This window comes from Akebia trifoliata, chromosome 10, assembly GCF_017979445.1.
Source record: "Akebia trifoliata isolate Shusen 1 chromosome 10, ASM1797944v1, whole genome shotgun sequence".
NCBI classification, from domain to species: Eukaryota; Viridiplantae; Streptophyta; class Magnoliopsida; order Ranunculales; family Lardizabalaceae; genus Akebia; species Akebia trifoliata.
The window spans coordinates 8,189,660-8,261,748 of record NC_141384.1 but is presented as its reverse complement, the minus strand read 5'-3'; the positions used below and the strand labels follow the sequence as shown (position 1 = coordinate 8,261,748).

Genomic DNA, 72,089 nt, shown 5'->3' with positions numbered 1-72,089 from the left:
TACGGGTACGAGTTAAGAGTTGTAGCTTTCATAAATGGTTTGGCATCCCACGAGGGGACCGACCACGTACTAGTACTACGTTGGCAATCGGGACATGTGACTGTGTGGCTTACAATAGGTCAAAGGCTCAGGTCGCTCCAGCCTGGGTGCATCAACATGCTTCTCAGAATCACCTGATCAGATGGTATTGATGTCCCCAGTTTGATATACCCTAAGGTACGTGACTGGAGTTGTGGGTTTCATGAATGACGTCGCATCTCCGAAGAGACCGGGCCACGCACTAGTGCCACGTTGGCTAAATGGGACGTGTAAGTGAGTAAAGCGGTAAACGTGCATGTGGTGTGTGCAAAACAGGGTAGGGTGTGCCCGGGCTCTTTCAAACACATGGGCCCATGGGCCTGATCTTATCATCATACATTGAATTACATGAACATGAATCAAAACAAACATTATTTCAATCACATTATTAAAGATACGCACATCAAACTTATCAATATCATGGCACCATTAGATAGGCAATTAATCAAGGCATTATAAAAATAACAACAGTGATCAATTAATCAGGATAGCACTTAAAAAAGCAATTATCGATCAGTCATGGGCACAAGAATAACCAATAATTTTTTTTCTTTTTTGGTCCAATCAAAGGTTATTTTGGGTGATCTTAAACAAGTCAAGATTTCAATGAATATTGAATCAATGATAGAACGGTCATTATTGAGATAAGAAGTGATGAACATTTTATTTTTATTTTTATTTTTATTTTTATTTTTTTTGGAAAAACATGCATGGCAAATCTTTTGAGAACATAGGCTAGCATGACTAACTCATAAGGTTTCAAATTTTACTAAGGGTCATTAGGCCACGTGATTCACCATGGTTGTAACCCAATGTCACAACGTTAAAAGATTTTGATAAAAAAGTCTTGATCCGAAAATAAAATTCACATCATTTAACTTTGATCCAATGTTTTGAGAATGAGGACTATTAAATCAAATTTGAAATCAAAATTCAAAATGAAAAAAAAAAAAAAATTTTGAAAAAAAGATTCTCACAATTTCATCCGCCACATGCGTGTAGTATTGGATCAACTTTTTGGGAGCCACGTGGTGAGGTCAATGACCCTTGGTAAGAAAAGAATTTTACTAAGTTAGTAAGACTAACCTATTTTATGGACATCAAAAATTGGCGCAGCCAAGAGTATGAAATGGAAATCCATGTTATAGTTCAAAACATGATTTGACGGGCCGGGATCATAAAGCAAGAAATTGAGACTTTTTCCAATGATCAAGACTCAAAAGGGTTTTTTTTTTTTTTTTTTTTTTTTAATACTGCCAACACACATAACATACAACTTTTTTTTATTATGTTGCAGCCCAGCACACAACACAACTCAAAACTCACATTTATTTATTTATTTATTTTTTGTTCTTATTGTGCTGCCACCATTAAACCATCAATTTTTTTAATAGTGCTAGCAGCAAGCACAACTCACATTCTTAGCCAAGGATGTAATTCTTCAATTGGGTTGTCATCAACACAACTCTCAAACTTTGTAATTCTTCAACTACCGAAGCTTCAAACTCAGCAACTCTGGTAATTGGACTAACAAGATTGAGCATGTAAATTGGTCCACCATGCAGTATGGAATTACAAACAACTTGATCTTGGAGTGAGGAAGACTCAGTGATCTACATTTCAAAAATTTACTGAAATACCTTGAGTTATGTTACGTTTTGAGTTTGCCTTTCGCGAGTCCTCTCAGATTTAGAAAAATAGCAACGATTGAACTCTCTTCCTTTCAATTCGATCGAATACATGTGAATCATTCAGCATAAACTTCGGTTGTATGGATTCCTTTAGAGAAGAAGAAGAAGAGGGGAGAGAGAGAGAGAGAGAGGGGGGGAGACAGAGAGAGAGATGAGAGAGAGACGTCTCTCTCTCTCTGCTGATTTTCGTTTTTTCTGTTGGAGAAGGTGATAAAAACAGCAGAAACAGAATTCTGCTAATGGCACACCACACGGAAAAAAAATAATTTTTTGCAATTTTTTTTTTTTGATTTTTTTTTCTTGGAATTCTCTCCTCATCATGAACAACATTAAAAAAGACACTTTTTCTATTTCTTAGTGCATCATTCACAAATAATTTGTTTTTCATCAATAGCCACTTATGCTTAGTAACATGCCAAAAATCATCCAAAATTTTTTTTCTTTTTTTTTTTATATTATAAAAGAATATCATAACTCTCATCCCAACCACCATCATTCCATCATCAATTTATGTCAATTTGAATCTTTCATTACTTAGGGTCATCCCAAAATGACCTTAGATTGAATCAAAAAGAAAAATTATGCCAAATCCGAAATATCCAAAATTGAACCAAAGGGTATTAATAAAGGATAATACCAAAATAATAATAATAATAATCCAAATAAAAAATGAGTCAACACCCATTATTTTAGACCATTACCTTCTTGAAATCCTGCATGATTCTAAGGTCATTCCGAATAACCCTTGATGATCCATAAAAATGTCAAAACAAAATATTCAACATCCAAACCAATGCTCAATAATTGAACAAAAAAGAATGATAAAAAAAATAAAAAATAAACAACTAAACAAATAACTAAAAATAAAATAAAATAATTATAAAAAAAACTAGGTCCTACTGGCAATGTTTCCCATACTTGGGGCTTTTCAAGTCTGATCCTCAAATGTCCCCAGCAGAGTCGCCACTGAAAGCGCCCTCGATCCGCGGGGTGCGCGGATCCGCTTTTGACCCTTGAGGTTTGGGAGTCGCCACCTAGTTTAGGTCTAGGAACCATAAATGACTCTACAATAGATAAAAAAGAACTAATCTACATAGAAATCTGAATCCGGGGATCATGTTACGGGGTTGGAAGGTGTTAGGCACCAACCCCGCCCGGCCAATGCCGGTCTCTACTTATCCCAAATAGATCTACATCGCTAATGATAAACTAGATTAAAAAAAAGAATAAAAATTTACCTTTGATCTGCAAAGGTGCTATTCCCTCAGATCTGAAAAAAAAACAGTTCGTTTTGTCTCCGGATCTGATTTCTGATCTCCGAGGCAAGGTGTCTCTTTCTTGGATCTAGATGCTTCGAATTTGTGGTGGATTTTTGGGGTGTTTTTGAAAGATTTTTGGGTGTTTTTTAGGTTAAAATCGGAGTAGGGGTGTTAGGGAAGGAGTTGGGACTCCAAAATTAGGGTTTTGGGGAGGTTGTGGAGGCTTCTTCACCTACTTTTCCTAGGGTTTTTTCTTTGATACCAAAATAGGGTGTGGAGGCTCCTATTTATAAAATTTTTACAAGCATTTAGGGTTTGATTAGGGTTTCTTTTAGGGTTTCAATTAGGGTTTTGACTTAGTCTTTAGGATTTTAGGGTTTTGACTTTAGTCTTATGAGATTGACTTGATTAGTTTTAGATTAGGGTTTGGATTTAGGGTTTTGACCTTAGTCTTATGAGATTGACTTGATTAATTTAGATTAGGATTTTGATTTAGGGTTTTGACCTTGGTCTTATGAGATTGACTCGATTAGTACCTTGACTTCAGTCTTGCTTGATTGACTTTAATTTTGACTTCAGTCTCACTTGATTGACTTTAATACCTTGATTTCAGTCTTGCTTGATTTACTTTTAATTTTTGGAGAACCCCCTTCTATTATATCTTTAATTCTTTGGACCCCCAAATGGAAGGGTCCTTAAAGAAATATCCCACGAACCTTCAACAATTTTGCCTGAGAGTCCAATTAATCGATTTTTTAGGTTCAACTTTTTAAATTAATTTCATTAATGTTTCACTTTAATTATTTAATGTTTTATTTATTAATTTCGAATTTTTTAATTATGAAAATTGTGAAATTACCGTTTTGCCCTCGGAGAGGATTTTTTACGTTTTAAGTCATTTTTTAATGTTCCAGGATGTTTTGGAATCAGTTTTTCGTAAGGAATTCAATGGGAATGTTGGTTTTTATCATTTATGAAGTTTTTTGTATGAAATGATCGTGAACTTTATGAGGGGTATTTTCGTAATTTTGTCAAATTTTGTGAAAATTGGCGAAGTGGTTTACTTGGTTTCGATTTGTTGTTTTATGTGTTTGAACGGATTTTCCTCAGTATAATGTAGGCTCTAAGGTTGTTTTGAGGTTAGGGGTATTTTGGCAATTTAATCATTTTTAGTGATTTTTATCGTGAAGCTTCTTTTTGGTTTGCAAGATGATGATTTCTATGTTTCTGGGGTCGTATTTTCCTAACGTAGCGTGGTTTCTACGTTTTGTTAATTCGAGATACCTCATCCGGATTTCTGAAACATATCTGGTAACAAAATAAAGCATTGGAATAGACATCCATCATTGGGAACTTTTGCGATCGGGTTGACGAGTTGATTAATCAGGCGGATGCAAAAATGGGGTGTCTACACGGCCAAAGATGGCCTCCTTAGATATAGTACCGCTCGATTTTGCCAAGGTTGATTGATTCTATCATTTTGGTGTCGTGATGATCTTTGAAGTCTGACAGCTTTTCCAAAAAGTGACGTAATGACTTTCCTTGTTGGATTTGCAATTTTCTTTATTTGGTTGAAGATAATTGTTTGATTTTCTTTAAAGGCTCATTCTTCAACTTATATGTCTCGCACCTTCACTTTCCTATCAAAAGCACGAGTAACTCTTCTTTCGCAAACTTGTTCTAAGCCACCTTTCTTCGGTTGAATTGAGTTTTTGTAACGTTGACCAATCAAATCCGTTTCTCACCATTGGTTCTCTCTTAATACCTCTTTTCTTACCATATGATAATGATTTAAAGATTTTTGTTAACTACCTCAATAGTACTCCATTCTGGCTGCCCAAATATTTTGGGAAATCCAACATTGATATGTGATTCCGTTCTAGTTCGTAGGACAAGTACCTATCTCTTGTTGAACAATACCCAAGCTTACCCAACATATCTTCATAGGATTACGCGAACAAGTCTTTTGAACTTTCTAAATAAATTCACCATCTCTTTGTGTTCTTTTAGGGATAAGTTAATTCCAATCTGAATTTTTTTAGGAATTTTTTTGTTCCAAGGTCGACGACCTTAACTTCCTCGATTAGAGATTGAGCCTGACCTTTGTCTTCTTGTTTAAATAATTCGATTTATTCGGGAGGAGATTCCTTGTTAGAGGATCATCTCTTAAAGCAAGATTATTAGTTAACTCCTTAATGCGCTCGAGGTATTCAGAAATTTCTTTTATTCAATTAAATTCAGATGGGGTGACAGATACCATTGCAGACTCGACAAACTGACTCGACTCAGTAGAAGTAAAAATGCTAGACTCGATCTAACAAGAATAAGGCATTGCGAAATAAATAAACTAGACTTAAACTAAATCACATGACTTATGAAAAACTAAAGACAAGTACCCACAATGGGTTTGATTACAGACTAAGGACTCAGGACATCATTTCCAACCGGTAGGACTGAAGCATGATAATCTTCAAGGAGCAACTGAGCAATGTTGAGAGATTCTGTGGTAGTTTGCCAGTCTTGAACTTTTTCTTCAGATTCTTTGTTCTTTTCTGATATTTTCTTATTCAGACTTGATTCTTCTTCCTTGACCAAGGTCGTATCGAATTTAGATATTTTGAAAGTTATTTCTTCCCGAGTCACATGTTCACGTTCATTGCAATAGAGGGAGAAGTGTTCGTATTCTTGGTCCAATAAGTAAGGATTTTTATCTTTTAAGAAATTGGATTCTTCTAAGTCCATCTGTGTTGAAGCATAAGTGATCAGAGTAGAGCTATCACGATGAGGTGGGGAGAAGCAATAGATTTCATCTAAAATCAGGTTGAATGGTTCATAGCCAGTGGTGAAAACTTCCTTGGGGACTATCATTCCAATAAATAGATGGACTTGGAATAAACAGATGGACTATCATTCCAATAAACAGAAGGTTAGGTGATTTAGGATTGACTGGGTGGATGAGGAGGACTAGGTCAAATGGAAGATGGGTATTGGACACCATGTTCAAGGTTTGAGGAGGTTGGTACGTGGGTAAGGGATTGGTGGTAACATTTGGCTGCGCAGGGGTAGGGACGGTAACTTTTTTGGCATTGATGAGATCTTGAACGGTGTGACGAAGAGCAACACAATGATCTGTAAGGTGACCAAGATTTTGGTGAAACTCACAAAATGAGTTGGGATTGTGAGAAGCGGAGAGTGGTCTTGGTAGAGGTCGAGATTGGAGAGGTGTAATGAGTCATTTACTTAATAGTTTCTGAAAAATAACGCTCAAAGACATCCCAAGATTAGTGAATTTTCTGCGCGGCCGAGGTTGACTAGAATTAGCCTGATTAATAGGTGAGGTAGTAGAATGGATGGGTGTAGCAGATGTATTGGCTACATAGGCATGATTAGTACTAGGCTTGGAATTGGGGAAGGGCTTTTTGAGCTTATTGTCTAAAAGGTTGGAAAGGACCCTGGAAGCGAAGGCATCCTCTATTTGGCTACCAGCTTGTAACAGGGACTCGAATGTAGGGAGATATTGGGCGACTAAATGCTGAGTATACCATTGCGAAAGATTTTTCAATATGATCGCCACTTGTTCTTTTTCTGATGGTCTATCCCACATTTGTGCAGCTTTGGCCCTCCAACAACCAATGAAGTTAGTAAATGTTTCCCCATTCTTTTGCTTAGTTGACTCTAAATCCCTTCGAGAGGTTTCAATCTCAGTACTATACTTGTATTGATGCCAAAACAACTTTGACATATTCTCTCATGTCCCGATTGTAGACGGATCTTGAGACATCAGCCATCGTAGCGCTGATCCCGATAGAATTCGTTGGGATAATAATGTCATATGTTAATCACTTAAGCCTAGGGTGCGCATGTTAGTGACATATACTTTGAGGTGTGTTTTTGCACAACCTACCAATTGAATTTTTCCATTTCTGGCATTATGAACTTCTCAAGCAGATGGATTTTAGGGATTTGATTTAGGGCCTTGATGCCCGATGTAATTTCATCAATCCCTTTGATGTTTTTCAAAGTCGTTTTCAACTGAGTTATTCTATTAGCTAGCATTAGATTTTCGTTAAAGTATTCTTCATTTCCATCGAGCTCATAGACATCTTCCAGATTTCTAGCCGTGCTTCCTTTCGGTCATTTGCTCCTTTGATCATCAGGGGGATTTCTTGTTGACTCGGAGATCTGTTCTAATACTTCTACCTTGCTCTTGATGCTGTTTATGTCTATTGCAAAAACTGTTAAGATTTTACGAATCTCCGCGAGTTCAGATTCAGAGGCCATTTTTGATAGTTCACTTGGTGCTGAAGTTCGTCCCAAACGATCTGACTCTCGACTCCAACTAGGTGGTGGGTGTTTAAACTTAGGAGCAATGATATCCTGAAATCCCATCAATAGCAGATTATTTGTTACAGACCCGAGGACAAATTTTAACAATTAGAACTAAAGGTCCCTCTTGATAGCATTTATTAAGTTAACCCCCTAGATTCAAAGTATCTAACTGATGAAACATTCCAAGAAAGAAATTGCATGAAGATGATTTTTTGATTGATCAAGAGTGTTAAAAAACTTGAATCATGATTAAGGGTTGTACGACCTTAAAAAAGTAAGATCCAGATTGTACTAATCGATACATCCCTTAATATGACTTTTTACTAATCTCGATCTTATTGATTATAAAATATTCAATCCATTGAATTAAATTGGCCAATAAAAATGATTGGGACTATGTACCCATTTGAATTTGGGGCGGTTCGACCCAATGGATCCGAATATTCTACTTGAATCATATCATCCGCTATTTTTAAATCACTTAGTCCAACCGGACCATGTCTTGATCTATAGGATCCATTTGCCAATTGGGCTAACTAGTTAACTTGATATTGATCGGTATGTCTCATCAATTACATTTATTGGGTTGGACCGGTATTACGGGTTTAGTTTGAGCGGTGTGGACCGGTCCACCCTCTTACCTTTTGGTTAAATTAAGTAAAGCAACTCGAGAGCACTCTTAGTCAATTCGAGTCGTGGCCTAGTGGGACCGCACTTAAATTCAAGGTTCTAAGCTCACTAAATGATTGAGGCTAGGTTAAGACAAAGCTTAGGTCACTTTAGCCCGGAACACCGATATATTATCCTAGTTTTACTTAGTCAAGCAGTACGTGGTGCTTCAATTTCATATACCTGAAGGTACTGTACTGAAGTTGTAGCGTTCACTGTCATCCCCTGTGTCCCGAAGGACCAGGTTAGCTTAGATTCGGCTACGGGGGTTTATAAGGACATGTTATGATGCAAATATGAGTGTGCATGCTCGTGAGTGTGTGCAAAGGGACAAAGTGCACCTGGGGCGTTTTCGCGAATATTCAATCATACAAGCCACATACATCCCATCTTCAAACCAATCACAATGAATACAATAATTGATTACATCCAATCACAAACCAATGAAAAAAGGACAAAATCTAACATAATCTAAGAATCTCATTAAGTCAACTGGGTTGACTCGAACAAAAAGTCAACCTAAGGATGGTCTGGGATCGGGTCAAGTTTGACCCTAAAATCCCCAGTGGAGTCGCCACTAAAAACGCCTCGACCCTTTTTCACTAAATAGTGGATAAGGGTCCGATTTGTAAATGAGGGGAAATAGGGATATTACTCACAAGCCTTTGAGTTCTTTACGCTCATCATTAGGAATTCACGGTAACCAAGTGACGAATTGTCGAATTAGGCAGATGCAAAAATGGGGTGTCTATACTTCCCAACATACATGTCTCATCAAGCAAATCAATAACATACTTTCTTTGAGCTAGGTTAATACCTTTCTTGGATCTCACAACTTCAATCCCTAAGAAATAACACAACTTGCTAAAATCTTTTGTTTGTTTGAAACTATGTCTAAATGAAGGCTTTCATCTCCTCTATTCCATTAGTGTCATCACATGTGATGACTATATCACGAATGTAAACTGTCAGAATGATAGCCCTTGAAGAACTGAAGCAAACAAATATAGAATGATCTGTCTAACACTGTTTCAACCCAAATTGAACTACTACCTCATTAAATCTTCCAAACCAAGTTTATGGAGACTGTTTTAGACCATAAATGACATTTTTCAACTTACACACCATGTCAGACTCCCCCCTAATCAACAAAACCAGGAGGTTGTTCTATGTACATATCCTCCTCCATATCATCATTTAAAACTGCATTCTTAATATCTAGCTAACATAAGGGTCACTGAAAATAGACAGAAAGAGAAATGACAATACGAACATAAGTCATTTTTGTCATAGGAGAAAAAGTGTCTAAGTAGTCCACATCATAAGTTCGAGTATAGCCTTTGGCCACATGGCAAGCTTTCAACCACTCAACACACCCATCAGGCAAATACTTCATCACATACACCCAACAACAACCAACAGTACATATACCACCAGGTAAGGACACTAACTCCCAAGTACTATTGTGATGAAGAGAATCCATCTTAACCTCCATAGCCTGCCTCTAACCTAAATTAGACAAAACATCATTTACACTAATAGGAATAGACACAAAAGAAAGAACAGAAACAAAATCACGATATGAAATAGATAGATGAGTTAAAGAAACAAACTTAAAAATGGGATGCTTAGTACAATGACGAGTACATTTCCTTTGTGTAATAGAAAAATCAAAATCAGAAGAAGTTGTAGATACCTGATCTACAGACTGTGAAAACAATGGTAAGATGCTTGCATCTAAAGAGGATGGGGATCTGAAATTGTTAATTGCTTTTTAAGAATATAAGTAAGAGGAAATAGAACAATGGGAGATTAATCAACAATAAGACTAGGAAGAAAAAACAAAAGATCATCATAAAATAAGTTATCATTATAAAATAAAGGGAACCAAAATTATACACTAAGAAGAATTAAATAATGGTTTAGGAACACTGACACTAAGTAATTTTAGAACATATGAGGCATAATATTTTTAGGAAAGTTTTAGGCATTTAACATTCTCCTCTGTAACCAGCCCTGAATTTCTAGTATTAATGCAAATCTAGGATCTAGGGATGAAAAAATTATTCATAAGAAAAGAAAAATGGAAGGACTAGTTGGGGAACTTGGAAGGATAAGAGCAAAAGAATTTTTGATTTATAAAGAAAATGAGCAATCACTTCAAGAAGATCAAGTTAGTATCTTTGGTAAGAGACATATGAAGAATTTAAAAGGTGTTTTTTTGTGTACTTAAATGGGACTTGATGCATTTAGGTTATGGTAAGGCTTAGTTTTTTTCGGATATATGTAGGCCTTCTTGACTTCCTATTTCTAATGAGTCACAATATTACCACACCATAAAAATATAAAAAAATACCATAGTGATTTTGTTATAAAATCACAACCCAAGTGATGAGATTTTGTGACTTTTGAAACCATTCACTTATGGTGTGATTTGATAACAAAGCTCAATCTCATTTATTAAAAATAATGAAAGGAGTTAGTGTAAATATGTATTAAATGTCAATAAATCCTCAATAGGTATTTAGAATTCACCTTTCTAGCCAAAATCTGAATGACTTGTATTAATACAAATCTAAGGGTATAGGGATGGAAAAATTGTTCACATGATCAAACAAAATGAAAGGAGTCGCTAGTAATATTCATTGTCAAATAAAATTTCAATTGCTACGGTGAAATTTTGAAGAAGAATAAATACTTCTTTATTTGATCAACTAAATGGAAAAGGCTGAAAAGGGCGTCATTTATTTATCCATGCAAAAAAGGAAATAAAGTAAACAAAAGCAATACTTTCTATTGAATTAAATAATGGTTTATATATAAATAAAAAAATAATAATGAAATTTCAAAACATTAGATAAAACCTTTTAGTTCAGGAAAGTTTTAATATTTAGCATTTTTCACTTTAACCGAACCCTGAATGACTTGTATTAATGTAAATTTAGGATCTAGAGATAGAAAAATAATTCACAAGATAGAACATGATGATTTGAGTTGCTGAAAATATACATTAATTGTCAACCAAACTCTCAATAGGTGTAATACCCCAAGTTTTTAACTCATATCTAGATAAAATCAAAATGTGGAATTTTGAGAAAATTCTGAAAGAGGGACTTAGGGTAAAACACTCGAATTTGATTTTGCTCATTTTAAACAAAAACTAACTCTGTCATTGGATTCAAAATGATCGAAAAATATACTTTAACCTATAAGAACACTCGAATTCAAGTTCAGATGGAAAAGTTATAAAATTCTCGAATTTCATGTCATACGAGACCTAAAAAGGTGAATTTTCATTTGAACGAGAATTAATAAAATTCTATCGCACCATTAGGTCCACAACGATAAATTATTAAGATTGGTGTATTTATTCGTCAATTTTCGAGTTCGAAAAGTCGAAAAATCGTTAATGATAGAAACAAATTAGAAATACCAAGTATGCCCCTCCAGCCTTCATATAAAAGAAATTTCATTTTCTTTTATTTCACTTTCTTTTCCTCAAATGAAACCCAACTCCCAGCCGACTCTAATCTAAGGGTTTCCATCGTCCTCTCATCAAGATCCATCGCAAACGAATCTGAGTTGATCATATACGAAGAAGAAAAAGTCGTCGACATCGACAAGCTCTACAATCTCACCACTTTCAATCTTTGCTTTTCTTTCTTTCCCTCCATCTCTCATAAAAAATCAGAGAGTGGATTTTGATACATCTCACATGGAGTTTCATCTAGTTAGGGGAAGGATTATTCCTTATTTTGGAAAGTAGGAAAACACTGTCATCGAAAGCTTCGCAAACTTCCATTTGTTTTGCACCTAAGTCAGTCCAATCTTAAGTTTTGTGCTGCCAATTCTTGACTTCCATAGTAGCTTATCACCTCCGATAATCACAATCTTTGGAAGGGGACTCTCAAATGTTATTAGTATTCATAGATTTCGAAAACTTACATTGAGGATTTTTAACAAAACTTGTTGTGTGTTTTAAAATCGTGGAATGTCATTTCATTTATCTAAAATTCACATCAAGACCTTCATGTTTGATGTGTTTTTATTGTATTTTAACAATTGATAATGGATTCAAAGAACTGATGAGAAACCCAAAAAAATTTGGTTGAAAAATCAAATTTTTGCTCAATTTGCGAGTTGTTATTTGCGCCGCTGTCGAAACCAAAACTTTGGCAAACTTGAATTTTTGTTTTTGCTCTATTCTTCCCATAACTTATATGTATATTTCTCATCTTTATTTCATTAAAAACATTTAAGTGACTGTCCTCCTCTTTAAGTTCTTAAAAGAAATTAAGGTTTTAGTCCCCCATTTAGAAACAATGGAAATTGTTGCAAAATCCAAATCTCAAAAGATCAAAATCTAATTTTTGGTTCTAAGAACAAAACATAAATTTCAAGGTTTTCGTTAGATTTTCAAAACCAAATATCTTTTACGTTAAATTGTATTGAACTATAAAAATTATATAATGTCGAGTCTTGTATTAATTACTTTCATATTCAAAAATCTGTTTTAAATTTAAAGAACTTTGAAAAATCGCATTTTTGACACTTAGTCAAATTTCCACCGATTTTTCATAATTTTGACAGTTTGGTTCCGCGTGTTGCCGGGATCCCATTTTGACTAAATTTTTGGTAATTTTTGATTGAATGATCAAAATGAATTTGAAAGTTTGAAAAAAAAATGTTGTGCATGAAAAATTAAAAAGTGAAAATACGGGAAATAAGGGAAAAATGTGATGAAACGATCAAATGTCATAATCACACCTAAGAGATGATGTCTGTATTTTACATTATTGAATTGTGTAAGGGTTGGTGAACAAATACCCAAGGTAAGTAATTGTTGTTACATGTTTATTTGTTTTCTGTAACACAAGGCACAATTTACTTTCTATTCTATTATTTATCTTTGGCCGGTGAGCCATTGTTGCATGGTAGGAAACTGGATATCTTGTAATGTTAATTTCTTATTTGTTTTCAAAGAAAAATGATATATATATATATATATATATATATATATATATATATATATATATATAGTTATTTTGTGAGTTGTTAAAGAGCTTGTGAGTACTTGAAGGGATAGTGCACTATATCATCCGGAGTGATGTACTATCCTCGGATGTACGGTAAGGACAACCAAGCTTATATGTGGTATGGAACGCGTATAACAGTGGATTCACATATACAATCTGGGTTCATTCTTCTATATCTTTAGTAGTGAACTTCTAATGTAAAGGTGGCTCGTACACGAATAGGGATGTCTAATGGGAATCACATGCACGCCTAGTAGTTATAAACGAAGAGGATTGATCAGTGATCACTAACAATCTAGAGTAGTTAAACATTCTGATACATTGAAAAGATACTCATTGCTTATAATCACGTCAAACAGCCGGTCTGAGCCGGATAAATGGTCCCGCAAGTATAGTAATGCATCGACTAGCCACAAAATGATGAACTAGTACTTTATTATTGGAACATCATGTCCTGATTGGGACCAATCTAGTTGTAGAATCCCAACTTTCTAATTCCACTACTCCACTGTTGTGTATTATGTATCTGTTGTTCTATTTTGATATATAAAATGAAAAACATGTTTACTACTTCAATGTTGTAAATTAGAATTGTATAAAAATAAAATATTATAGTGAGTACTACTGATTTATGTAATGTAAATCTTTTAAAATGTTTAGTTGCTCATCCTTGGCTATATGTGTTAATTAATCGTAGTTATCTTGTAAAACTGTGCATGTATTAAAATGATTGAAAATGCTTACTCGTTCATATTAGAAGATATTATTAGTCGGAATTATTTGTCTATCTACTGGATAACTATTGTTACTTACCATTTTCTTCTCATTTTTTTTAGTTTTAGAGCCTGCGGTTTTTGAGGCGAGTGTGGAGTCGACAGGTGAGGAAGAGTACCTGGTTAATCATATAAATGACCAAAATCCGCTACCTAGTAAGTATTGGGGTTATATAAAGTAGTGTCAGTCCGTGTAGGTTATACATAGATTTTGGGTTAAGTGTTAGGTTCATGTTAGAGGGAGTGTATTCTTGTAAATCTTGTATATTGTTACTCTTCCGCACTTTGATCTACCTTTACATTTTTAGATATATATAGTCTTCCGCTACTTCTTCATTTCTTGGTATATTTATATACAGGATATTATGTTTATTTTCATCAGGTTTTCGAATGCCATGGAATGCTAATATAAACAGTGGAAACCATGTCGAAATTTCGATGTGCCACCTAGTACCTCGAAATTTGACATTGAGATTTGTGTAATACTACCACAAAAAAGCTAAAATTCGTTACTATTACAACATTAAAGTCGGTGGCCCAAGTCCTTATTTTCGCTAGCCCAATAAGTCAAATAAAAAATTCTCTAGTCCAAGCCCAACGAACCATCGAAATTGATTTTTTTTTTTTTTTTTTTAAACTTAAACCTTCTTTACCGATTTTCATTCTCAGCGAAAACGAAACCAACAGATCCAAGTTGTAGATCCCAGAGCAAAGGTTCTTCCATCTTTACTGATTATCTTTCTCAGCCATATTTACTTATTTTTGAGTTCAAAGAAATTTCTTCCATTTCAATCGACAACTCAAAAATCCATCGATCAAACCAAACACTCGAGACGATCTCTCAATCTCCCATTTCAACATCGAACGATCTCTCAATCTCACTCACGTCCCTCAATCTCCCATTTTGTATTGTGATCGATTGTAGATCTTACTAAATAAATGCAGAGATTAAGATGTGAACTAAGACTTTGGGCAAGTCGAATTCGTTCCATAGGGACAGTTTAGATTCAAAGATTTATTTGGTTAGAAACAAAAACAGAATTAAAAACAGATTGATTTTAAAACAGAATTGATTTGTTGCACAAATGAAATGAAAATTACTTGCAATTGAAATTAAAAACAAAAAAGAAAGATTGAAAATCTAAGAGTGAGAGATTAGAGAAGTCAATCAAACCATTGTAATTCATCCAAAATGCTGATTTATTCTAATTATAACTCAATCCACGTAGCAAGTCATTGCTCGTGGATCGGATGATAAATCGAATTAAACATTGATGGTAACCGAAGAGTATTCATGAAAATCCCAACTTCAAACAAGTGTAGTTGACTTATACTTCAATTCTTCACATAGCATGATTGTTCTTGAGCTTATCTAAGTAACAATCATCTAAGCTTGATTTGAATGTATAAGTTTGCTAATCTTATCCTAAGAGGATTTTCAGAATTAACATGTAAACTAGAAATAAAGAATCAAACAACATTGGTAGGATGAAATTGCTCCGACATTCTTGACCTCTCTAAGGAAGGTCTAGCCGATCATCGTAAGAATTAAAATTGTAGAAATTAATAAAAGATCAAAGAACATGGGTGAAGAAGATGAAGATGATGATCGATCCGAATTGCTTCTTTTATAGCTCTCCCAACAATTACACAAACAATGAATGGTTCCTCTTGATGTTCTCACTACACTCAAGATCTCACCAAAAGGAAAAATTACAGAGAAATTAAAAGAATAAAAATCAAAAATTAGAGAAGAAGAGAGCAAGGAGAAGACCACTCTCTAAAATCAACCCTCCAATTTATAACATTCGTATTCGGGTAATCGGGTCAACTTTTTGGATGATTCGCTTCGAACTACCCATTCAGTTACAACCACCGAAGCAATTGGAAACTTCTGTGAAAATCTCGAGGACAAATTCCTCGAGATGATCGCGGTGCGGTCATGCCTAGCTGCGGCACGGTGACGTGGCTCCCAAATCGATCGAGGTTTTTCTGGATGCTTCCTTTCGGATCGTGTATTGTAACCGTAATCGTTTCGTGATTTGATAACTTCCACGTGCGCTATAATTAACACTAATATATCATTAGCTCTATCAATTTGGATAAATAAAATAATTTTGCAATTATTTAAAGGAACTAACATTTATGCAATGGTAATCTTAATGCAATTACGGTCCTAAAATCGAATAATTGGGACCTTATCACACCCCCAAACCTCAATTTTGCTAGTCCCGAGCAAAACTTAAATCTAAACAACTCCTCTTTCGTGAGGTTTTCGACTGCATTTAGCTTATGCAGTAAGCCCTTAAACCCCTAGGTTACCCCTAGTGGACGAGTTTGACTCGTGAGGGTTTACAGTGAATATACCCACAAAATTCTAACATTTTGAAAGATAACAACTTCAAAATTATTGCATATAGTGCCATCACACCCATTTTCAAAATCCAGTCAAAGGTCTATTTGAGTAAAAATTCTTTTTATTCCAAATTTTCAGCAATATCTTGAGTGTATGCACAAATTTTTCTGATTGTAACAAAGATTTTTCATAATAGGGTTTCCCTTCTTAACTGTTAAGATAGTTGGGTCTGCCTAACTTCTAACTCGAAACTGAGCCTCCTGTCTGGGATTGTGAGAAGTATGGATGTTCACTTTAATACCTCTAAGGGGCTTTATCTGTGATATTCCAGTGTATTCACGTTTTTACCATTGACGGCTTTCACCCTACTGAACTATTTGGTCTCATTGGACTCTTTTCACAATTTGCACTTTTTCAATTCTAACCTTCACATCTTTCTGTTTTTCTTTTCAACATTTTTCATGCTTTATCATTTTTTTCGATATTCTTTTTTCAAAAATAGGTAGCCCTTTTCAAGGTACCTAGTCTAATCCTATGGTTGCTGTCTCAAAAATATCAACTACAGTTCTGTTTTTCTTCTATTCAGCCAACCGAAGGACAAGGAGGTCAAAGTTCAGTATTTTTCAAGCTTTCCCTCTCATTCTAGACAACGAAGAAGACAACTCTTAATCCAAAATAACTTTTTCACTACAATCAGAAGTGACGTGAATTTTATTTTTCAAAATATCTTGTTTTTGAGGAATAAGAATTTATAAACAAATTGGACATGAGCCTGGTTTAAAAATTCGTATGATGACAGTACATATAAACATTTTGATGAAGGTATTTTTGAAAAATGTATCGAAAACAATGTACAAAAATTGAAAATTTGAAATGTGCTATCCCACACCCCCAAACCTAAATTTAGCATTGTCCTCAATGATTAAAGAGTATGAGTTTAGAGTACACCTGAAAACGGATTTCATTACATCGCAGAAGTTGTGGGTACAACCAAAAGAAGTGTTCCGCATAAGATGTAAAAGCGAAGAAGCACGCCACAAAGAGTTCAAGCAATAGAAAGTATGCCAAAATAAGTGGTCCAAATTTTTTTTTTTTTCGAAATTTAAAATTTTTGAGAAGGTGAGTAAATGTGGAAAAAAATTGACAGAATATGCACAAAAATCAAGGGTTGCCTCCCGAAATAGCGCTAAGTTTAATGTCTTCAGCCAGACATGGAACTGGAGCTAATCCTGGTACACAGGATTACTCAAAAATGAATCTTTTTCTGATGAATGAGGGAGAGTCTGAAATGGCTTCAGCCTTTGGCCATTGACTTGGAAGATATTTCCATTGGCTGGATTGAGTACCTCGATGTTTCCATGAAGGTGAATATTGTGGATCAAAAATGGTCCAGTCCAACGGGACTTTAATTTCCCTGGAAATAAATGAAGGCGAGAGTTATACAAGAGTACTTTCTGCCCTACGTGAAAGGATTTTCTCTGGATATGCTTATCATGCCAGATTTTTGTTCGATCTTTGTAAAGTTTTGCGCTATCGTAAGCATCATTCCTTAATTCTTCCAACTCAGTGAGTTGAAGTTTTCTAAGCTCTCCGGCCTTCGCTAGGTCAAAATTTAAATGTTTGATCGCCCAATAAGCTCGATGCTCGAGTTCGACTGGCAAATGACAAGCTCTACCAAAGATTAAACGATAAGGGGACATTCCTATTGGAGTTTTGAACGCTGTTCTGTAAGCCCACAAGGCATCAGATAATCGTAAGGACCAATCTTTACGAGTCGGATTGACGGTTTTTTCAAGAATGGTTTTGATCTCACGATTAGAAATTTCGACCTGCCCACTGGTTTGTGGGTGATACGGAGTAGCTACCTTATGAGTGATTGAATATTTGCGCATCAAACTTTCAAAAACTCGGTTACAGAAATGTTTCCCTCCATCACTAATGATAGCACGAGGGGTACCGAATCGGGCAAACACAGTATTTTTGAGAAATTGAACAACAACTTTATGATCATTCGTTTGACAAGCTGTGGCTTCAACCCATTTTGACACGTAGTCGACCGCGACTAAAATGTATTGGAATCCATGTGAAATGGGGAAGGGACCCATGAAGTCAATACCCCAAACATCGAAGATTTCGATGATCAAAATTGGTTGTTGGGGCATCTCATTTCTTCGACTGATTTTTCCTAGACGTTGACATCTATCACAAGATTTAGCAAAGAGATGAGCGTCACGAAAGATTGTGGGCCAATAAAAACCACACTGTAGGATTTTAGCTGCTGTTTTCTTTCCTCCAAAATGTCCACCACAAGCATGATTGTGGCAGAACTCGAGAATACCACTCTGTTCTCTCTCATCAACACACCGACAAATTATCTGGTCTGGACAGTATTTAAATAAATATGGATCATCCCAGAAGAACCATTTGGCTTGGGCGAGGAAGCGCAGGCGATTTTGTTTACTCCAAGAGGTGGGATTTTGACCTGTCACCAGGTAGTTAACAATGTCAGCATACCAAGGTGTGTCAGAAATAGAAACTGCCATGATTTGCTCGTCAGGAAAATTTTCAGAAATCGGAAGAGAGTCAGAAAGAGTTTCAACTACTAGCCTAGATAGGTGGTCTGCAACCATATTTTCGCATCCCTTTTTATCTCGAATTTCGAGATCAAACTCTTAAAGAAGAAGGATCCATCATATCAACCTCGCTTTTGCATCCTTCTTGGCAAGAAGGTATTTCAACGCTGCGTGATCAGTGAAAATGACTACTTTGGACCCTATAAGATAGGAATGAAATTTATTTAAGGCAAAAACTACTGCTAGTAATTCCTTCTCGGTGGTGGAATAATTTAGTTGGGCATCATTAAGCGTCTTGCTGGCATACTGGATGACATGGGGGAGTTTTTCAACTCGTTGCCCCAATACAGCACCTATAGCGTAATCGGATGCATCACACATCACCTCAAATGGGAGATCTCAATTGGGTGGTTGGATAATAGGTGCTGAGGTCAACTTAGTTTTTAGCTTCTGAAAGGCGGATAAACAAGCGGTAGAAAACTCGAAAGAAATGTCTTTGGCTAACAAATCACAAAGGGGTTTTGAAAATTTTCCAAAATCTTTGATGAACCTTCTATAAAACCCTGCGTGCCCTAGGAACGAACGAACTTCTTTAACAGTTCTAGGTGGAGGGTGATTTGTTATAAGATCGACCTTGGCTTTATCTACCTCAATTCCTTTATGGGAAATAATATGCCCGAGAACTATCCCAGAGGTAACCATGAAATGACACTTCTCCCAATTTAGCACGAGGTGCTTCTCTCGACATCTTTTCAAAACTAGCTTTAAATGATTCAAACAGTCATCAAAACTCGACCCGAATACAGAAAAATCATCCATGAAGACTTCAAGAAAGTCTTCGACCATATCATAAAATATACTCAACATGCACCTTTGAAAGGTGGCAGAAGCATTACATAGCCCAAAGGGCATACGTCGATAGGCGAAGGTCCCAAATGGACAGGTAAACGTTGTCTTTTCTTGATCTTCTGGGGCTATTGGAATCTGGTTGTATCCCGAATATCCATCCAGAAAATAGTAATAAGCATGACTGGCTAAACGTTCAAGCATCTGATCGATGAATGGAAGAGGGAAGGGATCCTTACGTGTCATCGTGTTTAGTTTTCGGTAGTCTATACAAACTCTCCATCCGGTTTGGACTCGAGTAGGTATGAGTTCATTATCCTGATTGGTCACAACTGTGACACCCGACGTTTTAGGGACAACCTGAACTGGACTAACCCATTTACTATCTGAGATGGGGTATATAATACCCGCATCTAAAAGTTTGATGACTTCTTTTCGGACTACCTTTTGTAATACCGGATTGAGTCGTCTCTGTGGTTCTCTCGATGGTTTGAAATTTTCCTCAAGATGAATTTGATGCATGACCACAAAAGGATTGATGCCTTTGATATCAGCTATGGTCCACCCAATAACTTCTCGATTTTCGCGCAGAACGTCAAGTAACCGATTTTCTTGTGATTTTCTAGAGTAGGGGAGATAATGACAGGGAAGGTTTCAGCATTACCCAAAAATGCGTATTTCAGTGTATCAGGCAATTGCTTTAACTCAAGCTTTGGAATTTCTTCCACTATTGGGGATGACGAGAGAGAGGACAGACTCTGAATTTTTGACTGCCAATCCATCATAGGGACAGATTCAAGAAGAGAGTTTACCTCCCTGATGGATTTCTCAGTATCGAACTCAAGGCCAAATTAGCCAAAATACTCTTCTAACGGATCCTTGTTCTCCTCTTCTTTAAACGTAATACTGACCAGAGTGTCGATCATATTGACTTCTTCCAAATCATCCATGTCAGTAGATTGAAACTTATTTTGGAAGACATTTATTTTGACCTTCATGTCCCCAAATGATAGAGTCATGATACCATTGCGACACTTGATGACTGCATCGAAAGTGGCTAAAAAGGGTCTTCCTAAGATAACTGGAACATGAGAATTTGGGTTAATGACAGGTTCAGTGTCAAGAACCACGAAGTCAGCAGGAAAGTAGAAATCCTTCACTTTGATAATCACATCCTCCACTATTCCCTTGGGAATCTTCACCGATCTATCTGCTAGACTCAGAGTGATATCTGTAGGTTTAAGTTCACCTAAACCTAATTGCTGGTAGACTGAGAAAGGAAGAAGATTCACACTTGCCCCAAGATCTAATAGATATTTCTCAATCATCGTTTCTCCAATGTGCACAGAAATTGTAGGACAGCCTGAGTCCTTGAATTTAGGAACAATTGTCTGCTGAATCAGACAGGAAGACTGGGCTGTTATCACAGCCTCTCTTGGCACAGGAGTTTTTCGCTTCACTGTGGTAAGATCCTTGAGAAACTTGGCATATGAGGGAATTTGACGAATTGCGTCAAGGAAGGGAATATTTATTTTAACATTCTTGAACACTTCTAAGATTCCTTCCAATTGTTTTTCCTTTTTGTTGTCTAGAAGTCTATGAGGGAATGGAGCTTTGGGAATGATCACTCGACTTTCGAGAAGAGGAGGTGTTTCCTTAGACTGGTCTTCTTTTTCTGTGGAAGGTGCACCAGAGGTTGTTTCTTTGTTTAGAACATCCTCAGACATTTCAACTTTATTGTCCACCAATTTACCAGATCGTAAGGTGTGGACGGCTTGGACAGAACTAGAGGGACCTGCCTGACTATTGATTTCATACTGTCCTCTTGGAACAGTTCCTACTGGGTTAGGCACAGTTTGACTGGGAAACTGGCCTTTGTTTTTCTCTCCTATGGATGAAGCTAACTGACCCATCTGAACCTCTAAATTTTTAATTGCCTGTGCAGTGACCTGATTGGTCTGAGACTGGCTCTAGGTAGTTTGGATTTGTTGATGTATAAGTTGCTGTTGTTGCTTTAATATCTCAGCCATAATTGATTCCAATGCTGAGTTTGGTTGAGCAACCGGAGGAGAGTAATTGGTCATATGGTTGACAATGATCGCCCGTTGATCAGAATTTTGAAGTGAAGAATAGGATGGTTGCGGAACCAAAGATAGGTTCGCACTGGCATGAGTTTGCCGATTGAAATTTTTCTGAAACCCTGGAGGACCTCCTGATTGGATAGGTTCACTTTGTCGATATGAAAAATTGGGGTGAAACCTATTATCGGGATGGTACGTCTGACTATAGGAGTTAGGAGTGGGTTTCCTATATGTGCTGTAATTTCCAACAGCATTGGCTTGCTCTGACTGCGAGAGAGTCAAGGTGGGACAATTCTCCGTAGAATGATTAAAATTCTCACACAGCTAACATGATGAAAATGTCTCTGTGGCGACTTGTAGAATTGGAGTGGCTTCGTGGAAATTGGATTTGACACTAAAAGCGTCGAACTTCTTATTGAGACTTTGTAAGCTACTCATAAGGCTATTCATGACATTCTTGAGTTCAGGATCTGACTTAACCTCATACATGCCCGGCTTTTTGACTCCTAAATCTCCTCTATCAAAATCCCCTATGTTTGTGCTCCAATTTCGAGCATTCTCAGCCAATTCGACTAAGAATTCATAAGCTTGATTAGGAGTTTGATTCATGAATTTACCCTGATGCATAGACTCGAGAAGAATACGCTGGGCTGTTGGGAGACCACGATAAAAGAAATTAACTAATTGGGCTTTGTCTAGCCCATGATGTGGACACGTGACAAGAAGGTCATTGAACCTTTCCCAAGTCTGGGAGAATTCTTCATCCGGTCTTCCCTTGAAGTTCCGAATGGCATTTTTGAATTGTTCCGTCTTCGCCATAGGGAAGAATTTGGCCATGAACTTTCTCGACAACTCATCCCATGTGGTGATAGAGTTGGAGGACAAAGAGTTTAACCAAGCCGCAACATGGTCTTCGAGAGAGAGCGGGAATAACCTAAGCTTGACATTCTCATCGTCGAGGTGACCATTTTTGAATGTCTGGTATAAGGTCAAGAATTTATTGAGGTGATTGTACGGTTGTTCACTCTCGTAACCGTGGAATTTGGGCAGCATATTGATGGTGGCTGCCCGAATTTCAAATTGTGCCACGTTAGCGGCAGGTAGAATTATACAAGATGGAGGGTTGGCAGTAATAGGTGCGAACAACTCATTGAGCGTTCGTTGATCCTCATGGATGTGATGAGGTGGAAGTGGATGTGGATCCATTTCTGGGACTAGTGGAGTGAGAACGGTGTTGCTTTCTCTTCTAAGCTTAGGTAGAGGGTGAGACCTTGTGATCTCCGGATCAAATACAATTGGATTTTTCTACGATCTCCTACCTAATTGCACACAATAGGAGGGAGAAATTCACACGTGAGAACTGGGTGCCTATTACTAGACAGCTCCTAACTGGTTCAAAGGATTAATCAAAGCCTCCAACCCAAAACTCTGAAATCGGAACAACCAGTTTAATCTCCAGAGGAGAGGTGGCGCACAATGCTGAGCAAGGGCACTCTTAGATCACCTCTCATCTTGAATAGACGTAGTCTATCCCCTGAATTCACGTAGAACTACAGGGCAAGATTGCGCTAGGCACTGTTCACGATCAAGAAGTGCAATTGGTGCAACTTTTGATTAGCTTTGCTTAATGAGCTCGATGGAACCTAGAGTCCAGTCTAATTAATTTTAATTAATTAATTTGCTGTGAATTTGATTTTCCTAGAAGGGCAAGATATCGGTAATGAACTCCGATTCTTATCTTATGGTGCCATCCTCGTAAGGGTGCCCTTTTACTATGTGCAATCCAATGTGTACAGATTAGTCACTCAAAAGTAATACAGAAACTCACTAGCGAGTGATGCGTGAGTGTTTCGAATTTTATCTCCCGTTCTAGACGGGGGATGATCGAGTTGAGTCGACTCGGGCCACCAACACCAAACTTGGTGTACGAACCCGAGGGGCTGAGATAGTTTCGTCCCACTATCGTCCGTCCCTAATTCTATTACAATCCGAGCCCTCTCGGATACAATTAAAATTTAATACAAATTCAAGTACCTAATACAAATTGTTTTCTAAGAAAAATAAAAATGCAGAGAAAATTTGAATTTGCTGATCTTCTTGGTGATAGATCAATTCAATGGATAAAAATTCCACGTGTCGCCTTTCGTCAATTTCCGTTGACTTCCGTCGAGTCCTTCACCTGAATAGAAAAAAATTATTCAAATCAGAATACTAAGAAAAAAAAACCAATATGACCATTACAATTTCCATGATGTCAGAAACTTGTCCAACAAAAATCAGCAAAAAATGTTGCCACGTCACCGCGGCGCACCTAGGGACAATCGCGGCGCGGTAAAATTTTGATGAAAATTGATTTTTCAAATTGGAAATGGTTTCTGATATCCTGAGGATTGTAATGTAATTTTTTTTTAATTTTTTTCTGTTCGTTTGGCTTCTGTTTCAAGTAAAACACGTTCGGTTATGTTTCGGATACTTTCCGAATTGAAAAATGAATCAACTCGCTGTCCCCGGCAGCGGCGCCATTTTGATCGATTGTAGATCTTACTAAATAAATGCAGAGATTAAGATGTGAACTAAGACTTTGGGCAAGTCGAATTCGTTCCACAGGGACAGTTTAGATTCAAAGATTTATTCGGTTAGAAACAAAAACAGAATTAAAAACAGATTGATTTTAAAACAGAATTGATTTGTTGCACAAATGAAATGAAAATTACTTGCAATTGAAATTAAAAACAGAAAAGAAAGATTGACAATCTAAGAGAGAGAGATTAGAGAAGTCAATCAAACCATTGTAATTCATCCAAAATGCTGATTTATTCTAATTATAACTCAATCCACGTAGCAAGTCATTGCTCGTGGATCGGATGATAAATCGAATTAAACATTGATGGTAACCGAAGAGTATTCATGAAAATCCCAACTTCAAACAAGTGTAGTTGACTTATACTTCAATTCTTCACATAGCATGATTGTTTCTTGAGCTTATTCAAGTAACAATCATCTAAGCTTGATTTGAATGTATAAGTTTGCTAATCTTATCCTAAGAGGATTTTCAGAATTAACATGTAAACTAGAAATAAAGAATCAAACAACATTGGTAGGATGAAATTGCTCCGGCATTCTTGACCTCTCTAAGGAAGGTCTAGCCGATCATCGCAAGAATTAAAATTGCAGAAATTAATAAAAGATCAAAGAACATGGGTGAAGAAGATGAAGATGATGATCGATCCGAATTGCTTCTTTTATAGCTCTCCCAACAATTACACAAACAATGAATGGTTCCTCTTGATGTTCTCACTACACTCAAGATCTCACCAAAAGGAAAAATTACAGAGAAATTAAAAGAATAAAAACCAAAAATTAGAGAAGAAGAGAGCAAGGAGAAGACCATTCTCTAAAATCAACCCTCCAATTTATAACATTCGTATTCGGGTAATCGGGTCAACTTTTTGGATGATTTGCTTCGAACTACCCATTCAGTTACAACCACCGAAGCAATTGGAAGTTTCTGTGAAAATCTCGAGGACAAATTCCTCGAGATGACCGCGGCGCGGTCATGCCTAGCCGCGGCGCGGTGACGTGGCGCCCAAATCGATCGAGGTTTTTCTGGATGCTTCCTTTCGGCTCGTGTATTGTAACCATAATCGTTTCGTGATTTGATAACTTCCACGTGCGCTATAATTAACACTAATATATCATTAGCTCTATTAATTTGGATAAATAAAATAATTTTGCAATTATTTAAAGGAACTAACATTTATGCAATGGTAATCTTAATGCAATTACGGTCCCAAAATCGAATAATTGGGACCTTATCATATTGATAAGTCATTTCGTCAATGGATTTTTAATCTCTCAGAGCTCAAATCGAAGAAGAAATCAGAGCTCAAGTAGAAAACCAAATAATTGAAGCTCACTTATCAGTGCCACCGATCAAACCACTCCAAATCTCATATGTAAGTCTCTCTCTCTCTCAAAAACCCTAAAAACCTACTCTAGATCTCTATGTATAGTTTGTGTTATTGCCATTTTCAAATTAATTATAAGTAGTGGTGTTGGGATTCCTGATATAAGTTAAGCTTGGTTTGCTAATTAATTAAACTATATAGGTTGTTTGTTCCTCTGTTGATGTTTGACGGGAGCCTTATAATGGACTTAAAACCCTCTTACTCATGGTCTTCATTTGTTTTATTTGTAAAATGCTAAATTGAACTTTAATGGTCTAAATTCTGCCTCAACCTTTTATTGTGTTTTAATGTTTTTTTTCCTGAATTTGGAGCTTAAATTCTTCTAATTCTTAAACTAACACACGTTGGACTGCTTAGAAAAATGAAATTCTAGTTTAATTTCATGATATATTATTTATAATTTTAGTTTCCATGATCGAGAATTGAAACATGTTGGCTGTGATATTCATGAATATATTGTGCATCTTAGTTTCCTTGTGATTAGTGGGTCCATTGGCTTTTCCCCCTTGAGTTACATCGTGCATGGTCAAAAATATTTAGTAGGTATATGTTGTTTGAGAAAGGTATTAGTTGGAGCAAATTTGATATTTTGACGTCCTAGTTGTAAGTGTTGAGTTGGGTTTTGGCCAAGTTCATGTTGTGGGGAGTCATTATGCAGGAGGGCGTAGCCTGGTAAAGATCTCTTTATAATTCTTGATGATGGGCGGGTGAAACCAGTAATTCCCCCACTTTGTTCTGGTTTTGAGACTGAATAAACATTAATTAATCCAGTTTCTCTTTTGAACATTTGGATGGCAGAGGTGAGGGGATCTCTTAGAATTTGGGTTGGCAAGGGAACTCAATGATTAGGTGTTGGACACTGTATCTATCCTTATTGCTTGCTTAATGATGCAAATATTTCCTCTTTTTTAGATGGTAAGAGAGTTTGGGCTTGGGGTATGAGTGGTTTATTTTCAATCTACTCTCTATTGAATTGCATCTTTCAACTTCTCAAGCCTTTTCTGCAAGGCTGCATGATTTTTGCTGTTCCAAAACTTCCACTAAGGTGCCATTTTTCCCTGTTGTGAAAGTGTTATTAGAGGCTTTGTGTGGAGTTCCAAAATTTGCACTAAGGCGCCTCTTTGACCATATGCGTGGCAGATTGTTGTACCGCGGTAGAAGTCATCTAAATTCCTATCACCTAATCATATTTGATTGAGTCATATCTTTTACCTGAGATTGTCAATCATTGTTGATTAATCACGGTTTGTGTACATGACTGCGTCAAGTTCTCATGATCAAGGACCAGCGTTCAACGATCACCTTGGAAAGCCAGAAATTTGTGGCTGAGTTGATGAAAGAGTACTGAAATTTTGGGCCAATGTATCTATTTACCTTGGAGTCAAATAAATTAGTGTTCTGAGGCATTAAATGGGTGCTATGTCAGATCCTAATCTGGATTCGCTAAGGTGACAACCCTCTTTAATGAGGGATACCATTAATAATCGGGTAATAATCTTGATCCACGTATGCTTATTTATGAATGAGTTGCTAAAAGAGACACGTGGAATTCCCCTGCAAGAGGAGATTTCTGTGTGCGACTATCTCAAGCTCTAAATAAAAAATCAATTTAAACGTAAATAATACATGAATGATGCTCCATGACAGCACCACACTTCGTTATTAGATTACACTTGGCTATTGGATCTTGTGAAGGTTCTATATATTCTTTTATTTTGATGCACGACCATGTGAGAAGCTTTAATCATCACTGTTCAGAACCTATTTTCCTATTATCCGTTAATGTTTATGCTAGTTTAGATCAATCACAATCTTTACTTCTGCTATGGGATCTATTGAAATGGATTATAATTCTAAGATGTTGATTTATTGTCAACTGCTAAATTCTTGTAGCCCAATTTAGGTGTCTTGATTTGATGAGATTGAAAGTTTGACTTCATAATTCAGGGATTTTATTCTTAATGTGTTGATAGTTTCAAGCTTACTTTATGACTTTTGTTTATATTGGCGAGAAAAAGATGGAAGATCATTCATCTTTTGTGCTTAAAGGTTTTAAATTTTACTTCTTGGCTATGTTTTAGTCTTATTGTGGTTCGGTCAGTCAAACCTAATTCTGATATGAATGTTATCAGCATACTTTGTATGAGCTCTTCCAACATTAGCTAGAAATCTCCATAATCTGTTGGCATAACCTCAAAAGGAATGCAACCTTTCTGTTTTTTGGAGTCTTAGATACTATGTAAGCACCTTAGGCTTGCACGCGTCTTCAAGATGTTGTTCTACACTATATCTAGCGATAAGTCTTCCCTTTGAGGGACAGTTGATAAATGAACCCACTTGGGTTTTGGTCTTTAATGATAATTCTTTTTTAACTAACTTTTTAATAATTTTTTCCTTTTATGTAATGGTTGGAGATTTGTTTGTTTATGTGGATCATCTATTGGAGAATTACCCATGAAACTATGGCCCGTGTTCTTCTTGTTTGTCGTTACTAGATCTTATGCCACACATCCCCAATTGTCTCACTAGGAATCAATGATTAGTTGGGACTTAGGCCCATTTAATAAGAGGTAATTTTAGAAAACCACCCCACGAATTATATGCATTTATATTAGATTGACAGATGAGGGAAAATGTAAGAAGCCCTCAAGAGAGAAATGAGAACACTTTACTATTTGGGGAAGGGGATTGCACGTGCCTCAAGGATTATTCGAGTGCTCTAAGAGGCCAGGACCAATTCTCCAATTTATAGCATGTGGCATAATCTTTCTGGCTTAATAACCAATTAATGTTTGGCATAATCTCTTCAACTTTTACATTTCACACCAATTTCCAAATCAAATAAACTTCTCTGATTGTGGATGGTTTATCTTTGTTATTTTAATTGTATCCCATTGGTTCAAAAAGTTTGAGAAAGTTTGAGAGAGAGAGAGAGTTACTCTTGATTTTTGTTTCTTTGGGGGGGGCTATAAAATCAATTCAAGTTGGTTCAACTGTATTATTAGTTTATCAGTTGATACGTCTTATGGGAGGCAAATTATAGTTAATGGTACAGTTGAAGAGTTTGAAAATGATGGTTTTGGGGGAGAAATAAAGAGATTTTTTGTTAGAAGTTAAAGAAAATAATATTTAAGTCATTTCCAATTAGTCTATGAGAGAAGACCCAATCAAGAGGTAATGCCCGGGGGGGTAATTGTCCCCAGTGACCTAAAGTTAGTTATTGAAGGACACGTTATGAAATACAGTCAACATCTTGTAGCCTATCATATACTTAACACATGCTAGTAGATCTTTTTCTAATAGCTTCACTATTAGAAGTAAAGGTCTCAAAATGACTTTTCATTCTCATCCCATCAAATAAATTGAACAAGAATGCTTCGACTCCAAATGGCATCTCCCTATTTCTCTCTATTAAGTTTTCTTGTCTAGTGTTTCAATAACCCTACAACAAAAGTCTTAAGGTAAAGATAGTTGGTGTATATTAATTTTTATATATTAGTGTTTATAATTGAAAAAATGGTTTGGGAAACATGTAAGTTCTCTTTTTATAATACACATAAACATCAAATAAATAAATAAATGCCAAGAATTCCGTCATGACTCCATGGCCCAATGGAGTCGGTGATTTGTTATAGAGGGAAATTATTTACTTTTTTAAAAAAAAAGTAAAAAATTTACGGTCTTATTTTATTTCAACTAGAGTTAAAAAAAAAATACAAGAAATATTGCCAAATACGTAATGAACCCCAAAATAAAATGAAAAGAGAAAAAACAACACTTTTTCTCTATTGGATTTAAATTTCAAATTTGATAGTTCAATGGACATCCATTTTCAAGGTCTTGGATCTAACCCACACAATATTTATAGTTATTATTTTTCCAAACCTTAGCTATACCACAAAATCTAGAGGGATACGGTGAACTAGGACCAACATGGCAAATGACATGGCCAAATGGGGTCCTCGGCAAAGCTTTAAATGGTCCTCGGTCCATGACACCTATAAATTACTAATTTTTACCCCCAATTTATGGTGACTATTTTGCTTTAGTTTGGTTGATTGGGCATTATTAATCTTTTTTTTTTTTTTTTTTTTTTTGTAGATGTGCAAGGTTCAAGGTACAAAACAATGGCAAGAGATGGAATTTTAAGGAAAGAAAATTTGCAAAAGGGTGGAGGAACAATATGTGACAAATACAAGGACTAAGAAATAAAATAATAAAAAAATAAAAAAGTTTCCAAAAGAGTTTTGTTTCCTACATACCACGAAGCATCTCTTCTTCTATTTTGTCTAAATCTAAAAGGTTCCCTACATCTCTCATATCATTTTATTTATATTTCTCTATCTCTTTCCCCCCACATCCCAATTTTTTCTCCTACTTTTTTTTATTTATTACTATTTTATCTCTTGTTATAATTTTTCTATTTAGTTTTTAGAGTTCTCCAATCTATTTTTCTCTCTAGAGCCCTCTCTAATTTCCTTCTAATTTATTTATCTAGGTTTTTTATTCACTAATTTTAAATATTTTCTATTGAGATTGTTGGGTAAAATCCTAGCTAGGGCTAAGGGTAAAGCTTTAAGACTTGTAATTTTATTTCGTTCAACAATGATGATGAATTTTTTTAGTTTTGAATTAATCTAAAGGTGAGTTATTCTTTTGATTAAATCTCATACCTATAAATTCTTTTTGAGATTTTTTTTATAATCATCACATTGAAAACTTGAAAATTTTCTTTGATTCATTGTGGATGAATGTTACACATGACAACTTTCGAGTTTTTTAAATAATTTAGCTAATAAATTTTTAATTTAATTAATATATCATCTAGTTAGGGAGAATATTTATTTGAAACTAATCGAGAAAAAAATTTATCAAAAATTTAAATTTTAGATTTTTAAGTGAATCATGTATATTTTAATTTATGTTTTAAATTCGTTGCATTTTTCCTCCATACACAAGTGTGAAAAAATCATCTTTTTAGTAGCTTAGAAATTGGAAAATAATGTTTGCTCTATAGTAAACATGTTATTGGAACATTATGAGATCACATCCCATTTGGGCAAGCACTCTTTTAAGGAGAGTGCTTGGCCTCTCTCTCCCCAATGCCAAGCCAATAAGGCCATATCATGATCACTCTCTATATCAGTCCAGGACTGGCTTAGGGTGATCATCCTTGCTTGGAGAAAAGTCATGTTGGATGTCCAAAAAACTAAAAGACTTACATTGATTTCAAGGTTCCACTTTGACCTTACAATCCCTGTCGCAGACACCTGATAGGATAACCAGTAGTAGGAGAAAACCCTGAATTCCCATTAATTTGTTGGGATTACCCCCCCCCCTCCCCAATCCAACAAACAAGATCCTAAGTAACAAATGCATCGATCACATCTCACACATACACAAAGATTCAGAGGTTTTCTCAACGGGATTCATTTTCCAAATCGACAACTAAATCCCAAAACACAAGATGGATGTTTGGGACCATCTCGAAGCTAAGTTTGAATAGGCTCCCACCATAGCCAAATATGTGAACTGTTGGAATTTAGAGGGTTGAATTAGAAAACCCTTTAATATTCATTTAATTGCAACCATATGGTAAATCAATCTATTAACCATAGGGTATTTAAATCCCATGTTTGCTTTATGCTTTTTACTTTATGCTTTATGCTTTTTACTTTATTGCTTTATGTTTAGTTGAATGTTTTGATTTTGCCTTGAATAATTTTAGTCCCACATCGACTAGGAGAAGAATTGATTTGCAATTCTTAAGTAGTTGTGCTTCTAGTAACTTTAAAGTGGATAGAAGTAGTGGGCGGGCTCACGCGCGCACACGGAGGTCCAAGAGGGAAACCCATGATTCTAATAGGAATTTGGATCCACCGGTCCGAAAACCTTTTCTCTTTTATTTATATCAATTGTTTAATCGATTTTAACAACTTAACTTTCTCTGCTAATTTATATTTTCGAATTATCAGTAATTTATTATTCGTTGTGAGAGCACACAACATCGTCGAATTCGAAGTTACGTTCCAATTTAGAGTACCCTTTTGGATACGTGGGTTGTTGAATCCTGCAGAACGAACGCCTACAGACTGTGGTACCGTAGCAGGGGCGAATTTCGTTTTATGACAGTGCTTTGTGCACGCCTCAACCATTTTCTTTTTAGGTAATATTTTTCTTTACATTCAATTTTGAAATTAAGATTTGTTTAAACTTCTTCTCTCTTTGCCATAAGAAATCAGTATTCAGAAACAACATGAACAACATTTAGTTCTTCACGCTTGCTTGGATGCCTACCAAACAACCTCACTTACAATACTTGCTGGCCAAAAACCAAACAATCTGACATGCTCAGGAGGGGCAGCTGCAAGAAGTTTTTTGCAAATAGCAGGGTTTCTGGATGAAAATGTTTGGAAGCTTAGCATTAATGGTATCATTAGAGATGGTGCAGGTTGGTATGAAGGGATTTTTAGGCATAAAGATGACTCTTCTTGGGGAACGTTTTGCCAGATTGATTTATTACGACCTTAAGGTCATTGAGAAAGGCCTTCAGATGGGATTGAACATAAGATTACAATTTTCCATGGATTCCTTTCTAGAAGCATCATCAGATTCATCGATAAAACAAGAGCTTTGTATGAATGGTTCAATGTCGAGAAATATTCTTATACAGAAACAACGCAACAAAAGTAAAAAATCATTGGTGACAGGTGGAATATTCATCCATGGGCTTGTTCCTGAATCTCATCATATAAATGCTTCAACAGACTCAAAACAAAATTCCACAACTCAAGAACACAATGCTACAGCATCACAATCTAGCCATGGTAAACAAGCACATACGACAATAGCAAGCATAAAACCTTGCAGTTGATATGGAAACATATATTACTTACTGTAGCTGTTTCTACTAGTTTCTGCTCTGTTTCAAAACATAATAATCCGACATACTTCAACAACGAAAACCAGGGGGGGAGCCTTAACATAATAAGAGAAAGAACCTTAACAAATGGAAAAATGGAGCCTCAAAATTTGGTTATCCCAGAAATAATGTGCGTGCGTTGGGGGAGGGGGAGGGGGAGGGGGAGGGGGGGGGGGGGTGGAGGACTAGTCGTTTATTATTGTGTCAGAGTCCCTACCAAAGACTGACCAAATCCAAATTGGTTATTGTTTAAGATTTCAACTAGGTTTGATCAACAAAAGCTCACCAACCAACTTGTCATTGACTTGACTTTCTATTAAATAAGAAAAAGACTCAAATTTCAACAATTCGGGACAATAGGTTTTGATCTAAAAACAAAGGATTATGAGGGATAAAACCCCTCATTTTCATTACGTTCTTTATTATAATACAGTATCTTTACCTACGGTAGGCTCATGCGGCATCGGTGATAACATATCAACACCATCATTCGAAGATGTCACACGTGAAGGGCGCTTTCTCACGTAGGTCTTTTGCAAAGGTTTTGGGGTTTTGAATGAAAATTGAGACATCGACACCCCTGCCCTTACATACTCCGGATTCTCATTAAGATGTCTGCACAACAGAAAACATAAGAACATATGTATATTAATCATTTCTCCTCAAGTTCTGTTTCAATTGATGATTTCGAGAAGAACATAAAAGAAAATATTAAGCTCTTTTCATTTATAGACTACGCAGCAACATACTTCTGAACTTCTACCATTGACCGTAGTTTGTTGCCCGATGGTGTCAAATAATACCTGAATATAGCAAAAAATAGCAAATCAGAAAAGTCTGACAATTTATAAGAATTGATTCCAATTTAAAGAGACAAACAAGATATATGTCGGCAGGTTGCCTTGGCCTACATTTCTTTTTGAATCTAAATAATTTATTTTACCTATCTAAAAAATAAAAATTGACCCCAGGTTTCTAAGTTGGTTTAAGTCTGTGAGTGTTGATTCCATGACATGGGTCCAAAACCCGCCGTCACCAACTTATTTGTAATTACTAACAAAAATGTACAATATTGTCAGTAACAAAATTTTCACATTCATTAAAAACAACATTTGCTTGTAAAAGCATGAAGGAAATCATGACTCCCCCCTAGCAATTGTGTTAATAAAACAACTCCACAGCATTGATGTTGATATCTATTTCCATTAAAAATCAATACTAGTATGTATCAACACTTTGCTCCACATCCACACCAATATTAGAGGAACTACTCTAAAATCATGTTCAACATGTAGATCACACAAACCATGGTGATCATCACTATTTCAAGGGAGGACTCCCGCATGCAACCAGCATCCTGTGGATGCCAAAATTGGTGTGTGCCAGGGACAGTTTTGTGTGTGTGTGTGCGCACTCGCGCACACTCGCGTGTGTGTATGAGCGTGGATAAAATCCATGCAAGAGGCGTTATAGCACAAGAATTAAGTGAGCACACTCCAGAGAGTATCAGTAACATTTGGAATATCACTATGCACTTTACAAAGTCAAAGGGACAACAATGTCGTACGCACTTAGAAAGAAAAACAAGTAAAAAAAAAAAATTCTAGAATGAATTTTAAAAAATAAGATTTTGTGAGTGAATTTCTCATATTTATCCTCTATACTGAAATTATACCTGAAATACATAACACAGTGTGCCATCTATAGACAAAAAGATTATGAAGATACAGAACAAAAGAGAGAACCAAATTTTAAATTTATTTAAATTAATATGGATTGATAGGAGGTCGAAACTTCATTCATGTAACGGTTATAGTGAATTACAGGAAAATAGAACTGAGAAGGAATTCATACACATCAGCAAATTTTGTGCATCCTTCGGCTCTTATCTTGATCAATCTTTGCCACCCTTGAGGAGGCTGAGCAATATTAGGTCTATCAATTGCCCAGGACCTGCTACCATCATGCGAAACATCAGCTGGATCATTGCATGATATATGTTCTCTCCACTCATGAGCACTTTCACAAAAAAAAGGCTGCTTCAAGATACTTTCTCTGATTTGTTCATACTTCTCTTTTGTTGGGATAATCCTCCATTTGAGACAATTGGAACATTGAACAACAAACATCTTTAGATCCGACAAAACTCGTAAGGGAGGGTTTGGTGCATCAAGGGAAGCATATTCAGGATAAGACTGCATCTGCATAGATTTTTTTAAAGCTCATGTATTAAATATTCCATGAAAAAAAAAATGACATTAATTGATAGATAAATTTTCAATAGCTATTATGATAGTTTTTGTAGAAGTCAAATCCTTAGTCATTTGATCAAACAAAAAGCGCACAGACGGAAAGAACTTCTATGCATCCACGCAAACATAAAAGATATACATAAATAAGTTATTATTATAAAATATGGGGAACCAAAATGATACACTAAGAAGAATTAAATAATGGTTTAAAATCAATGAAACTAAGTAATTTGATAACATATGAGACAAAATCTTTCAAGAAATTTTTAGGCATTTAGCATTCTTAGGACTTTGTACTTAAACTGGAACTGGTATGTTCAGGTTCTGCTGAGTTCTAGCTTCTTCTGGATATATATAGGTAGGTCTTCTCAAGGTCCTTTTTCTAATGAAATTTTATAAGTCATGCTGTTCCAACACCATAAAAGTATGAGTAAACCCCTTAGTGATATCGTTAAAAAATCACACCATAAGTGAATGAGATTTTGTGACTATTGAATCCATTCACTTATGGTGTGATTTAATAACAAAATCATTTATGGGTTTATTCATATATTTATTGTGGAAATATCATAGCCCAATCTCTTTTATCCCAACAAAAACAAATAAAAATTGGAAGGAGTTGGTGTAAATATACATTAAATGTCAAATAAATCTTCAATAGGTATTTAGAACTCTCCCCTAGAGCCAAAATCTTAAAGACTTGTATTAATGCAAATCTAAGAGTATAGGGATGTAGAAACTGTTCACATGATCAAACAAAATGAAAGGAGTTGCTACTAATAAACATTCATTATCAAATAAACTTTCAATAGCTATGAAAAGATTTTGTAGAAGAATGAATACTTCTTTATTCGATCAACTAAATAGAGAAGGCTGAAAAGGACTTCATCTATGTATCGATGGAAAAAAGAAAAAAAAAATAGTAATAACTAGAAAAAAAAGTAAAACCAAAACAATTCATAAAGTAGAATTAAATAATGGTTTATAAATACAAAATCTAAGAAATTTCTAAACATTAGACAAAATCTTTCAACCTTCTAGAGAGTTTTAATATTTAGCATTTTCTACTATAACCAAACCCTGAATAACTTATATTAATACAAATCTAGGATCTAGCGATGGAAAAATTATGCTCAAGAAAGAAAAAAATGAAAGGAGTTGCTACAAATATACATTAATTGTCAAATAAACTCTCAATAGATATTATGGTAAGATATTCCAAAAAAAAAAAAAGGAAGAAGAAACGACTTCTTTATTTGATCAAACCACACACACATTTACAAGTAATGATTATAGAATAAAGATAACCAAAACCATACATTAGGTAGAATTAAATAATAGTTTATAAATACTGAAGCTAAGAAATTCTAAACATCAAACAAATTCTTTCAGGAAAATTTTAACCATTAGAATCTCCTTCTCTAACCAAACCCTAAATGTCTTGTATCAATGCAAATCTATAAAAATAAAAAAATAATAATAATAAAATGGAGTTTCTACAAATATACATTAATTTTCGAATAATATCTCAATAGGCATTATGTAGGATTTTGTAGAAAAACAAAAATTTCTTAATTTTATCACACTAAATTTAGATCTTAAAAGAACTTCATTTATGTACCACGCATGCGCACCTACACAAATACTACTAATAAATAAATAAATAATAATCAATAGTAATATTACAAAGTAAAGGTGATCAAGAAAATATATTAGGTAGAAGTAAATAATAGTTTATAGATACTAAATCTAGGAAATTTCAAAAACTTAGGTAGACATCTCATGAAAGTTCAGGGCATTTAGCATTTTCCTATATAACCAACCCATAATGATTTGTATTATTGCAAATTTAGGGCTAGAGATGACAAAATTGTTCACAACATAGAACAAAATGAAAGAAGTATCAACAAATATACATTAATTATCAAATAAAATTTCAAAGGTAGTATTATGGTAGATTATGCAGGAAAACATATCCTTCTTTATTTGATCAAACTAATCGTAGAGGGCTAAAAAGGGACTTCATCTATCTATCCATGCAAACACACACATAAACAATAAGAAGTAATCAGTATAAAATAAAGGAAATCAAAACAACATATTAAGAAGAATTAAATAAGGGTTTGCAAATGTTGAATCTAGGTACTTTCAGAACAATGGTAGAATCTATCTGACACAAAACCTTTCAAGAAAGTTTTAGGGCATTCAGTGTTTTCCTCTATAACCAAACCCTAATCTATGGGTCTACGGATGAAAACATTGTTCACAAGAGAATGAAATGAAAGTGTTTCTGAAATCAATCTAAGCACAACAAGAAATGAACAAATAAGTAAGAGATACCTTGTTATAGAAACTCAAGTGAAGAAAATCTAAAAAACTCGAGTTTTTTTTGGAAAAGAAACCAAAAAATGCCCCCTGTGAAACGCAAACCTCGTTTTTATAACCAAAATAAGATATCGTCTCTGAGACAACTCATACCCAACCATTTATGAAATATTTTTAGCCAAAATTGATTAACCTAACCTTGACCCGACCAAACTACGCAAATATATGGGGGGTATAATTACATAGGTAGCTTTGTAGAGATTTATTTTGGAAGGGTATTAATGTAATTAAGCCTTTTATGTAAATAGGGCTCTATGTTTTTATTTTCATTATAAAGATGTTATTGTCTTTTCTCCTCTTATATATAATGAGATTTGGATATATGGATCGGAGGACCACTTAACTGTATGAATGGAATGTATGTGGCACCCATAAACATAATCGGGTTCCATATGGATGTAGAGCATAAACATCATGAACTCTGTGGGGGAAATTCTGAGATAAGGACACGTGGCATGTTCTTTAAACCTGGGAGTACCTCCAGAGCTCAGATTTACCGATGGGTAAGCCCGGTAAATGAACTCCTCGGTGCCAATGGATGATTGAGCTCGGACCCGATTCACCGATATTTAGGTAGGGCGGGTAATTGAAGCATAGGTCGGTTGTACGGATCTGACATGTGCGACAGTTGATTGATAGCATTAGCAACTCACGTCATCCCGGAAGTGACAGGGCAGTTATAACAACTCCTGCAGTTGACATGTCAGAGAGTGAGCTAACTACCCTAAGTCACCTCAAAGGATGGCACAGAAACCAAACCAGATAAATGCCTATAAAAGGGAGAGGGCTATGGGTAAAAAAGGGGTTCGATCTCTTCTTCTCTAAAAAAGACAACTAAATTACACTGATCAATTTGTCTAACTTGATCGTCGGAGTGGGCTGATTTGCAGGTCCGCCCGAGTTGAGAGAGAAGGAAAGTGTAGAGCAATTTCTTGCATCTACAATTTGGCGCCGTCTGTGGAAATCTTACAGGGAGAAAAACGACCAAGATGGGAAGGGCTAGAGGCAAAAATCGTGGAGAGCCATCAAACCCACTACCAGCAGACTCGCCTCCAAACGCGCAAGACCCAATGCTTGCAATGTACAATTTACTCACGGAGATGAGAGAGGAAATGCACAGGGGGTTAGAGAAACAAAATGATGAGATAATGACCATAAGGAGGGAAAACGAGGAACTCAGGCAAAAGCTAGGTGAGCGTGCGGAGACCAAAGAAGGCCCATGTGCAGGGCGAAGTAGCGACCACATTGTCCGAGCAGCACGGACGGAGGCGGACTGGACTGAAGATTCAGCAACAGTCAAAACGCAGCAAGGAAGCTCTAAAGTTAAAGAAACAATGACGAGGAAGGAAGTGGAGGAAATGCTCAGGAGAAGGGATGAGGAATTCGCGCGAGGGAAGGATCCCGCACAAAAGGTACGGAACGCAATTCGGGAACTCAAAGGGACACCATTCTCATCAAGGGTAATGAATTCAGAACCACCCAGATCGTTCCACATGCCGAAGTTTGAAACTTATGACGGGACACGAGACCCTATGGACCATATACTGCATTACAGAAGTCAAATGGTGTTGTACCAGAACGATGATCCATTACTCTGCAAGCTATTTCCGTCAACCTTGAGGCTCGGGGCCATGATGTGGTTCCAGGCCTTACTAGCTGGGTCCATTACGACCTTTTCCGAGCTAGAGGAAACGTTTGTTGGGCAGTTTGTGCACCTGCGAAGGAAGAGGGTCGGAGTTAACACTCTATTTAACCTTCGACAGGAGCCTGGGGAGAGTATCAGGTCATTCGTAACTCGTTTTCGAACAAGAGCCCTGGATGTAGAAGGCATGGACGAGGCCACAGCATGCGCGGCGTATATCGCTGCGGTCACCCCGGGAACACGGTTGCATGAGTCCTTGATCAAGTCTGACCCTACTCGTTTAGAAGATTTGTATGCAAAGGTGAAAAAGTACATCCTGATGGAAGAATCTGTGAAGGGTAGGAGACGGAGCGCTCAGACAGTGGCCAACAGCGAAGGGGGAATGGATGCTGCAAAGGTACCGACCCACCCCAGAGGGGAAGGAAGTAAGAAAAGACGGAGAGATTCGAACGAGCAGTCATGGTGGAAGAGAGGTCGGGTGTATACCCCGCTCAATGAAAAACTATCCGTGATACTAAGGCACATAAGAGGGGAACCCGATTTCGTCCAGCCACCACGGGGGTATAAGGGGAAACCCGGAAAATCATACTGTGAGTACCATGAGGCTGAGGATCACCCTACTGAGGACTGTTATAGGTTGCGCCATATCATCCAGGATATGATCGAAGCAGGGAAGCTCAAAGGTTATGTCTCCGCGGGAAGAAGAAAAAAATGAGAGACTACCGAGAGATCCGAACGAAAGCCCGAACAACGAAAGCCAACTAAAGGTGGGCGTCTAGAGACGGAAGAACGCAAGATAGTCCATACTATCACTGGGGTATTGAGTACCGAAGTGCCATCTAGGCGGGAGATTCGGGAGAGAGTGAAAAAGATCCGCCATATGGTCGGGGTCAACAGTGTGACATCGGGAGTACGGGTAGCAGGAACGACGTGCAACGGAGTAGATTCCCGGGCAATTGTGTTCACGGAGGATGACCTGAGGGGAACGGCAAGGCCCCATCAGGACGCACTAGTGATTGCACTCCCAGTGGGAAACGTCGAGCTCCGTAGAATACTGGTGGATTCGGGAAGCGCAGTGGATATCCTGTTCCTGAGCGCGGCAAAGAGGATGGGGGTTTCAGAAAGTTTGGAACCAACATTAACCCTCGTTTATGGGTTCAATGGTACTCCGAGCAGTCTGGTAGGAGAAATCACACTCCCGATCACAGCAGGATCAAAAGTGGTAATGACGAGATTCCTGGTAATTGATGCGGACTCGGCCTATAACGCGATCCTGGGGCGGAGATGGATACACGAGATGAAAGCAGTACCGTCAACCTATCATCAAGTTATTCGTTTCCCGGGAAATGAAGGAATAATGGAGATCAGGGGTGACCAGGAGATGGCGCAGAGGTGTTTTCACCTGACCTTGAAACAAGACCGAGGCCCCGAGGAAATTCCTCAGAAGAAGAGAAAGGTACCACCAACTGGGAATGAAGCTTCATAGCAATTACAGAAGCAGCCGCAACAGGAGCAGCGGCTAACAGTTGAAGAAGTCGAAGCCGTGGACCTCGACGATGACGGAGGTCAGCTGGTTAATGTTGGTACCACAATGTTGGTGGAGGAGAAGGCGGCGTTGCTCCAACTTCTGAGGGCGAACAAGGACGTGTTTGCGTGGTCATTGGAGGACATGCCCGGAATAGACCCTTTGGTGGCATGCCATAGACTAAATGTCGATGAAAGCTTCCGACCTGTTAGACAAAAGTCGAGGCGGCTGTCTCCACGTCTCAGGCAGGGGGTCAATGAGGAAATCGAGAAACTTTTGAAGGCTGGGTTTATTAGGGAAGTAGAATACCCAGAATGGAAAGCAAATATAGTGGCGGTACCGAAGAAGGACGGGAGGATGAGAGTGTGCATCGACTTTACGAACCTAAATAAGGCATGCCCAAAGGATAGCTTCCCGCTGCCAAGGATCGATCGGTTGGTCGATGCCACTGCTGGTCATGAGAGAATGTCATTTATGGACGGATACTTGGGGTATAACCAAATCCCCCTAGCAGTGGAGGACCAGGAACGAACATCATTCATCACCGAGCAAGGGTTGTTCTGTTTTAAGGTCATGCCGTTCGGTTTGAGAAATGCCGGGGCCACTTACCAGAGACTCGTGACAAAGATGTTCGAAGGATTAATTGGGAGGATCGTGGAGGTGTACATCGACGCTTTGCTGGTAAAGAGCAAGAAAGCAGGAGACCATCTGACAAACCTCGAGCAAACTTTTGATCGACTGAGAAATTTCGAAATGAAGTTGAATCCGAAGAAATGTGTTTTCGCGGTCTCCTCTGGGAAATTCCTCGGGCACATTATCACCAGGAGGGGCATTGAGGCCAACCCAAACCAGATCCGGGTGTTGGTAGAGATGCCGAGCCCCACTAACCAAAAGCAGGTGCAGAAATTGGCGGGGAGAATAGCTGCGCTGAATAGGTTTATCTCCAGGGTATCCGATCGATGCCATCCGCTCTTCACGTTGTTGCAAAAAGAGAAGAATTTCACCTGGGGTGCGAAGTGCGAGGCAGCGTTTAGCGACCTAAAGAAGTATTTGGGGCAGTCACCGATCCTTAGCTCTCTAGAGGAAGGAGAGGAGTTGGGAATTTACCTGGCAACAAGTTCATCGTCAGTAAGCTCGGTTCTCTTTAAAGTCGATATGGGACGGGAATACCCTATCTACTATGTTAGCAAAACGTTGGGCCTATCGGAGATGAGGTATACCAGGACGGAGAAGGTGGGATTGTCGCTCGTCTACTCAGCACACAAGCTCAGGCCTTACTTCCTTTCACATCGTGTTCGAGTTGTGACGGACAGCCCATTAAAAGAGATGATGCACAGGACCGAAAAGTCAAGGAGGATGGCGAGATGGACTGTAATCCTCGGCGAATATTACTTACAATTCGAGTCACGGACAGCATTAAAGGGACAGGTATTGGTAGACTTCTTCGCTGACTTCTCGGTTGAAGATCCGAACTGGGAAGAGTTGGAAAACGAAGACGAAGGGGCGGAAGATGTGGAGTTGTGGGACAAACAAGCAGGCTGGAGAATTTTCGTCGATGGTTCATCGAATTACTCAGGCTCGGGAGTGGAAATAGTCCTTGTGACGCCAAGCAACGACAGGCTGGAAACGATAATCAAGCTTGGGTATCGGGCGTCGAATAATGAAGCTAAGTATGAGGCAGTCATCCACGGGCTGAGAATGGCAAGCGAGTTGAAAATCGCCCGGGTAAAGCTCTGTACCGATTCCCAGCTTATAGCAAACCAGTGCAATGGGGAATTTGAAACAAAGGATGAACGCATGGCGAAGTATCTAGTCTCAATAAAGCGGGAGATTAAGAAGTTCGACCAAGTGGAGATACGCTAGATACCGAGGGATGTGAACAGGCATGCAGATTCGTTGGCTTACATTGCCTCAATGCTAGGGGAAACGGAAGGACGGTCTTTACCGGTGGAATATCTGCCTAAAGCAAGCATCGAACACGAGGAAAGGGAATGCGCGCAGGTTGGAAGAGCCTCGGGATGGATAGAAGAGTTCACGTAGTATCTACACTCAAAGGTTCTGCCAACAGACAAGGGGGAAGCCCGAAAATTGCTTCGGCAGGTCGAAAAATATACTCTCGTTGGGGAGGAGCTGTATAGGATGTCCTTCGGTGGACCACTTCTCAAATGCCTTAATAAGGAAGAATCTGAGCTCATAATGGCGGAGATCCACGAGGGAATCTGCGGCAATCATTCGGGAGGACGGTCGCTCGCCAATAAGATTATCAATCAGGGCTACTTTTGGCCAAGGATGCAGGAAGATTGTAAGAAGTACGTAAAGACCTGTAATCAATGCCAAAAACATGCCCCTATGCATTTGCAGTCGGCCAGCGAACTCCACCCTATGAAATCACCCTGGCCGTTCTCGATATGGGGTATGGACATCGTTGGACCTCTACCTCGGGGAAAGGGGGGTAAGCTATTCATCCTGGTAGCTACAGACTATTTTACTAAATGGGTGGAAGCTGTTCCCCTAACACGGATTAGGGAAGAGGAAGTCATCAAATTCACGTGGGAGCACATCATAACGCGCTTTGGAATTCCTTATGCGCTGATCTCCGACAACGGCACGCAGGTCAAGGGCAATCGTGTGCAATCGTACTTCAAGGAATACAGAATTCGATCACTGCAGTCGTCACCAAGATATCCGCAAGGAAATGGCTAAGCTGAAGCATCCAACAAGACAATCCTCGGGAACTTGAAGAAAAAGCTAGCGGAACATAAGGGAAGATGGGTAGATGAGCTACATAGCGTCCTATGGGCATATCGGACCACGGTAAGAAGGGCAACAGGTTTCACCCCGTTCGCACTAGCCTATGGAACGGAAGCTATTATTCCAACCGAGATACAGGTTCCTACTACGAGGACGCAAGTGGCTGAGACAGGGCTCAATGATGAAATGTTGGCTCGGAATTTGGATTGGTTGGATGAGACGCGAGAAAGGGTGATAGAGAAATTGGCACGGTACCAACAGGCGTTGAAGAGGTCTTATGACCGGAAGGTACGTCATAGGGAGTTCAAAGTCGGTGATATGTTGTTACGAAAGGTATTTTCTAACACCAAGGAAGTCAATAGTGGTAAGCTCGGCTGTAACTGGGAAGGCCCATACATCGTGCGCAAAGTCGGGGAAACGGGCGTTTACTACTTGGAGACGCCGGCAGGGGAGGAAATTCAATCACCATGGAATGTATTCAATTTAAAGAAATATTATCAATAAAGTCGTCTTTGCGCTTATGCCTGTTATCCAAGGGAAAGCCTCGGCCCCTCCATAGGAGCCGAGCCCAACTGAGGAGTTGGTCGGAAGGGAAAAGCCTTGGTCCCACCACGGGGACCAAGCCCAACTGAGGAGTTGGACAAGGGAAAGCTTCGGCCCCTCCATAGGAGCCGAGCCCAACTGAGGAGTTGGTCGGAAGGGAAAAGCCTTGGTCTCACCACGGGGACCAAGCCCAACTGAGGAGTTGGACAAGGGAAAGCCTTGGCCCCTCCATAGGAGCTGAGCCCAACTGAGGAGTTGGTCTGAAAGGAAAAGTCTTGGTCCCACCACGGGGACCAAGCCCAACTAAGGAGTTGGACTAAGGGAAAGCCTCGGCCCCTCCATAGGAGCCGAGCCCAACTGAGGAGTTGGTTCGGAGTTAAAACCTTGGTCCCACCACGGGGACCAAGCCCAACTGAGGAGTTGGACTAAGGGAAAGCCTCGGCCCCTCTATAGGAACCGAGCCCAACTGAGGAGTTGGTCTGAAAGGAAAAGCCTTGGTCCCACCACGGGGACCAAGCCCAACTGAGGAGTTGGACTAAGGGAAAGCCTCGGCCCCTCCATAGGAGCCGAGCCCAACTGAGGAGTTGGTCTGAAAGGAAAAGCCTTGGTCCCACCACGGGGACCAAGCCCAACTGAGGAGTTGGACTAAGGGAAAGCCTCGGCCCCTCCATAGGAACCGAGCCCAACTGAGGAGTTGGTTCGGAGTTAGAGCCTTGGCCCCTCTACAGGAGCCAAGCCCAACTGAGGAGTTGGCCTAAGGGCAAAGCCTCGATTCCTCAACAAAAGTCGAGCCTAGCTGAGGAATTCGTTTGAAACCAAAAACCTGGTCCATACTAAGGAGTCTGGTTCAGAGTCAGAGTCCCGGTTCTTCACTGGCATCAAGGCCATGTTAAAATGCCAAGATCAAGACAAGATCTCTGCCTTGAACAGATGACGAGCCTAAGGAGTTAGGTATAGTTAATTATTTTGGGGTTTCTTAAGCAATAGGCCTTAACATAAAAGCAGAAAAGAGAAAGCAAAAAAAACGGAAGGCACAAGAGTTGACACAAAAAATATATGTTTATATACTTCCATTGGGATTACATATGAAGTTACGAAATTGTGCTACAACGAAGGAAAAAAAAACTATTCATCTGCTTCAATCGCTACCACGGCATCTTCGGGGGCTTGGATGTCAACTGGTGCAACTGGGTCTTCGAGACTCGGCTCGGGAGCAGCGGTTGGTATAGCCTCTGGGATAACCTCCGACCTCTTTGCAACGGCCTCGGTTTTCCGTAGCTTCGCCTTTAGCTTATTATAAGCTGCCTCCCAGGCTTCCTCTGAAGAGTCCAGCTGGGCCTGGAGAGAGTTGAGCTGATCTTGAAGTGCTCTCTCCTGCTCTGCCTCCTTCGCCTTCACCAGCTCTTCCAAGGAAGAGATCTTCCCCTCCGCCAGAGCTAACTTGTCTTTATTCTGCTCCAGCTCGGATAGTGCGCTGTCCAAACTTGATTGGAGCTTCTGGGAATTGGCCGCAGCCGCATCCCGTTCAGCCTGAAGCTGAAGAACACGACCTTCCGCGGCCCGAAGGTTATCCACGGAAGCGTCGCAAGATTCCACGAGCTTGGCCATGGCGTGTTGAGCCTGATCAGGAAGGAAGAAACGACGTTAGCAGGATGAAAGAGTGGAAAAGATATAGCAAATTAGAATAACAGAACAAGTAACTTACCACGGCCAATGCTCGAAACGCGTCACGTGAGAATTTTGCTGAATCAGCTGCAAAACTTCGACGAACCTTCTCGACGTCACGCGGGAGCGCGGACGCATCGAAGATTGCCCGGGCTATTTCCGGGTCAGATAAAGCAGAGTCCTTATCAGACACCAGCCTCCCCCTGATCATGGGTTGTACCACCCATGGAGAGGGAGGGGGTAGACTTCCCCTCTACGCCGATCCAGCCGAGGATGCCTGCGATGGCTCGGCTGGATGGTTAGATTCCTCGGGAGCAGGAGGTGGAGGCAGTTGGAGCACTGGAGCCGGGGACCGGGGGCCCCTCCTCAACCTCTTGAGGAGAGGTTGGTGGTCTTCCTCTTCCTCTTCGTCCTCCCTAACAGCACGTCCTACCCCAGATGTTTGGATGGGATGGGCAGGGAGAACCTCCGCGACTTCCTCTTCGGAGTCGGAGCCTATTACTGGCGGGGGCCGTTTGGACTGCAACGCCATGTCTGATGGACAGACGTTGGGGGGGAGGAGAGCAGTGGCGTGGTTGTAGAGGTCGGAGTTGGAGAAAAGATGGGTGATCACCATGGAGTCACCAGGGAACTTATCTTTAGTCGGATCTGCGCAGAATCAGACAGTATAAAATCAGTATACACAAAAAAAAACAACCAAAAAAAAGGAGAGAAAACCAAGAAACACTCACCATGGGGGTTGAAGGAGTGATACAACAGGGGGGGAAGCTCGTCCCCGGAAGCGCCTTCCCACTGACCGGAGAGTTGGATTGGAAATAAAAACCAGTCCTTGTCCGAGTCGGGAAGCTCAATCAAGGACGGCTTCCCTCTCCTCTTTGAAAGATAAAAGAACCCCGGCCTGTTCGGACATTTTTTAAGGACAAACTGTGCCCTAATGTCCGAAAGGCCGAGCTGCAGGCCTTCTTCTAGTCTGTCATTCATTAGCTCGAAGGCCTGAATTAGACGGAAGAAGTTCCCGCTCATTTGGCCAGGAGCCCTCCTGTAGAAGTTCAGCACCTCACGAGTTAGCCTGTTGAGAGGAACTCGGAGGCCGGCCTTCAGCTGTCCCCAGTGCACCACAGTGGCACCTGAGGAACACTCGCGCTGGACAAGGGTCTCATCTACATAAGATAGACCCACACCGCTGGGGATGCTGAAAGCATCCCGGACAGCGTCCAGCGGAGGGCGAACAGGGGAGTAAGTTTTCCCCTTGGCCACTTTTAAAGAAAAGAGAAGCAGATGAGAGGGGAGGAGTCTTGATTTCGTTACCTTACTCTTCAAAAAAGCTAGGGGCCTTCGGTCACCAGGTGGCAGGCAATCAAATGGCGCAGCAAGGGCGCGGCGGAGAAACAGCCGAAGGCACTAACGAAAGCAGAAAACACGCGAGGAGACAACTGGGCAGAGTAACGGCAGGAAGAGTGAAAGTGAGAATGAAAGTGGGAAATGAGTGGGGTATTTATAGACCAAGTGGGCCTTGAGATGTGCACTCAAGATCAACGGACGGGGTTTCTCAGATGGGTTATGATGGGACATTAAATAATGAGAGATCCGATAAGACCGTTCGCCCCTCATCACGCGAATCGAGCCATTCTCGGGACGCCACGTGTACTTTCTATAATAATTGCGCCGTTAAAACCAACAGACATGACACACCCTGCGAGGCCAGCCCGACCGATCGCCGTTATCGAGAAACGAAAAGGCTAGACAACGATTAGCCATAAAGAAATCATTAACCATAGCTGAGATCCATTGGGAAGCTGCCACGTGTCAACTCACCGATTCCTTATTATTTTCTCGAGCACCCGAGCAATCCGCCCGAATCCTCGAGAGGGGGTATTGTGGGGGAAATTCTGAGATAAGGACACGTGGCATGTTCTTTAAACCTGGGAGTACCTCCGGAGCTTGGATTTACCGATGGGTAAGCCCGGTAAATGAACTCCTCGATGCCAATGGATGATTGAGCTCGGACCCGATTCACCGATATTTAGGTAGGGCGGGTAATTGAAGCATAGGTCGGTAGTACGGATCTAACATGTGCGACAGTTGATTGACAGCATTAGCAACTCACGTCATCCCGGAAGTGACAGGGCAGTTGTAACAACTCCTGCAGCTGACATGTCAGAGAGTGAGCTAACTACCCTAAGTCACCTCAAAGGATGGCACAGAAACCAAACCAGATAAATGCGTATAAAAGGGAGAGGGCTTTGGGTAAAAAAGGGGTTCGATCTCTTCTTCTCTAAAAAAGACAACTAAATTACACTGATCAATTTGTCTAACTTGATCGTCGGAGTGGGCTGATTTGCAGGTCCGCCCGAGCTGAGAGAGAAGGAAAGTGTAGAGCAATTTCTTGCATCTACAAACTCCAAAATAAAATGAAAAGGGAAAAAATGACACTTTTCATTATTGGATTTAAATTTCAATGGACATCTATTTGCAAGGTCTAGGATCTAGCCCAAATAATAATAATAATAGTTATTGTTTTTCCAAACCTAAGCTATTCCACGAAGTCTAGAGAATAAGGTGCACTTGGAGTCGATAGGACCAAAATGAGGACCTCAGTCCACACTCTACATGGTCTTCCAGTCCATATAACCTATATATATATATATAGGGGGGCGTTCAAGGGCCAACTTTTTAGCAAACTTTTTGGCAAAACATTTTTCAAAACATAGGTTAGAGGTTTTGGAATAGGGGGGCGTTCAAGGGCCAACTTTTTAGCAAACTTTTTGGCAAAACATTTTTCAAAACATAGGTTAGAGGTTTTGGAATGGGCTGATTTTTGGTGAGGATGATCTCTACGGTGAGGAGATCATCATCACCAAAAATCAGCCCATTCCAAAACTTCTAACCCCATCAAAAACAGTTTACAAAAAATGGACGGTCCACAATTTTTCAGCTTGTAAACATGGGTTAGAAGTTTTGGAATGGGCTGATTTTTGGTGAGGATGATCTCCTCACCATAGAGATCATCCTCACCAAAAATCAGCCCATTCCAAAACCTCTAACCTATGTTTTGAAAAATGTTTTGCCAAAAAGTTTGCTAAAAAGTTGGCCCTTGAACGCCACCCATATATATATATATATATATATATGGGTCCCGTTCGCCACCCTTAGTTTTACCACACACTTTAACAAACGCGTTTTGTCTTACATGGGTTAGAAGTTTCGGAATGAGCTGATTTTTGGTGAGGATGATCTCTATGGTGAGGAGATCATCCTCACCAAAAATCAGCTCATTCCAAAACTTCTGACCCCATCAAAATTTATTTACAAAAAATGGACGGTCCACAATTTTTCAACGTGTAAACATGGGGCTAAACATTTCGGAATGGGCTGATTTTTGGGGAGGATGATCTTCTAATCATAGAGATCATCCTCACCAAAAATCAGCTCATTCCAAAACTTCTAACCCATGTAGGACAAAAAACGTTTGTTAAAGTGTGTGGTAAAACTTAGGGTGCTGAACATTTCCCTATATATATATAGGGAAATGTTCAGCACCCTAAGTTTTACCACACACTTTAACAAACGTTTTTTGTCCTACATGGGTTAGAAGTTTTGGAATGAGCTGATTTTTGGTGAGGATGATCTCTATGATTAGAAGATCATCCTCCCCAAAAATCAGCCCATTCCGAAATGTTTAGCCCCATGTTTACACGTTGAAAAATCGTGGACCGTCCATTTTTTGTAAATAAATTTTGATGGGGTCAGAAGTTTTGGAATGAGCTGATTTTTGGTGAGGATGATCTCCTCACCATAGAGATCATCCTCACCAAAAATCAGCTCATTCCGAAACTTCTAACCCATGTAAGACAAAACGCGTTTGTTAAAGTGTGTGGTAAAACTAAGGGTGGCGAACGGGACCCATATATATATATATATATGGAAATGTTCAACACCCTACACTTTATCAAACGTGTTTCGTCTTACATGGGTTAGAAGTTTTGGAATGGGCTGATTTTTGGTGAGGATGATCTCTACGATTAGAAGATCCTCCTCACCAAAAATCAGCCCATTCCGAAATTTCTAGCCCCATGTTTACAAGTTGAAAAATCTTGGACCGTCGATTTTTTGTAAACCATTTTTTATGGGGTTAGAAGTTTTGGAATAGGCTGATTTTTGGTGAGGATGATCTCTATGGTGAGGAGATCATCCTCACCAAAAATCAGCCTATTTCAAAACTTCTAACCCATGTAGGACAAAACATGTTTGGTAAAGCGTAGGGTGGTGAACGGGACCCACATATATATATATATATATATATATATATATAAGAGATTTTTTTTATTGGGTTCTAATATAAATGACCCCCACATGCTATTCTAGTATAAATAGAGAAGAAGAGGGGTCGAATCTATTCAAGTTCGACCCTCTCTCTCCTCTCTTTGTTTATTCTCTTTAGTTTCTCTTGTGGATTGATTCTTGGTCTATAACATGATATTGGAGCGTCTTTGCTCTTAGAGTAATCCATTCCTCCTCTTCCTATTTTTCCTCTTCTCTTTTTCATCTGATTTGTTCAAACCCTAAGGCGTTGGTACAAAACACGACTTTGGAGTTTTCGTTTGGTGTAGTTTATGATTTTTTATAGTTTCCCGATGATTGTGAAGCCCGTGTTGCAATTTTGACGCCCCAAATTTCAGTTTTTAGAACAAATCTGTCAATAGTATTCCATGAACAGTGTTTGTGGATAGTGTCATGTGAACAATGCTACGTGAACAATACCCTGAATAGTGTTTTCTACACACAAAAAAAGGTTTTAATCCCTAGATGTATATCTAGGGCCTTGTTGGTGGTTGTGGGTTGTTGTGATTTTTTTGGGTCTTCATGATCAGTTTTAGGAGCTTTATAGGCATATTTTTTGTGTTTGGTGGTGTCTAGGTTGTTTTTGGGTGGTTTTAAGGTTTTAGATTTTCTCAAAAATCGTAGTCATAGTTTGTCATCTACCATTGCCACCCCTCTCATAGGTGTTTTCTACACCTATTGCTATTACTTTAACAATGTTTTTGCTCTCTGATGTGTTATGTACCTTTTTAGTCAGATTTTTTCTCTTTCCAACTTTGAATGAAGGTGATTTTTTTTCCCTATCAGGTTTCTATGCAGTTTTTTTTTTTTTTTTTTTGTGGATTATTGGTGCTGGTTGTTCTTGATTGTTGAGTAGTTTCTTGACTTACCTTGCACATCAATAGTTGTTCCCATAGACACTCGGGTTGGTAATCGGGGTAGTCGTAATGGCGCACGTGGTGGTGACTCTGGTCGTGGTACTGATAGATATAGTTGGAAGTGACGACTATTGTGGAAAGACTAGTCATATAAAGGATTGTGGTTGGGAGAGATGTAGACATTCTGATTATGCCTACCAAACATCTGTTGATATGTCATCAGCCTCTGTTATTCAACCCTCTGCTCCCAAGACCATGGTTACCAATTCTAAGTCTCAGGACAACATTGCTGTTCAACTGATGTTGGACATCTACAATCCTAGTTAGAGTTTTATTAGGATTTTGATCAGGGATCAGACCTTTTGATAAGTCTGGCTGAAAACGTTAACTTAGCGCTTTTAGGAGGCAACCCAGTCTTTTTAATTTTTTTAGGATGAGTAGAGTAGTTAGGACTTCTTTGTTTTCTTGTAATTATATGATTCCATGTAAGAACTTAATTTCCCTTCTTTTTCTCAATTTGAACTCACCAAGAAGGGAGAAGGGGTACAAGGGTTGAGAATTTCAAGAATTTTTCTTAAAATAATTTCTTGGGATTTTCTAAGGGAGAAAATTTATTTTCTTGAAAAAATGTTCACTTAAAAAACCCTCCAAACCCTAATATCCTTCTCCCCAACAACCACATGCTTATAGATCTGTAAGGGTGGAGTTCAACGAGCACCCACCTAAGAATGAGTGCACACCGAGCCCAGACTTTGAGGACGTGTCCTAACTTGATCAGGTACCTTAGTAGGGGCAAAGAAATTCCTTTGGAAAGGTTTTTAGGGAACTCAAGAAAGTCAATCAACGATATAAAGATCTGTAGATTGGTCAGTATTTGTTGATTGAGCATTAGATTGAGAAGCAAAAGGCACGTGCAAGTGCTCAGGCTGCTTATGGTTCAAATTCAGATTAGGCTTTATTTCTTTCTTCGATTAGGATATTCTTTTTTATTAGTTAGGTTATTTTTCTATTCTAAGGTATGATTTCTTTTATGCATAATTGTTTTGGAAATTATCATTATTATAACTTTCATTCTTTTCAGATCAATTGTAACAACATTTTGCGACTTAATTTCAAATTCGTATCAGGTGCGATCTACCTTTTATCTCTATTTCCTTATTGCATGCATATTAAGGACAATATTTTATTTAGATTCGGGGGTATTAAGGTTAGCTCACCATTTCATTAATGTAGTTTCAAGCTTTCAAAAAATTTAAAAATATTTAATACTTTTAAAATATTTTTTAAAAATCTTTGTATGTATTTTTTATATATGAATTTCAAATCTTAGTCGTATGTCCTCAATTTTTTATCACGAGTCCTTTTTATTATTCCTCACCAGAAAATCATAAAAAAAAATTACTTCGAAAAATTCACGTCACTTTTTATTTCAACTACTTGAAAAATTAGAATTCATGAAACATGAGTTGACCTTCTTCTCTATCTAAAGTGTTAGGGAAAACCTAGTTTAGTCAACTTTGACTTTCTTGTCCTTTGGTTGCTTGGTTAAAAGAAAAACAAAATTGAAGTTAGTATAACTTCAACAACAATAGGATTAGACTAGGTACCTTGAAAAGAACTACTTACTTTTTAAAAAAGAAAATCAGAAAAATGGTGATGTGTGAAAAAAGAATATCAAAGAAAAAGCAGAAAATTTATAAAAAGACCAAAGCAAAACAAGAATGCTAGAACTGAAAAAGTATAAAAAGCAAACAGTCCAATGAGGTCAAATAAAGTATATCCAGTAGGGTGAAAGCTGTCAGTGATAAAAAAATAAGTAAGCTAGAATATCATAGACAAAGCCCTTAGAAGTATTAAACTAAACATCCACACCGCTCACTATCTCAGATAGGATGCTTAGTTTTGAGTTAGAATTTAGGTAAAATCGATCATTATTAGCATTTTTTCATAATTGGGTTTCAATTTCAAATTTGGTAATTCAACAGACACCGATCTTCAAGGTCTTGAATTTAGCCCAACCAATGTTTATAGTTATTATTTCTCCAAAGCTAAGTTATACCACAAAATCTTGAGGGATACGGTGCACTAAGACCTACATGGCAGTCGACAAGACCAAAGTGAGGACCTCGTCCAAGCTTCACATGGTTCTTTGATCCATGTTACCTATAAATCCCAATTTATGGTGATTATTTAGCATTAATTTGGTTAATTGGACATAATTAATCTTTTTTTGTGTGTGTGTGTGTAGGTGTGCAAGGTTCAAGGTTCAAAAGCATGGAAAGAGATGGAATTTTAAACGAAGAAGATTTGCAAAAGGGTGGAGGAAAAATGTGGGACAAGTACAAGGAAAGACTCAAAAATAACAAATATAAAAGTTTCCAGAAGAGTTTTTTTATTATTATTGATAAGCTAGGGTTGAAGGGACCCCTCCCTACAAAAGCCAAAAAACACTTCTAACGAGTGTAGATACAAGATGAATCTTCTTCTACAATTTTTAGGAGATCTTGAGGAACACTGGAACTATCCTGAATTATAAAAAATCCCTCCAAATCAGCCCTCAATTTTGCTAAAAGATCCGCTCCCCTGTTTGCTTCTCTCTATTGGAACTCAACATCACATTCATCAAATTCTAGGCCTTGGTTTGCAATCTCCAATAGCATCTCTTCATACTTCCATGACGGAGTATAATCTCCCTTTATGCATTTGATAGAATACATCGAATCTGATGAGATCAGAATCCATTTGAACTCTCTCATTCACACAAAACGCATAGCTTCCAAGATTGCTTGTAATTTAATCTAAATAATATCCTTTTCTTCACTATTACTCCAGCCAACGAACTTAATTCTCCCCTCTTTATCTTGTCCAATGAAACCAAAACCAGCACCTTGCAAAGATAACGATCCATCTGTATTTATTTTCAGCACATTATCCACTGGGGGTACCCACGTTAGAGTATGAATTGTCTTTGGTATCAGTGAAAATCCGCATTCCCAATTCTTTAACACCTGCAACTTCACCTCTGTGTTGTTGTTCACAACGATTATTCCATCAAAACGATGCCTCGCTACCTCTTCCACCTGTTTTAGAATCACCTCCTTTCGAACATACATTTCAGCAAATAGTCGTTGATTTCTTTCTTTCCAACAAAGATAGATCATTGCACAGAAACTCATATACAACATCTAATAAATCTGTTTTTCCTTAAACAAAATGCTTTTAAGCACCTATATTTCGTCCTCAATTGTCCCCGTTCCAACTCTTGTAAGTCCAAACTTTTGCAAACATTTTTTCCAAATACAGCTAGTGTATGGGTATTCAAAGAAAATATGATCATTTGTCTCTTGATTATTGCAATACAAGACACACCTTGAACCCTAATTAAATCCCCTTTTATTAAGATTTTCCATAGTAGATAATTTCCTTTGAATCGCTAATCAAGCAATAAAGGAAAACCATAGAATGCCCTTCTTACTCCAAATAATCCTCCTCCATCCCATTGACTCCCACCTTCATCGACCACATCATAGGCTGATTTCGTAGAAAATAGACCATTTGGTGCTAGTCTCCAGATTACTCTATCTCTTAATAGCATCTTAAAAACTCGTTTAGATGAAATAATATCAATAATTTCTTCCATACAATCATTATATGGTCTAGGAAACACCCATCTATTCTTCAAAATGAAATCACAAATCACTGCATTCTTGTGGCTATCGAATTGATTAATAATTCGATTTCCAAATCTAGATACAATACTCCCTTCCTGTAGCCAAGGGTCTCTCCATATTTTAGTGCCTTCACCATCCCAAATAAAAATCGAATATGCTTTCTCACAAATTCTCTTTCCTTCAAGATACCTCTCCATGCCCAAGAAGCACTATTTGGAGGTTGGCATCCCCAAATATCCGCATCTCCCACATATCTTGCTCTCATCCATTCCGCCCAAAGCAAATTATTTTCCAACAAGCGCCAAAATAATTTAGCCCTACCAATTTTATTTAAATCCCTAAGTCGTCGAATGCCAATGCCTCCCTTATCAAAGGATTTACAAATTTTACCCCAACTAATTAGATGAACAGAGCGACCAAGGGAAGAACCACTCCACAAGAAATTGTTAAGGGTATTTTCAATTTTTTTTAAAACACTAACCGGGATATTGAAAGATGCCGACCAATAAATTTGGAAACTAGATAGAATAGATTTAATGAGCTCGAATCTCCCAGCATAAGATAACAATTTCGATTTCCACCTCTTCACCCTTTTAGCAACTTTATCAATCAAAGTTTGACAAAGATAATGAGTTAATTTGAAAGAGAATAACGGAAGACCCAAATATTTAACAGGAAAATTTTCCTTCGAAAATCCAAGAATGGACAGAATATGATTTTGAGTTTTACATGATTCACTGAAAAATACTTGGCTCTTTGATTCATTTACTTGAAGACCTGAAACATTGTAAAAAAATTCAAGACATTTCAAATAGATGAAGCTAAAGAAACATCATCATTTGCAAAAATTAAAACATCATCTACAAATACCAAATGTGACACTCCCAGAACACTTGATATACTAGGAATACTCAACTGATTTGAAGAAATTTTTTAAGTTAGAATGCAAGAAAATGCTTTCATAACTATTGTAAACAAATAAAGAGAGAGCGGATCTCCTTGACGTAAGCCTCTTTCACTTTTAAAAAACTCATGAGATGAGCCATTGATAAGAACTGAGAAACTTGGTGTGGAAACACATTCCAAAACTCGATCAATCCAAACAACAGGACACCCTAATTGAAGGAGAATTGATTTCAAAAATTCCCAACTGACACAATCATATGATTTCCTAATATCTATTTTTGCACAGATAGATTGTGGAGAGTTAGGACTACGATAATTATGAACCATTTCATGAGCAAATAGAATGTTATCCTGGATTTTTCAACCCTTAACAAAAGCCGATTAGTTAGGAGAAATTATTTGAGGAAGACAAATTGCTAATCTATTTGCTAACAATTTGGAAATGATTTTATAGATGAAATTGCAAAGGGCAAAAGGTCTATATTTTTTAAGGCAATTGGCATTCTCTTCCTTAGGGATTAAACAAATTAATATTGCATTGATTTCCTTTAGCAACTTCCCTTTCTTGAAAAAATCCATCACCGCTCACACACCTCTTCACCAACAACATCCCAAAAATTGATAAAGAATTCAACCCCAAAACCATCCGGACCTGAAGATTTATTTATCGGGGAATCAAAAATGACAGATTTTATCTCCTCCTTACTAACAGGTCTCAATAAAATAAGCACATGATCCGCAGAAAATTTAGAATTGAAGGGCACTATAAGACTTATAGAATTAGTCGGATTACAAAACATTGAAGAATAATACTGCGTTGCCCAAGCTCCAATCTTATTTTCATCTTTAATCAGAATTCCTTGATTCATTTCCAATTTCATTATTCCATTCCATGCAATGTTTGTCACTACTAAAGAATAAAAAAATCTTGTATTTTTGTCCCCTCTCGTAGCCACTGAACCCTCCACTTCTGCCTGTACAATTGTTCTTCAAGATCTAGTTCCTCATTGTAAGCCCTCATCGCTTTCACCTCTTGGTTTTGCAATGAACTCTCCATTGGTTGTTTCTGAATCCTTAATTGTACTTGATACAGCTTCTCCTTTGCTTGCTCCTTTTGGCCATGAATATTCTCAAAAAAAAAATTATTCCATTCTCTTATCGCATATTTAACCATCCGTAGCTTTCTAGTGACTTTAAACATAGGAGTGCCCCTTATATCTTGATTCCAAGCTTCAGAAATCATTTCCTTAAACCTTGGTTTTCCAATCCACAAAGCAAAAAATTTAAACACTTTGGGACCCCCCGTCGAATTATTTGGAAACACCAATTTTAATGCAGAATGATCCGACACACCACAAGGCAAATAGCTCAACCTCATCTGAGGGAATTTAACCAACCATGACAGATTGATTAACGCCCTATCCAATCTGCATAAAATCCGTCTCTCGCCAACCGATTTATTTGTCCATGAGAACCACTCATCATTTGTCCTCAAATCTTGCATACCGATCGAATTGATAAAATTATTAAAATCCTGCATTGCTCAACCCGAAGCATGTCTACCTCCAACCTTTTCTTCTTGAAATCTAACTGTATTAAAATCGCCCAAGACGTTCCATGGATCCTGAGTATAAAGAAGACTAAGATCATTCCACAGCATTGTTCTATCCCTTTCATAATTCCCAGCATAAACAAAAGACATGCAGCTCACAAATCCATCCCTCAATCGAGTTACTCTGCAATGGATGGCTTGATTTGATTCAAATAACTTTTGAACAAAGAAGCATAATGTATTCCATCCCACCCAAATTCTACCATAATAATGGGAAGCATAATTATCAATGAATTTCCATGATCTTCCTAACCGTTTCTGAAATTTCAATGCATCTACTTCCTGAACTTTAGTTTCACAAAGACCCATTAGCTCAATCTTCTCATCTCTAATAAAATCACAAATTGCTTTCTTCTTTCGAGCATAATTAAACCCTCTAAGGTTACACAATACAATAGACATTATAACAATTTAATTGGATTTCCCTCGAAAGGGATGGACCATGAATGTGTAGATTTATTGACAGCTTCAATCACCTGTTTCTTCCTTGTATTCTTCATGCCCTGTTTTTTCCACGATAAGATATTGTTCATATTACCAACCTCACGACCTTCATTCTGTAAATCAGTTGATTCATTAGTGCTTGGAAAGCATTAGTGATCTTCATTGAATCGGATTATCCTTAGCCTGGTCCGCTCCAATCGGACTACCCATAACCGAACCAGATTTTCTGAAGTTTGAATTTGACCCACGTTTGTTAGCAACAATATCCCACCCGTCTTTCGTTGGAGTAGTCTCCTTAACTACCAAAGCCGATTCTCCCTCATCAATCGAATCAGATTTTGAATTTGAATTTAGATTTCCTCTATTTTCGTTCTCAGATACTACCACGTCATCGTCTTCTTCCCCATTGCTCTCAGCCATGCCTGCACCTACTAACTCATTTCCTCCACTCCTTTCTCCTCTAGAACATCGTCGAACTCACCTGTCTGCTTTGCAGCTTAAGCCGAAATAATTTTAACCGGATTTCTTTTCGTTGTCTTCGGACATTGATCATTACTGTGAGCAAACATTTCTCATACTTTGCAAGGTTTAGGTTTCCATTCATAGATAACTTTTTTATTAAATTTCTCCCCATTCTCCCTCTCTAGTATGACTATCTCTGGGAATTTGCTAGAGCAATCAGTTTCTACCCAGATCAACGATGAGGTCAGTGGTCCGATCCCACTAGTACGTAGATTTGAGGCTTAGGTGTAGGCTAGGGTTTTGGTGGATCTCATAAGTTCCTCGTATGGTTTATAAATCCCGGTTTAGCGTCTCAGGAGGGGTGCACACTAGATCGGGTAAATCCAATAACCGAACCAATCCGAAGCCTTTTCTTTTGGATTGGTTCGGATTGAACATGGTTTGGTTCGGGTACGGATTATATATATGTTTACTTATTTATTAAAAAATAAAATATGATTTCCTTTCTTAGTTTCTTTTATCTATTCTCTCTTCTTAAAGTTCTTTCAAGAAAACCTAGTCGTTCATCTCTCTCACCTCGTCACTCATCACTTTTTTCAGTTTCTTTCATCTATTTTCTATTTTTTTTCATGATTTTCATTTTTAATGCGTGATGTTTTGTTTATGCGTGTTATGTGTTATGCATGATGCTTTGTTTAATATTTATTTTGTTTAGTTTTAAGTTTTAACTATTTTAATTTTACTAATGAAAATAATAAGTATGAGAATCGAGAATCAATCTGAACCAATTCGAATCAAGATTGGTTTGGATTGGTTTGATTCTATAGGGTAATTGGATTGGTTCGGTTCCTAATTGTAGAACCGATCATGTTTCGTTTGATTTCGATTTTACCACAAATCCGAACCATGTGCACCCTTATAAAAAGAGAACTAAAGCATATAAAAAAATGAAGAATAAAAAAAGGCTAAATGCACACTTTAAATTTAAACAGCCATAACTTGAAGTCTCAAAACATAAAATAAATTACTATTAATTGAAAAGTAAGTTTATCATGCATGAGAAGTTGATGTAATGCAATATACCACCAAATAAACAAAATTCGAATGAAACGAATGTAACTACTGACCTTCGATTTGCTAAATAGTTGGGATCAGACCAATGACCTCATCGTTGCAGTGCAGATCATCCAATCTCGATCTATCATCTTCAAAGCTTTCTTCCTAAAAATTTAGGGAGATTGATCAATTGAGCTACAAACACAAAGTTCAATACAGGTCATACTTTCAACATTTATTTACAATTACTAATTTATCAAAATAAAAGGAGGTTTTTTTTTTCTTTTTGATATAGCTAACATAAATTTATTATAAAAAAAACAAATTTACAGTTGAAATACATTTTAACAAAAAAAATTCTATTTTTTCAACTTAATATGAACACTTGATAGCCTAAATCAGATTCAGGATTCATTGGTAGTATAGAAATTAAGAAATAGTTTAATCAAACACACCGATCTTGACTAAAAACAGTGGAAAAGGCTGTGGATTAAAAAAATCAACAACCAAACATTCAACGATATTAAAAGAATATAGATTAGAGCCAAAAAATCGACTCACCTCAGAAAAAGCACTCGATCATCGCCCGAGCCTTCTTTGAAAACTGAAAATTTAAGCTTTTGTTAGCTTGTATTGATGACTTGGTTAACAAAAACGATTAACTGACCACAAAAGAAATCGAGACAGAACAATATATGAGCTAGGGGTTTGTGGGTGAGATATGAACCTTGAAGAATAGATGAAGAGGTTCTTGGTGTAGGCTAGGGTTTTGGACTTTTGGTGGATCCCATAAGTTCTTAATATAGTTGTAAATCCCAATTTTAAGTCTTGACACTCACCTTACCAATATGACTCGGTGAGCCACCTAGGTTTCCAACGATTTCTTAGTTTCATTGGAAATCCAAGTGACTCACCCAAGTCATATCCGTAACGTGAGTGTTGAGATTCAAAACGGGGATTTACAACTATATAAAGAACATATGGGATCCACCAAAAATCCAAAACGCTAGCCTACACCAAGAACCTCTTCTTCCATTCTTCAAGGTTCCTATCTCACCCACAAACCCTACCTCATATCTTGTTCTGCTCGATCACTTTTGTGGTAAGTCGATCGCTTTTGTTAACCAAGTTTTCGATAAAAGCTAACAAAAGCTTAAATTTTTTATCTTAAAAGAAGGCTCGGGCGGGGAACGAGTGATTTTTCCGTGGTGAGTCGTTTTTTGGCTCTAACCTATATTCTCTGTATATCGTTGAATGTTTAGTTGTTTATTTTTTAAATCCACAGCTTCTTCCACTATTTTCAGTTGAGCTAGGTGTGTTTGATTAACCTATTTCTTAATTTGTATACTACCAATGAATATTAAATCTGATTTAGCCTATCAAGTGTTCATATTAGATTGAAAAAAAATAGAATTTTTTGTTAAAATATATTTTAACTATAAATTTGTTTTTTTGTTTTAAATAAATTTTTGTTAGGTATATATATATATATAATTTTAAAAAAAAAAAAACTTTTATTTTGATAAATTAGTAATTGGAAACAACTGTTGAAAGTATGATTTGTATTTAATTTTGTGTTTGTAACTCAATTGATCAATCTCCCTAAACTTTTGGGATGAAAGATTTGTTGTGTGAATTTCTCATATTTATCTTCTATACTCAAATTATACCTGTACTATGTAACACAGTATGCCACCTACAAACAAAAAGTTTATGACTATAAAGGACAAAAGAGAAAACCCACATTTAAATTTTATTTAACTTAATATGGATGATAGGAGGGCGAAAGCTCATTCATATAATGGTTATAGTGAATTAGAGGATAATAGAATTAAGAAGGAATACATACAAATTAGAAAATCGTGTGCATCCTTCGGCTCTTATCTTGATCAATCTTTGCCACCCTCGAGGACATTGAGCAATATTAGGTCTATCAATTGCCCATAACCAACTACCATCATGTGAAACATCAGTTGGATCTCAATATATCTTCTCTCCACTCACGAGCACTTTCATAATAAAAAGGTCGTTTGAAGATACTTTCTCGAATTTCTTCATACTTGTCTTTTTGTGGAGATCATTCTTCATTTGAGATCATTTGCACATTAGACATCAAACATCATTAACTCGACAAAACTCCAAAAAAATATATACATTAATTGGTAGATAGACTTTCAATAGGTATTACGGTAGATTTTATGCAAAAATCAAATCCTTAATCATTTGATCAAACAAAAAAGCATACATCTGAAATGGATTTCTTTTGTGTATCCATACAAACACACAAGAAAGACATAAATTAGTTATCATTATAAAATAAAAGGAACCAAAACGATACACTATGAAGAATTAAATAATGGTTTAGAAACACTAACATTAAGTAATTTCAGAACATATGAGGCATAATCTTTCAGGAAACTTTTAGGCATTTAACATTCTCCTCTGTAACCAAACCCTGGATTACTAGTATTAATGCAAATCTAGGATCTAGGGATGAAAAAATTATTAACAAGACAAAAAAAATTTTAAAAGGCTAGTTGGGGAACTTAGAAAAACTTATAATTTATAAAGGAAATGAGCAATCACTTCAAGAAGCTCAATTGAGTATATTTGGTGAGAGACATATGATAAACTTAAAGGGTGTTTTCTTGTGTACTTAAATGGGACTTGATGTTTTTAAGCTATTATAAGTCTTAGTTTTTTTTTTCTGAATATAGGTAGATCTCTTGACTTCCTTTTTCTAATGAAATTTTTGAGTCACAATATTATCACACCATAAAAATATTAATAAATACCATAGTGATTTTATTATAAACTCACAACTTAAGTGAATGAGATTTTATGACTTTTGAAACCATTCGTTTATGGTGTGATTTAGTAATAAAATCACTTATGGGTTTATTCATATTTTTTTGATGGTAAGATCAAAGCTCAATCTCATTTATTAAAAAATGATAGGAGTTGGTATAAATATATATTAAATGTCAATAAATCTTCAATAGGTATTTAGAATTGTCTTTTGTCAATAAATCTAAGAATTGTCTTCAATAGGTATTGATCAACTAAATGCAAAAGGCTGGAAAGGACTTCAGCTATGCATCCATGCAAAAAAGGAAAAAAATAGTAATAAATAATTAGAAAATAAAGAGAATCAAAATAATATATTAAATAGAATTAAATAAGGATTTATAAATAATAATAATAAAAACTCCGAAATTTCAAAATAGTAGATAAAACCTTTCAATTCAGGAACTTTTAATATTTAGCATTTTCCATTGTAATGAATGACTAGTATTAATACAAATATAGGATCTAGAGATGGAAGAACAATTCACAAGGTAGAACAAAACGATAGGAGTTGCTGCAAATATACATTAATTGTCAAATATACTCTCAATAGGAATTATGGTAATATATATATACTTAAAAGGAAGAAGTAACAGTTCTTTATTTGATCAAACCACAAATTCTCACACAAGTAATGATTATAGAATAAAGAGAACCAAAATGGTACATTAAGTAGAATTAAATAATAGTTTATAATATTGAAAATAAGAAATTTCAAAGCATTAGACAAACTTTCAGGAAAATTTAAGGAATTAAGAATTCTCATCTGAAACTAAACCCTGGATGTCTTGTATTAATGCAAATCTTGGGTCTATGTATGGAAAAATTATTCCCAAGTGATGTTAAAATGAGAGGAATTGTTTCAAATATACATTAATTTTCAAATAATATTTCAATGTGCATTAAGATAGAATTTTTCAAAAAAATAAAAACTTCTTCATTTTATGAAACTAAATGTAGACGGCTGAAAAGAACTTAATCTACGTATCACGAATGCAAAAATACACAAATAATCAATAATCAATAGTAATAATTATAAAACAAGATAATCAAGCTGATACATTAAGTATAATTAAATAATAGTTTATAGATACTAAACCAAATAAATTTCAAAAAATTAGGGAGACCTCTTAGAAAAGTTCAAGGCATTTAGCATTTTCCTTTGTAACCAAACCCAATATGATTTTTATTAATGAAAATCTAGGTCTAAGGATGAAAAAATTGTTCACAACATAGAACAAAATGAAAGTAGCAGTAGAAAATATACATTAATTATCAAATAAACTTTCAATAGGTACTATTATAATAGGATTTTGCAGAAAAATATATCCTTCTATATTTAATCATACTAATCACACATAGCTGAAAAATGACTTCATCTATCTATCCATGCAAATATACATAGAAACAACAATAAGTAATCGTCATAAAATAAAGGTAATCAAAACAACACATTAAGTAGAATTAAATTATGATTTGCAAATATTGAATCAAGGTACTTTCAGAACAGTGGTAAAATCCATCTGATGCATATCTTCCAAGAAAGTTTTACGGCATTCAATATTTTCCTCTATAATACAAACCCTAAATGACTTGTATTACTACAGATTTAGGGGTCTAAGGATGAAAAAATTATTCATAAGAAATAACGAAATGAAAGGAGTTGTTGAAATCAATCAAACTATCATAGGAAATCAACAAATAAGAAGAGTAAACGTTACCTTGTTATAGCAACTCCAGCAAAGAAAACCTAAAAAGCTCGACTTTTGTTGGTGTTATATTTTAGAAGAGAAATAGAGATTTAGAAGAGAAGCATTAAGAGAGACTCGATAGAAAAACTTATTCTATGAGCCTCCTCTCTGATATTTATATAAGAGAATTAGGGCTACACTAAGTGGGACGTGTGGAACTTGAAAAGACCAGTTTGCCCCCATATGTCCTATACATACCAATAACACTCCCCCTTAAGTTGGAAAGTCCAACTTGGAACAAAAAAAAAAAAAAAACTAAAGAAACTACATAAATAAACTAATAAAAAACAACACTCCCCCTCGAGCTAAAGCATAAATATCAAGTAAATCCAGTTTAGAGCAAATAAGACTAAGGTGACTACAGTTAAGTGCCTTAATAAACATATATGTCAACTGATCTTTAGACTTCACGAACAATGTACTAATTTCCCACATAAAATCTTGTCTCTGATAAAGTGACAATCTGTCTCAATGTACTTTGTTCACTCATGAAACACTGGATTGAAAGGAATATGAATTGCAGCTTGAGTATCACAATATAATCGCATAGAAATAGCTATCTTAACACCCAATTCTCCGAGAAAATCCTTAACCCATGTCAGTTCATATGTCATAAGAGTCATATATTCTGCCTCTACACTAGACCTTGCAATCACATTTTACTTCTTACTTTTTCACGAAATCATGTTTCCTCCAAAGAAGTGCAATACCCAGATGTAGACCTCCTATAAGATGGAAAACATGCCCAGTCAGCATCACTATACCTCTCTAAGTTCAAATGATCTTTGGGCTTATACTACAAACCACATCCTAAAAATCATTTAAGAAATCGAAAAATCCGAACAGTAACTTCCCAATGTGGAATCCTTGGCATTTTCATAGATTGACTCACTACACTTATTACAAAAGAAATATCTGGATGAGTGATAGTCAAATAATTGAGTTTACTAACTAGTCTTCTGTATTTTCCTTGATCATTAAACAACTCTCCACTATCTACTATTAACTTTGAATTAGGGTCCATTGGGGTGTCCATAGGTTTACTTTCTAACATACATATCTCGTCAAGCAAATCAAGAATATACTTTCTTTGAGCTAGGTTAATACCTTTCTTGGATCTCGCAACTTCCATCCCTAAGAAATAATACAACTTATCGAGATTTTTTGTTTGAAACTATATCTGAAGGAAGGCTTCCAGCTCCTCTATTCCATTAGTGTCATCACCTGTGATGACTATATCATCTACGTAAATTTCCAGAATAATAGTCCTTGAAGAACTGAAACGAACAAACACAAAATGGTCTAACTAATACTGTTTCAATCCAAATTGAACTACTAGCTCATTGAATCTCCCAAACCAAGCACATAAAGACTGTTTTAGACCATAAATGGTATTTTTCAACTTACACACCATGTCAGATTCCACCTGAGCAACAAAACCAGGAGGTTGTTCCATGTACACATCCCCTTTCAAATCACCATTCAAAAATACATTCTAAACATCCATCTAACATAAGGGCTACTAAAAGTGGACAGCAAAGGAGATGACAAAACAAGCATAAGTCATTTTTGTCATAGGAGAAAAAGTTTCAGAGTTGTCCACAACATAAGTTCGAGTATAACCTTTGGCCACGATGCGGGCCTTTAACCGCTTAACAGACCCATCAGGCAAATACTTCACCACATACACCCAATGACAACCAACAGTGCGTATACCAGCAAGTAAGGACTAACTCCCAAGAACTATTGTGATGAACAACATCCATCTCAACCTCCATAGCCTGTCTCCAACCTGAATGAGACAAAGCATCATGAACACTAATAGGAATAGACACAGAAGAAATAGTAGAAACAAAACCATGATACGAAACATATAGATGAGATAAAGAAACAAACTTAGAAATGGGGTGCTTAGTACAATAACGAATGCCTTTCCTTTGTGTAATAAGAAAATCAAAATCAGAAGAAGTAGTAGATACCTGGTCTACAGGCTGTGAAGATGATGGTAAGGAGTTTGCATCTAAAGGAGGATGGGGATCTGAAATTGTCAATTGCTTTCTGTGAACATAAGTAAATGGAAATAGAACAATGGGAAATAAATCAATCATAGGAATAGGAAGAGCAAACAAAAGATCATCATAAAATAAATTATCATTATAAAATAAAGGGAACCAGAATTACGCACTAAGAAGAATTAAATAATGGTTTAGGAACACTCACCCTAAGTAATTTCATAACATATGAGGCATAATCTTTTCAGCAAAGTTTAGGCATTTAGCATTCTCCTCTGTAACTAACCTCGAATTTCTAGTATTAATGCAAATCTAGGATCTAAGGATGAAAAAATTATTCACAAGAAAAAAATATATATAAGGACTAGTTGGGGAATTTAGAAAAAAAAGAGCAAAAGAATTTCTAATTTATAAAGAAAATGAGCAATCACTTCAAGAAGGTCAACTGAGTATCTTTGGTGAGAGACATATGATGAATTTAAAGGGTGTTTTTTTTGTGTACTTAAATGGGACTTGATGCGTTTAGGTAATGGTAAGGCTTAGTTTTTTCTGAATATATGTATGTCTTCTTGACTTCCTTTTTCTAATGAAATTTTATCAGTCACAATATTACCATACTATAAAAATATGAACAAATACCATAGTAATTTTGTTATAAAATCACAACCCAAGTGAATGAGATTTTGTGACTTTTAAAACCATTCACTTATGGTGTGGTTTGATAACAAAGCTCAATCTCATTAATTAAACATAATGAAAGGAGTTAGTGTAAATATGTATTAAATGTCAATAAATTCTCAATAGGTACTTAGAATTCACCTTTGTAGCCTAAATCTGAATGACTTGTATTAATACAAATCTAAGGATATAGGGATGGAAATTTTGAAAGGAGTTGCTACTAATATTTATTATCAAATAAATTTTCAATAGCTATAGTAAAATTTTGAAGAAGAACAAATGCTTATTTATTTGATCAACTAAATGGAAAAGGCTAAAAAGGAAGTCATATATGTATCCATGCAAAAATGGAAAAAAAAATAGTAATAAATAATTAGAAAATAAAGAAAACAAAAGCAATTCATTATATATAATTAAATAATGGTTTATATATAAATAAATAAAAATCATGAAATTTCAAAACATTAGATAAAACCTTTTTGTTTAGGAAAGTTTTAATATTTAGCATTTTTCACTCTAACCAAACCCTGAATAACTTGTATTAATATAAATTTAGGATCTAGAGATAGAGAGATAATTCACAAGATAGAACAGAATAATTGGAGTTGCTAAAAATATAAATTAATTGACAACAAAACTCTCGATAGGTGTACTACCCTGAGTTCTTAACTCATATCTAGAGGAAATCAAATACTGAAATTTTGAGAAAATTCTAAAAGAAAGACTTAGGGTAAAACACTTAGTGTAGACATGAAATGTTCGTCATGAACCTCAATGCTACATTGTTTGGAGTTGCCACCATTCTCTTTTGAAAATGGGTGTGAATGAGCACCCGAATTGATTTTTTGAAAACCATTTTTTCATGGCATTGTAGTGACTCTCATTTGTTGGAAAAGGCAAAGTTTACTTAAGATCTAGGTAAGGAGGTCCGGTTAGAGGATGGGGAATGTGTTAGGCACCCCATCCTCTCCACCAAAGGTGGTTACCTTGCTTGGCCATTTATTTTGTGAAAACTCAAGAAAACAAATATTAAAATGCATGAGAATGTATGATAAGAGTGGTGTGTACATTAAGTGGAATGTTCCCTTAACAAAGGGTTTTGATTTTTAGCATGACATAAGGGGCATTCTATGGAAAAGAATGACCCATGTAGCCACATTAAATTTATGAATATGAATGTAGGTTTGGACTTTTAGAGAGACTCCATGATGGAGTTCCCTTGAGGCCACAACCATGATGCATGTATGCATAGCTAGAAACTTAGTGTTTCACCCCATCAAGAGGGTGACACATTTCTTCATCATTGCCATGCATAAGTGAGTGTGTGCATTGTGTACAAGATGATACATGAGATTGGGATGAAAAGGGCTTCAACCCCCATCCTTTCGATCGAACCTTAGTCCAATCTATCAAAGATGAGAGAGGGTGTGCATTACATCCTAAAGGATTTCTAAAAGAGAAAATAAAATAGAGGATTAGAATAAGAAGATGCAAGCTTTAAAATAAATAACTACATCTTATCCCCACCGTGTCCCTTAATGAACTTGAACCTTGAAGAGTAGGCTTGAGAGATGAATGAGATGATTGAGGGTTGAGTTGAAGTTTAGAAGATGAGAGAATGAGTAGGAATTTTTGTAGAGTTTTAGGTTGAGAGATGGGGGCTTGAGAGCATGAGTTGTTCATAGAAAATGAGGGTATTTATAGAGTTTTTGGAGGACTTTTGGGGATAAAGTGGTCCAACCCTAAAAATGAAGAAAATGGACATGAGATTTAGGTTGTTTCTTTTTGGATTTTCCATTTGTATGAGGGTAAAGATGACATTTGTGAAGAAACCCTAAAAGCATGCTTTGATCCTTGGTTTTTTTGTAAATAGAGGTGAAAGAACAAAAGTACTTTTGGGAGGATGAATGGGGGAGTGACATGTGTAAAGGTGGAGTGGTAGGTAAAAAGTAGATCTTGGTTTATTTGTAAATAACTCATAAAGCAAGGGGTAGAAGTGTAGTTTTGAAATGGACCAATGGGAAAACAAAAGCACATTTGGGAGGGTGAATAGGAGGATGACATATGTAAAGGTAAAGTGGTAGGTGAAAAGTAGACTTTGGTTCATTTTGTAAATAACTCATAAAGCAAGGGTAGAAATATATTTTTGAAATGGACCAATGGGAGAACTCCATGTATGTACTTGAAGATTCCCACCTTTTGAGGGCATAATGGGAAGTTCCCTCACCTTTATGGATTATTACCAAAGACCAAACAACCTTTTTGGTTTGACTATCCCTTTTGAGAAGGGTATTCTTGAGTTTACACAAAAAGGAAGTTGACCCTCCAATTAGGTGATGCATTGGGCATTGGGGGCTTATGAGGTATCAACATGTGTCATATTATGAAGGGGTGAGAGAATGGACTTGGAGTGGGCTTGGTGTTGGGCTTGGGTTTGGATTTTGTCTTGGGCTTAGGTTGGGCTAGAAAATAGATTTAGGTTATGGGTTTAGAATGGCATTGGGTTTTAGGCTTAGGTTGGGCTAGGTAATGGATTTGAGTAATTGGGTTTAGAATGGCATTGGGTTTTGGGCTTAGGTTGGTTAGGGAGTGGACCATGGTGATTGTATGGATGATGGATCGGTTAATGGAGAATGAATACGAATTTGGAGTGGGTTAAGGACAAGGTTGAGTATGCAAACTATATGACATGATGCATGTATGCATGAAAATGATGCAAAATAGCAATATGGGTCCGTCGAAAATCTTGAGTTCTAAATCGGAATCAATTCGAGAAAATTTGGATCTTCCTAACGGGTTCGTGCAAATTGGGGTGTCTACACTTAGATTTGGTTTTATTCATTTTTAACGAAAACTGACTTCGTCATTGGATTCAGGATGATCGAAAAACATACTTTAGCCTATAAGCATGCTCGAATTCGAGTTCGGATGGAAAAGTCATAAAATCCTTGAATTTCGTGTCAAACAAGACCTAAAAAGGTGAATTTTTGTTAGAGTGAGAATTAATAAAATCCAATTACACCATTAGGTTTGTAATGAAAAATTATTAAGAATGGAGTATTCATTCGTCGATTTTTGAGTTCAAAAAGTCGAAATACCATCACCGATAGAAACAAATTAGAAATACCAAGTATGCCCCTCCAACCTTCATATAAAAGAAATTTCACGTTCTTCTCTTCAACCAAATCCCAAATCCCAACCGATTCTAATCCAAGGATTTCCATCGTCTTCTTATCAAGATTCATCACGAACGAGTCCGAGTTGATAATAGACGAAGAAGAAAAAGTCGACAACATCAACAAACTCTACAATCTCACCACCTTTGATCTTTATTTTTCTTTCTTTCTCTCCGTCTCTCATTAAAAATCAACGAATGGGGTTTAATACATCCTACTCGGAGTTTCATCTAGTTAGATAAATGATTGCTCTTTATCTTGGAAAGAACACTGTTATCGAGAGCTTCACAAACTCTCATTCGTTTTGCACCCAAGTCAGTCTAATCTCGAGTTCCGTGATGTCTATTTTCGACTTCCATACTAGCTTATCACCTCCAACAATCACAATCTTTGGTAGGGGACTCTCAAATCTTATTAGTAACCGTAGATTTTGAAAACTTGCATTTAGGATTTTATTAAAACTTATTGTGTATTTTAAAATCGTAAATTGTCATTTCGTTTATTTAAAATTCACGTTAAGACCTTTATGTTTGATGCGTTTTTATAGTATTTTAACAATTGATAATAGATTCGAAGAACCGATGAGAAACTTGAAAATTTTGGTCAAAAAATAAAATTTTCGCGCAATTTGCGAGTTGTTGTTGGCGTCGCTGTCAAAACCAAAAGTTTAGCAAACTTGAATTTTTATTTTTGCTCTATTCTTCTCACAGTTTATTTGTATATTTTCCACCTTTATTTCATTAAAAACATTTAAGTAAATTTTCTCTTTAAGTTCTTGAATGAAATTAAGGTTTTACTCCCCATTTGAAGATAATGGAAATAGTTTCAAAATCCAAATCTCAAAAGATCAAAATCTAATTTTTTGTTCTAAGAACAAAACGTAAATTTCAATGTTTTCATCAGATTTTCAAAATCAAATATATTTTGCATTATATTAAAGTGAATTGTAAAATTTAAATGATGTCAAATCTTGTATTAAAGGCTTTCATTTTTAAAAATTTATTTTCAATTTAAAAAACTTTTAAAAATCACATTTTCGATACTTAGCCAAATTTCCTCTAGTTTTTGATAATTTCGATAGTTTGGTTCTATGTGTTGTCGGGAACCCGTTTTGACTAAATTTTGATAGTTTTCGATTGAATGATCAAAATGAATTTAAAAGTTTGAAAAAAAAATATCGTGCGCGAAAAATCAAAAAGTGAAAATATCGAAGAGAAGGAAAAATGGGATGAAATGGTAAAATGTCATAATCACACCCGAGGGGTCATGTCTACTTTTTACATTGTTGTGTTTTGTGTGGGTTGGTGAATGGATATCCAAGGTAATTAATTGTGGCTGCATATTTATTTTCTTTCTGAAGTGCAATGCGTAATTTATTTTTTGTTATATTATTTATTTTAGGACAATGGGCCACTATTGCATGGTAGGAAATTTGATATCCATTCTCAACTTTGTAATGTTAATTTCTTATTTATTTAAAAAATATTATATATATATATATAGGGTCCCGTTCAATGGCTAATTTTTTGGCAAAACATTTTTCAAAACATGAGTTAGAAGTTTTGGAATGGGCTGATTTTTTGTGAGGATGACCTCTACGATGAGGAGATCATCATCACCAAAAATCAGCTCATTCCAAAACTTCTAACCCCATCAAACATAGTTTACAAAAAATGGACGGTCCACGATTTTTCAACTTGTAAACATGGGTTAGAAGTTTTGGAATGGGCTGATTTTTGGTGAGGATGATCTCCTCATCGTAGAGGTCATATATGTAGTTATTTTGTGAACTGTTAATGAGCTTATGAATGCTTGAAGGAATAGTACGTCATATCATCTGGAGTGATATACTATCCTCAAATGTACGGTAGGGACAACCAAGTTTATATGTGGTATGGGACGCATATGAAAGTGGAGTCACAACTGGAATCTGGATTTATTCCTCTCTATCTTTATTAGTAAACTTGTAATGTAAAGGTGATCGTACACGAATAGGGATGTATAATTGAAATCATATGCACGCCTGATAGGTATAGACAAAGATGATTGCTTAGTGATCACTAACAATCTAGAGTAGTCGAACGTTTTGACACATCGAAAAGAGACTCATTGCTTACGGTCACATCAAATGGGCAGTCTGAGCCGGATAAATGGTCATGTAAGTATGATAATACGTCAACCAATCACAAAATCAAAAACTAATACTTTATTATTGAAAAATCATGTCCCGACTGGGAATGATCCAGTTGTAAAATCCTAACTTTCTAATTCCACTACTCCACCATTGTGTATTATATATCTATTACTCTATTTTGAATTATAAAATGAAAAGCATATTTACTATTTCAATACTGTAAATTAGAATTATATAAAAATAAAATACTATAGTGAGTACTACTGATTGATGTAATGTGAATCTTTTAAAATGTTTAGTTGCTCATCCCTAACTATATGTACCAATTAATTATATTTTATCTTGTAAAACTGTGCATGTATTAAAATGATTGAAAATGCTTAGTCATTAATGCTAGGAGAGATTATTAGTATGAATTGTTTGTTTATCTACTGGGTAACCATTGTTACTTACCATTTTCTTCCTATTTTTTTAGTTTCAAAGCCTATAGTTATCGAGACGAGCATGGAGCCGACGGGTGAGGAGTACATGGGTAATCATATAGAAGACTAAAGTCTGCTACCTAGTAAGCATTGTGGCTATATCTAACAACGTCAGTCCGTGCAGGTTATACATAGATTTTTGGTTGAGTATTACGTTAATGTTAGAGGGAGTGTATTATTCTAAATCCTGTATATTGTTACTCTTCCACACTCTGATCTACCTTTACATTTTTAGATGTATATAGTCTTCTATTACTTGTTCATTTCTTGGTATATTTATATACAGGATATTATGTTTATTTTCATCAAGTTTTCA

At 36.9% G+C, this 72,089-nt stretch overlaps 2 protein-coding genes across 6 annotated transcripts; both read right to left on the bottom strand.

Moving 5' to 3' along the window:
* Positions 1 to 32,805: 32,805 nt before the first annotated feature.
* On the bottom strand, positions 32,806 to 58,899 carry LOC147393057 (methyl-CpG-binding domain-containing protein 2-like). Of its 5 annotated transcripts, none has more exons than XM_086457017.1 (4): positions 58,765 to 58,899; positions 34,406 to 34,782; positions 33,331 to 33,384; positions 32,806 to 33,196 (listed from the first exon to the last, which is right to left on the bottom strand). In XM_086457017.1, exons 2-4 carry the CDS (start codon positions 34,780 to 34,782, stop codon positions 33,004 to 33,006), a joined length of 624 nt encoding a protein of 207 aa, XP_086313143.1. In that variant the 5' UTR covers positions 58,765 to 58,899; the 3' UTR covers positions 32,806 to 33,003. The 5 variants fall into 5 exon arrangements, with proteins under 5 accessions (XP_086313143.1, XP_086313142.1, XP_086313141.1 ...); XM_086457016.1 differs by lacking the exon at positions 58,765 to 58,899 and adding an exon at positions 37,016 to 37,522; XM_086457015.1 differs by lacking the exon at positions 58,765 to 58,899 and adding an exon at positions 37,174 to 37,520.
* LOC147393058 (uncharacterized) lies at positions 56,030 to 56,659 on the bottom strand. The gene has a single exon (XM_086456475.1). The coding sequence runs from the start codon at positions 56,657 to 56,659 to the stop codon at positions 56,030 to 56,032; it is 630 nt and encodes a 209-aa protein (XP_086312601.1).
* Positions 58,900 to 72,089: the final 13,190 nt, after the last annotated feature.

Excerpts from the sequence above, each read along its gene's own strand:
- LOC147393057 (XM_086457014.1), bottom strand. The coding sequence starts at position 34,788 with ATGCAGATGCAGTCTTATCCTGAATATGCTTCCCTTGATGCACCAAAC. Across the intron at positions 33,385-34,405 it reads CTTCTCAGTTCTATTTTCCT|GTATTATTTGACACCATCGG; the intron begins GTAATTCACTAT and ends TGCTATATTCAG. Across the intron at positions 33,197-33,330 it reads TCAATGGTAGAAGTTCAGAA|ACATCTTAATGAGAATCCGG; the intron begins GTATGTTGCTGC and ends TCTGTTGTGCAG.
- LOC147393058 (XM_086456475.1), bottom strand. The coding sequence starts at position 56,659 with ATGCAGGATTTTAATAATTTTATCAATTCGATCGGTATGCAAGATTTG.